This window comes from Oncorhynchus keta, chromosome 7 (assembly GCF_023373465.1).
Source record: "Oncorhynchus keta strain PuntledgeMale-10-30-2019 chromosome 7, Oket_V2, whole genome shotgun sequence".
NCBI classification, from domain to species: domain Eukaryota; kingdom Metazoa; phylum Chordata; class Actinopteri; order Salmoniformes; family Salmonidae; genus Oncorhynchus; species Oncorhynchus keta.
The window spans coordinates 24,916,290-24,969,624 of NC_068427.1; the positions used below are offsets into that span (position 1 = coordinate 24,916,290).

The 53,335-nt window shown below is 43.0% G+C and overlaps 3 protein-coding genes across 5 annotated transcripts; 1 reads left to right on the forward strand and 2 right to left on the reverse strand.

Moving 5' to 3' along the window:
* Window positions 1–5,533: 5,533 nt before the first annotated feature.
* LOC118386192 (B- and T-lymphocyte attenuator-like) lies at window positions 5,534–14,206 on the reverse strand. Of its 2 annotated transcripts, XM_035773714.2 has the most exons (6): window positions 12,024–14,203; window positions 8,048–8,374; window positions 7,904–7,945; window positions 7,664–7,795; window positions 7,280–7,317; window positions 5,534–7,121 (listed from the first exon to the last, which is right to left on the reverse strand). In XM_035773714.2, exons 1-6 carry the CDS (start codon window positions 12,100–12,102, stop codon window positions 6,804–6,806), a joined length of 936 nt encoding a protein of 311 aa, XP_035629607.2. In that variant the 5' UTR covers window positions 12,103–14,203; the 3' UTR covers window positions 5,534–6,803. The 2 variants fall into 2 exon arrangements, with proteins under 2 accessions (XP_035629607.2, XP_035629609.2); XM_035773716.2 differs by lacking the exon at window positions 7,904–7,945 and having other exon boundaries at window positions 12,024–14,206.
* Window positions 14,207–30,533: 16,327 nt separating this feature from the next.
* Window positions 30,534–32,543, forward strand: LOC118386193 (uncharacterized). The gene is made up of 4 exons (XM_052522348.1): window positions 30,534–30,738; window positions 31,221–31,240; window positions 31,347–31,390; window positions 32,081–32,543. The coding sequence occupies exons 1-4, from the start codon at window positions 30,710–30,712 to the stop codon at window positions 32,252–32,254; spliced, it is 267 nt and encodes an 88-aa protein (XP_052378308.1). The 5' UTR covers window positions 30,534–30,709; the 3' UTR covers window positions 32,255–32,543.
* A 1,317-nt stretch (window positions 32,544–33,860) lies between these two features.
* LOC118386194 (cell surface glycoprotein CD200 receptor 1-A-like) lies at window positions 33,861–52,662 on the reverse strand. 2 transcript variants are annotated; one of them, XM_035773718.2, is made up of 7 exons: window positions 52,198–52,662; window positions 50,019–50,105; window positions 49,295–49,600; window positions 48,909–49,163; window positions 36,515–36,623; window positions 36,395–36,410; window positions 33,861–36,281 (listed from the first exon to the last, which is right to left on the reverse strand). In XM_035773718.2, the coding sequence occupies exons 1-7, from the start codon at window positions 52,265–52,267 to the stop codon at window positions 36,189–36,191; spliced, it is 936 nt and encodes a 311-aa protein (XP_035629611.1). In that variant the 5' UTR covers window positions 52,268–52,662; the 3' UTR covers window positions 33,861–36,188. The 2 variants fall into 2 exon arrangements, with proteins under 2 accessions (XP_035629611.1, XP_035629612.1); XM_035773719.2 differs by lacking the exon at window positions 50,019–50,105 and having other exon boundaries at window positions 52,198–52,659.
* Between the last annotated feature and the right edge of the window lie 673 nt (window positions 52,663–53,335).

The following is a 53,335-nucleotide window of genomic DNA, read 5'->3' on the forward strand; positions in this document are numbered from 1 at the left end:
ATACAGTAAAACCACATGTGAGCAGGCAATGGCTTACAATAAAACCACATGGGTGCAGGCAATGGCTTACAGTAAAACCACATGGGTGCAGGCAATGGCATACAGTAAAACCACATGGGTGCAGGCAATGGCATACAATAAAACCACATGTGAGCAGGCAATGGCTTACAATAAAACCACATGGGTGCAGGCAATGGCTTACAGTAAAACCACATGGGTGCATGCAATGGCTTACAGTAAAACCACATGGGTGCAGGCAATGGCATACAGTAAAACCACATGTGAGCAGGCAATGGCTTACCATAAAACCACATGGGTGCAGGCAATGGCTTACAGTAAAACCACATGTGAGCAGGCAATGGCATACAGTAAAACCACATGTGAGCAGGCAATGGCATACAGTAAAACCACATGTGAGCAGGCAATGGCTTACAATAAAACCACATGGGTGCAGGCAATGGCTTACAGTAAAACCACATGGGTGCATGCAATGGCTTACAGTAAAACCACATGGGTGCAGGCCATGGCATACAGTAAAACCACATGGGTGCAGGCAATGGCATACAGTAAAACCACATGTGAGCAGGCAATGGCTTACAATAAAACCACATGGGCAGGCAATGGCAGGCAACCACATGGCTGCAGGCAATGGCTTACAGTAAATGGCTTACCAAAACACATGGGTGCATGCAATGGCTTACAGTAAAACCACATGGGTGCAGGCCATGGCATACAGTAAAACCACATGGGTGCAGGCAATGGCATACAGTAAAACCACATGTGAGCAGGCAATGGCTTACAATAAAACCACATGGGTGCAGGCAATGGCTTACAGTAAAACCACATGGGTGCAGGCAATGGCTTACAGTAAAACCACATGGGTGCAGGCAATGGCATACAGTAAAACCACATGTGCAGGCAGGCAAAAACCACATGTGAGCAGGCAATGGCTTACAATAAAACCACATGGGTGCAGGCAATGGCTTACAGTAAAACCACATGGGTGCATGCAATGGCTTACAGTAAAACCACATGGGTGCAGGCAATGGCATACAGTAAAACCACATGTGAGCAGGCAATGGCTTACCATAAAACCACATGGGTGCAGGCAATGGCTTACAGTAAAACCACATGTGAGCAGGCAATGGCATACAGTAAAACCACATGTGAGCAGGCAATGGCATACAGTAAAACCACATGTGAGCAGGCAATGGCTTACAGTAAAACCACATGGGTGCATGCAATGGCTTACAGTAAAACCACATGGGTGCATGCAATGGCTTACAGTAAAAACCACATGGGTGCAGGCAATGGCATACAGTAAAACCACATGGGTGCATGCAATGGCTTACAGTAAAATCACATGGGTGCATGCAATGGCTTACAGTACAACCACATGGGTGCAGGCAATGGCATACAGTAAAACCACATGGGTGCATGCAATGGCTTACCATAAAACCACATGGGTGCAGGCAATGGCTTACAGTAAAACCACATGGGTGCATGCAATGGCTTACAGTACAACCACATGGGTGCAGGCAATGGCATACAGTAAAACCACATGGGTGCATGCAATGGCTTACAGTAAAACCACATGGGTGCAGGCAATGGCATACAGTAAAACCACATGGGTGCAGGCAATGGCTTACAGTAAAACCACATGTGAGCAGGCAATGGCTTACAATATAACCACATGGGTGCAGGCAATGGCTTACAGTAAAACCACATGGGTGCATGCAATGGCTTACAGTAAAACCACATGGGTGCAGGCCATGGCATACAGTAAAACCACATGGGTGCAGGCAATGGCATACAATAAAACCACATGTGAGCAGGCAATGGCTTACAATAAAACCACATGGGTGCAGGCAATGGCTTACAGTAAAACCACATGGGTGCAGGCAATGGCATACAGTAAAACCACATGGGTGCAGGCAATGGCATACAGTAAAACCACATGTGAGCAGGCAATGGCTTACAATAAAACCACATGGGTGCAGGCAATGGCTTACAGTAAAACCACATGGGTGCATGCAATGGCTTACAGTAAAACCACATGGGTGCAGGCAATGGCATACAGTAAAACCACATGTGAGCAGGCAATGGCTTACCATAAAAACCACATGGGTGCAGGCAATGGCTTACAGTAAAACCACATGTGAGCAGGCAATGGCATACAGTAAAACCACATGTGAGCAGGCAATGGCATACAGTAAAACCACATGTGAGCAGGCAATGGCTTACAGTAAAACCACATGGGTGCATGCAATGGCTTACAGTAAAACCACATGGGTGCATGCAATGGCTTACAGTAAAACCACATGGGTGCAGGCAATGGCATACAGTAAAACCACATGGGTGCATGCAATGGCTTACAGTAAAATCACATGGGTGCATGCAATGGCTTACAGTACAACCACATGGGTGCAGGCAATGGCATACAGTAAAACCACATGGGTGCATGGAATGGCTTACAGTAAAACCACATGGGTGCAGGCAATGGCATACAGTAAAACCACATGGGTGCAGGCAATGGCTTACAGTAAAACCACATGTGAGCAGGCAATGGCTTACCATAAAACCACATGGGTGCAGGCAATGGCTTACAGTAAAACCACATGGGTGCAGGCAATGGCATACAGTAAAACCACATGTGAGCAGGCAATGGCATACAGTAAAACCACATGGGTGCAGGCAATGGCAGACAGTAAAACCACATGGGTGCAGGCAATGGCTTACAGTAAAACCACATGGGTGCAGGCAATGGCATACAGTAAAACCACATGGGTGCAGGCAATGGCTTACAGTACAACCACATGGGTGCAGGCAATGGCTTACAGTAAAACCACATGGGTGCAGGCAATGGCTTACAGTAAAACCACATGGGTGCAGGCAATGGCATACAGTAAAACCACATGGGTGCAGGCAATGGCATACAGTAAAACCACATGTGAGCAGGCAATGGCTTACAATAAAACCACATGGGTGCAGGCAATGGCTTACAGTAAAACCACATGGGTGCATGCAATGGCTTACAGTAAAACCACATGGGTGCAGGCAATGGCATACAGTAAAACCACATGTGAGCAGGCAATGGCTTACCATAAAACCACATGGGTGCAGGCAATGGCTTACAGTAAAACCACATGTGAGCAGGCAATGGCATACAGTAAAACCGCATGTGAGCAGGCAATGGCTTACAGTAAAACCACATGGGTGCATGCAATGGCTTACAGTAAAACCACATGGGTGCATGCAATGGCTTACAGTAAAACCACATGGGTGCAGGCAATGGCATACAGTAAAACCACATGGGTGCATGCAATGGCTTACAGTAAAACCACATGGGTGCAGGCAATGGCATACAGTAAAACCACATGGGTGCAGGCAATGGCATACAGTAAAACCACATGTGAGCAGGCAATGGCATACAGTAAAACCACATGGGTGCAGGCAATGGCAGACAGTAAAACCACATGGGTGCAGGCAATGGCTTACAGTAAAACCACATGGGTAAAACAGTAAACCACATGTGCAGGCAATGGCATACAGTAAAACCACATGGGTGCAGGCAATGGCTTACAGTACAACCACATGGGTGCAGGCAATGGCTTACAGTACAACCACATGGGTGCAGGCAATGGCTTACAGTAAAACCACATGGGTGCAGGCAATGGCATACAGTAAAACCACATGGGTGCAGGCAATGGCTTACAGTACAACCACATGGGTGCAGGCAATGGCTTACAGTAAAACCACATGGGTGCAGGCAATGGCTTACAGTAAAACCACATGGGTGCAGGCAATGGCATACAGTAAAACCACATGGGTGCAGGCAATGGCATACAGTAAAACCACATGTGAGCAGGCAATGGCTTACAATAAAACCACATGGGTGCAGGCAATGGCTTACAGTAAAACCACATGGGTGCATGCAATGGCTTACAGTAAAACCACATGGGTGCAGGCAATGGCATACAGTAAAACCACATGTGAGCAGGCAATGGCTTACCATAAAACCACATGGGTGCCACATGGGTGCAGGCAATGGCTTACAGTAAAACCACATGTGAGCAGGCAATGGCATACAGTAAAACCGCATGTGAGCAGGCAATGGCTTACAGTAAAACCACATGGGTGCATGCAATGGCTTACAGTAAAACCACATGGGTGCATGCAATGGCTTACAGTAAAACCACATGGGTGCAGGCAATGGCATACAGTAAAACCACATGGGTGCATGCAATGGCTTACAGTAAAGCCACATGGGTGCATGCAATGGCTTACAGTACAACCACATGGGTGCAGGCAATGGCATACAGTAAAACCACATGGGTGCATGCAATGGCTTACAGTAAAACCACATGGGTGCAGGCAATGGCATACAGTAAAACCACATGGGTGCAGGCAATGGCATACAGTAAAACCACATGTGAGCAGGCAATGGCATACAGTAAAACCACATGGGTGCAGGCAATGGCAGACAGTAAAACCACATGGGTGCAGGCAATGGCTTACAGTAAAACCACATGGGTGCAGGCAATGGCATACAGTAAAACCACATGGGTGCAGGCAATGGCTTACAGTACAACCACATGGGTGCAGGCAATGGCTTACAGTACAACCACATGGGTGCAGGCAATGGCTTACAGTAAAACCACATGGGTGCAGGCAATGGCTTACAGTAAAACCACATGGGTGCAGGCAATGGCTTACAGTAAAACCACATGGGTGCAGGCAATGGCTTACAGTAAAACCACATGGGTGCAGGCAATGGCTTACAGTAAAACCACATGGGTGCAGGCAATGGCTTACAGTGAAACCACATGGGTGCAGGCAATGGCTTACAGTACAACCACATGGGTGCAGGCAATGGCTTACAGTAAAAGCACATGTGAGCAGGCAATGGCTTACAGTAAAACCACATGGGTGCAGGCAATGGCTTACAGTAAAACCACATGGGTGCAGGCAATTGCTTACAGTAAAACCACATGGGTGCAGGCAATGGCTTACAGTAAAACCACATGGGTGCAGGCAATTGCTTACAGTAAAACCACATGGGTGCAGGCAATTGCTTACAGTAAAACCACATGGGTGCAGGCAATGGCTTACAGTAAAACCACATGGGTGCAGGCAATGGCATACAGTAAAACCACATGGGTGCAGGCAATGGCATACAGTAATACCAGTCAGTGCTCTACTCTCAAAAAATGATTACATTATGGATTAATAAACTGTTTCGCTGTTACACTGATCAGTATAGTATTGGACCTATTCTGAGATTAGGCTAATAGATGTGGCAGCTCCATGAAAGTAAGCTACACCCTTTCTCTGAGTAGTGAGTTACTTTGAGTACAAATTAACATCTTGGTGTGGTGGTGGTCTGTTCCCAGCACTTCCTGTGCGCTGTGTTTTTAAACTAGAAACAACCAGTCCTGTGCAGGTTAGGGTCTGTATCTGGGGCAGAAAAAACACCCCAGTACTTTACAGTAATCTCTCGCTCAGGGTTTTACAAGAACACAACAGGCAGAAGCAGTGTTGGACCAAAGACATTAGACCCAAGCTTTATTTTGTATTCTCAAAAACTGGCCACTCTTGCTTCAAGTGGTAACAATGGTCTTTGTCGCAATTTTTTTATAAAATGAGGGACATTTCTCTGGCACTATTCTCTGGTGAAGTATACTGTATTGTAATTGAGTAGTTGCATAGTAAACATGTAGCCTTCAAACGAACATGTTTCAAATTAATTGACAATAACTGAGATTGGAATTTGTTACTGTATGTGTCACTATTACAATCTTGCCACACCCACATCATTTTACAGTTATACAAACTATTACCTCTGTCTTCCTATGACCATAGAGAAAGTCATATGCACTTTCATATTACATTCATATTACATTTGAATGGAATTTCCATACTCTCTCAAGAGGGAGAACATCTATTTACAGCAACTCACTGTTTCGGCTATGTGGTGGGCTCAACATTTTACATAAACCATGGAAAGCCCCCAACCTGTAGCCAGCACATGCGTACAAACACGCGCATCTGTGCAAAAATATACACCAACACTAACTTGCTCGCTCACTCACTCAATCACTCACTCACTCACTCACTCACTCACTCACTCACTCACTCACTCACTCACTCACTCACTCACTCACTCACTCATACTGAGTGAGTCATATGCAGACATATAGACACAGGCACACACATTTAGTCACACACAGGGACATAAAATGTTCGGTATGAGTTATTTTTCCCTGTTATATCCCCAAATCATCACTAATAATCACCAAAGTGTCTCAGTGGTTTCTTCATTAAAATATATATTTTGATAGTCAATAACAAATGATGGTTTATCATCATTATGTGTGAGATAACCTTTGTGATACACACTACTAACGGGTGTTATTTTGCTCCTCTAACTCTGAGGTGTGACGTGACGGAGGGTTCACACTCAGAAGCACATATTCTCTAGCTCAAACCCTTGCCCACCTGTCTCACCCCGATCCCCCTACCCCCCATCTTTAAATCACATTTTATTCTCTGAAATACTGCTGCACTACGGTTAGCACACTGCTCAACATTTCCATGACACCAGGAAGAGTGTGTTTTAGTTTGATATATGTATAAAAAAAACATGAATCCCCCCAAGGAATGACATTTTCATCCACAAAATATGTTCAGCTTTCCTCTTTTTCAGTGAAAAGATCCAACAAAGAAGACGACTTAAACAGTAAAACAGTCAGCAGCAATGTGCCGTTATGGTCTGGATGAGGTCTCTTTCAGAGCCTGTGGGCTCAGTGGACTCGGATGGCTGCATACTCTGAGCATTCATCATGGGGGGTTGGAATATGGGGGGGTTTCGGGGACCCTCTAGGGGTCTGGTGGTTCAGGCTAGCGTACACAAGGTGGTTTGACCCTTGACCTCCAGCTGTGATGTCAGAGGAATGCAGAGTTCCGTTTGTCATCAGGAGGCTGTGTGCCGATGCCCTGTTGATGTGTTTGGCATAGGGACCATTGTTGTAGAGATTGTCAGAGTGGGCAGGGTTTGGTGTGAATGGTGATGATGCAAAGGTTCCCTTAGAGCAGGAGGAGAGGTCTGGACATGGTGCTGCCTGTGTGGACATTTCCATTAAACACAGAGAAAAACAATTAGACAAAGTCAGGACAGCAAGGCTTCCATTTTGTACAAATTTAGTATATTGAGGACCAGTTTTGTCATGATAGTAAATGACCCAGTGGTTAATAGTAAGATGCTATAAGATTTTCTTACCTGCTCCTTTATGCCGTTATTTGATGACCTTGTTGGTCCTGAATAATGTGTATATTTTAGAAAGTTAAAGTGACATGTTTGCTGTATTTCAACCTTGTACACAATAAAAGTCTGTATTAAATGGGTCTAATAGAAAACCTGAGCTGGCGCACACCAAGAGAATATGATTTAGTGTAGAGGTGCTGACTAACGGTGAATAAAGTTATAAAACAAAGAGAGTCACACACTCCACATGTATAACCTTCCAGTAATGTATTGGGTAAGAAAACACCAATGTTTCGCCATCACTGTGCCTTCTTCACCCTGATTACTGGGAGGTTATACATATGGAGTCTGCGGCTCTCTTTGTTTTTATAGTAATAAATGGGTAACAGCATTACTTACCTTTACATCCATAAAGATAGAGGAAGGAGATTGCTGTCATCACGACCACCAGCAGTACTATTCCCACACAGATGTAAGCATACGGCAGCCAGCTCAGATATTTCTCATCATGCTTTGCATTTGGTGAGTTGTCTGTTAGAGTAGAAACAGAGGTCTTAACACCAGACACAGTTGTCACATAGGCCTACTAGCTGATGTGATGTGATTGAATGTCTGTAATTTCATAAAACATTGTCCTACATGTGTTGTGGTCTGCTGTGCTAGTCATTTTCAGGTTGATATCTGTAGAAATAAGTGTATCAAACAACAAGGACTCAACTGAGTATGTATTTTATTCATTTTAAAACAATTGATTGAGGAAAAAACTAAGCTTTTGTTGGTTACCTGAGACAGAGACATTGATAGCATGGCTAACAATTGATGATTTATTCCCAGCCATTCCACATCTGTACGAACCATCGTCATTCATAGATATCTTCTTAAAATCCAAAAATGCAATACGATTTTCTGACCCGCTATCAAATGGTTTCCATCCAATTTTGACTTGCTCTGTCTCATTGATTTGTTTGCAGTTGGCGTCCTCAAATTTACACCAGGTGACACGTAAGGTTTCCCCACAATGTTTCACGGGGCAGTTGATTGTCAGCCGTTTCTGAGGGACAGCATTCCAAACAGTGTTTCTTTTGATTGGCACCTCAATTTCACATGGGCCTTGGTGTGAGAAAAGATGATGGAAACAATTGACATAATTACTACTGATAGGGATCATACTAGTCACTGGCAAAACACAAATGAACATGAAGACCTGTCATATTCAAATTGCAGTTGAGGAGTTACGCTTTGACAGTGTCCATCACCCATCTCTGACTGACTTTGGTTGATCAATAAGTACATTCAGAAAGTATTCAGACCCCTTTACTTTTTCCACATTCTGTTACGTTACAGCCTTATTCTAAAATGGATTAAATTGTTATTTTCCCTCAACAATCTACACACAATACCCCATAATTACAAATCAAAAAATGTTTTTTAGAAATGTTTGCAAATTTATCAAATATAAAAAACTGAAATATCACATTTTCATACGTTTTCAGACCCATTACTCAGTACTTTGTTGAATCACCTTTGGCAGCCTGAGTTCCTGAGTGCTTTGGAGCAGGTTTAAATCAAATATCTCTCTGTACTTTGCTACGTTCATCTTTCCCTCAATCCTGACTAGTCTCCCAGTCCCTGCCACTGAAAAACATTCCCACAGCATGATGCTGCCACCAAACTTAACCGTAGGGATGGTGCCAGGTTCCCCCAGATGTGACGCTTGGCATTAAGGTCAAAGAGTTCAATCTTGGTTTCATCAGACCAGAGAATCTTGTTTCTTATGGTCTGAGAGTCCTTTAGGTGCCTTTTGGCAAACCCATATTCGGGTTCTTGGTCACCTCCCTGACCATGGCCCTTTTCCCCCAATTGCTCAGTTTGGTTGGGCAGCCAGCTCTAGGAAGAGTCTTGTTCGTTCCAAACTTCTTCCATTTAAGAATGATGGAGCAGGGCTCCGGGCAGGGCTCCGGGCAGCCGAGCGGAAATGGAGGAAAACTCGCCTCCCTGCGGACCTGACATCCTTTCACTCCCTCCTCTCTACATTTTCCTCCTCTGTCTCTACTGCTAAAGCCACTTTCTACCACTCTAAATTCCAAGCATCTGCCTCTAACCCTAGGAAGCTCTTTGCCACCTTCTCCTCCCTCCTGAATCCTCCTCCCCCTCCCCCCCCTCCTCCCTCTCTGCAGATGACTTCGTCAACCATTTTGAAAAGAAGGTCGACGACATCCGATCCTCGTTTGCTAAGTCAAACGACACCGCTGGTTCTGCTCACACTGCCCTACCCTGTGCTCTGACCTCTTTCTCCCCTCTCTCTCCAGATGAAATCTTGCGTCTTGTGACGGCCGGCCGCACAAAAACCTGCCCGCTTGACCCTATCCCCTCCTCTCTTCTCCAGACCATTTCCGGAGACCTTCTCCCTTACCTCACCTCGCTCATCAACTCATCCCTGACCGCTGGCTACGTCCCTTCCGTCTTCAAGAGAGCGAGAGTTGCACCCCTTCTGAAATAACCTACACTCGATCCCTCCGATGTCAACAACTACAGACCAGTATCCCTTCTTTCTTTTCTCTCCAAAACTCTTGAACGTGCCGTCCTTGGCCAGCTCTCCCGCTATCTCTCTCAGAATGACCTTCTTGATCCAAATCAGTCAGGTTTCAAGACTAGTCATTCAACTGAGACTGCTCTTCTCTGTATCACGGAGGCGCTCCGCACTGCTAAAGCTAACTCTCTCTCCTCTGTTCTCATCCTTCTAGACCTATCGGCTGCCTTCGATACTGTGAACCATCAGATCCTCCTCTCCACCCTCTCCGAGTTGGGCATCTCCGGCGCGGCCCACGCTTGGATTGCGTCCTACCTGACAGGTCGCTCCTACCAGGTGGCGTGGCGAGAATCTGTCTCCTCACCACGCGCTCTCACCACTGGTGTCCCCCAGGGCTCTGTTCTAGGCCCTCTCCTATTCTCGCTATACACCAAGTCACTTGGCTCTGTCATAACCTCACATGGTCTCTCCTATCATTGCTATGCAGACGACACACAATTAATCTTCTCCTTTCCCCTTCTGATGACCAGGTGGCGAATCGCATCTCTGCATGTCTGGCAGACATATCAGTGTGGATGACGGATCACCACCTCAAGCTGAACCTCGGCAAGACGGAGCTGCTCTTCCTCCCGGGAAGGACTGCCCGTTCCATCATCTCGCCATCACGGTTGACAACTCCATTGTGTCCTCCTCCCAGAGCGCTAAGAACCTTGGCGTGATCCTGGACAACACCCTGTCGTTCTCAACTAACATCAAGGCGGTGGCCCGTTCCTGTAGGTTCATGCTCTACAACATCCGCAGAGTACGACCCTGCCTCACACAGGAAGCGGCGCAGGTCCTAATCCAGGCACTTGTCATCTCCCGTCTGGATTACTGCAACTCGCTGTTGGCTGGGCTCCCTGCCTGTGCCATTAAACCCCTACAACTCATCCAGAATGCCGCAGCCCGTCTGGTGTTCAACCTTCCCAAGTTCTCTCACGTCACCCCGCTCCACCGCTCTCTCCACTGGCTTCCAGTTGAAGCTCGCATCCGCTACAAGACCATGGTGCTTGCCTACGGAGCTGTGAGGGGAACGGCACCTCAGTACCTCCAGGCTCTGAGCAGGCCCTACACCCAAACAAGGGCACTGCGTTCATCCACCTCTGGCCTGCTCGCCTCCCTACCACTGAGGAAGTACAGTTCCCGCTCAGCCCAGTCAAAACTGTTCGCTGCTCTGGCCCCCAATGGCCCCCAAACTCCCTCACGACGCCAGGACAGCGGAGTCAATCACCACCTTCCGGAGACACCTGAAACCCCACCTCTTTAAGGAATACCTAGGATAGGATAAAGTAATCCTTCTCACCCCCCCTTAAAGGATTTAGATGCACTATTGTAAAGTGGCTGTTCCACTGGATGTCATAAGGTGAATGCACCAATTTGTAAGTCGCTCTGGATAAGAGCGTCTGCTAAATGACTTAAATGTAAATGTAAATGGAGGTGACTGTGTTCTTGGGGACCTTCATTGTTGCAGACATGTTTTGGTACCCTTCCCCAGATCTATGCCTCGACACAATCCTGTCTCGGACCTCTATGGACAATTCCTTCGACCTCCCTGCTTGGTTTTTGTTCTGACATGCACTGTCAACTGTGGGACTTTACATAGACAGGTGTGTGCCTTTCCAAATCATGTCCAATCAATTTAATGTACCACAGATGGACTTCAATCAAGTTGTAGAAATATCTCAAGGACGATCAATGGGATGTACCTGAGCTAAATTTTTGAGTCTGATAACAAAAGGTCTGAGTACTTATGTAAATAAGGTATTTCTGTTTAGTTTTTTTGACATTTGCAAACATTTCTAAAAACCTATTTTAGTTTTTTTATTATGGGGTATTGTGTGCAGATTGATGAGGAACATTTTTTATTCAATGTTGCAGACATGTTTTGGTACCCTTCCCCCAGATCTGTGCCTCTGTGCCTCGACACATTATTATGGAAATAAGGTATTTTTTGTATTTATTGTATGTTTTTGTGTGTAAATTGATGAGGAACATTTTTTTTAATCAATTTTATAATAATGCTGCAATGTAATATAATGTGGAAAAAGTCAAATGGGCTGAATACTTCTGAATGCACTGTACATAGCATACTGTTGAAGGAAATGTTAAGTAAATTGCCAAAATTAGCAAATCTCAATCCCTTTCAAATGTAACACAAAAACTAGAAGTGACAAGATGGAAACATCTTACCTTGAGCATTGCCATGGATGCAGACCAGGAAGAGGAGACAGAAGACCAGCAGGATGTGGTCAGACCACGGTGGGTCCATCAGGGCAAAGATGCAATGTCTTATGAGATCTCAAGACAGGTCATGCTTGTGTCACTCAGTTAGAGCAAACCCTCTGTGATTACAAACGTGAGTTGAGTGGAGACACTGACGATATGTTCTGAATATGTCTCTCTCTCTCTCTCTCTCTCTCTCTCTCTCTCTCTCTCTCTCTCTCTCTCTCTCTCTCTCTCTCTCTCTCTCTCCTCTGCATCTACAGGGTTTTTCCACTTCCTGTCCTCCTACATATGAGCCTACCTACCATAGCTCTCTTGTCTATTGCTTCTACTTTAGAGGTCTGTTTCCTCTCCCTCACACATCGTAGGCCAACACGTATATGTGTTTTTAGTATAGTATATTATTGTAGGTCATTTAATGGGCAATGATCTTTAAACTTATGCTCAGTTAAAAAATATAGCTTTTCACACTTTTAGTAGACACTCTTATCCCGTGCATATATTTTCAAACTTGTCTCCCCGTGGAAATTAGACCCACAACCCTGACGTTGCAAGCGACATGCTCTACCAACTGAGCTACACTTAACAATTGCATGGTAATCCACTCCTCTTTGGTTCTCTATTGCTCCTCTATTGTGCGTCAAGCAAGAGGGAACCTGACCATCAGAACAGCTCCTTGAATCCCTACTTCTTGAAGTTTGCAGATGTGTCTAAAAAACACTTATTTACCCTTTGGTGTGTGTACTTTACTATATTTATACTTGGAATGTTGCTTTTCAACAGCAAAAGATAAAAAATAAAAAAATTAAAATAAAAACTTTGTAGGATGTCTTTAAAAAAACTTAGTACAGCAAACTTGCTATAGCACCTACACCACCTGTGGTAAGAAATATTTACCTGATGACTAATGCTTTCCATTCAGTCACTATCAGAGTTCATTAACAGTTGCAACCTATGTCTTCAGCTACTTACAGAGCGTTACAGTATCGCCATCTTCTGGTGAATAAATTACTGAGGCAGTTCTCCATCCTTGACTGTATTTATTAACACAAGTAACCAAGTTGTATTCAACTGCTACAGTTGAAATGCATTTCACATTAAACTTTCTGCCTCAATAGATATTATTCAAGGGCAGACAAAGAGATGTTACACAGCTGATATGATTTTGTCAATTTGATCACATCATCAGGTCATAAAGTCACAAATACTGCTTTGTTGATCTACATCAGCTTCCTGTATTCTCAGCTCACTCAGTTCCACTTCTGTATCCTGGGATGTTTCTGCAAACAGAAGCAGTCATAAGTATAAACATCCTGCAGATGACACAACACATCACAGCCGTGGGAAGTAGGTGTGCGGAGGGTGTTGCAGCACCCCCTGAAAAATCATAATATCAAAAAATGATAAATAATAACACATTTTTATTTTGTATTTTTTGAAACAAAAGTAGTGCACTGGGCCTTTGCTAGTCCTTTATTAGCAGACCGATATACCCATCTGTAGAAGAAAACAAAAATGTCTGCGCTGGGCCTCTCGAGTGGTCCAGCAATCGCCCACAATTGGGTTAGTGGGGGATTGCCCTTGCCCAGCGGGTCTTCACTTGGCTCATTGCACTCTAGTGACTCCTTGTGGTGGGCTGGGCACCTACAGGCTGAATTCGGTCATCAGTTGGACAGTGTTTCCTCTGACACATTGTTGCAGCAGGCTTCCGGGTTAAGCGAGCGGTGTTCTCGGATCATGTTTCGGAGGACGCATGACTCGACCCTCGCCTCGCCTCTCCTGAGCCCATTGGGGAGTTGAGACAAGATCTTAATTGGACGTCACGAAATTCAGGAGAAAAAGGGGTAGAATTACAGTTATTATGATTGTTTATTAAACAAAGTGTGTGTGTGTGTGTGTGTGTGTGTGTGTGTGTGTGTGTGTGTGTGTGTGTGTGTGTGTGTGTGTGTGTGTGTGTGTGTGTGTGTGTGTGTGTGTGTGTGTGTGTGTGTGTGTGTGTGTGTGTGTGTGTGTGTGTGTGTGTGTGTGTGTGTGTGTGTGTGGGTGTGTGTGTGTGTGTGTGTGTGTGTGTGTGTGTGTGTGTGTGTGTGTGTGTGTGTGTGTGTGTGTGTGTGTGTGTGTGTGTGCTATTACTGTAACTCACCTTGTATTTGTATTTGTTAAGGATCGCCATTAGCTGCTACCTTTCTTCGTGGGGTCAATAAAAACACTTTTCACAACACATTAGGTGTGTGCCCTCAGGACACTACTCTACTACCATATCAACTATTCAAAATATATGTGTACGTGTGTGTAGAGTGCATGTGTATGTGTGTGTAGAGTGTATGTGTGTGTCTCTTTACAGTCCCAACTGTTCCATAAAGTTGATTTTTATCTGTTTCTTAATTCTGATTCTACTTGCTTGTATCAGTTACCTGATTGTGAATAGAGTTCCATGTAGCCATGACTCTATGTAGTGCTATGCACCTCCCATTGTCTGTTCTGGACTTGGGGATTGTGAAGAGACCTCTGGTGGCATGTCTTTGTGGGTATGCATGGCTGTCTGAGCTGTGTGCTAGTAGTTTAAACAGACAGCTCGGTGCATTCAGCATGTCAATACTTCTAACAAAAACCAGTAGTGATGAAGTCAACCTCCGCTATTTTGAGCCATGAGAGATTGACATGCATATTATTAATGTTAGCTCTCTGTGTACATTTAGGGACCAGCTGTGCTGACTGTTCTGAGCCAATTTAAATTTTCCTAAGTCCCTCTTTGTTGCACCTGACCACACAATTGGACTGTAGTCCAGGTGTGACAAAACTAGGGCCTCTAGGACCTGCTTTGTTGATAGTGTTGATAGCAGCACTTTATTATGGGCAGACTTCTTCCCATCTTAGTTACTGTTGCATTAACATGTTTTGACCATGACAGTATACCATCCAGGGTTACACCAAGCAGTTTAGTCATCTCAACATGCTCAATTTCTACATTATTCATCAATCAATCAATCAAATGTATTTATAAAGCCCTTCTTACATCAGCTGATGTCACAAAGAGCTGTACAGAAACCCAGCCTAAAACCCCAAACAGCAATGCAGGTGTAGAAGCATGGTTGCTAGGAAAAACTCCCTAGAAAGGCCAGACCTAGGAAGAAACCTAGAGAGGAACCAGGCTATGAGGGGTGGCCAGTCCTCTTCTGGCTGTGCCGGGTGGAGACCAAAGATGACTGACCTTATAGTAAGTACAGCATCATATGATACAAGGCATTTATGTATGTGTTATAAATGACCAAAGGGTTCTGACTTTAAATTAAGTACAGTGTCATGCGGTATAGGGTCTATGGATGTGTTATTAATGACCTAAGGTGTCTCACTTCAATTAAAGTATTACAGGACACTACATAATGTGTCAATAAATAGGTTATTAACGTCCTGCTTATTTATGACGGTTGTCTCATGATCCACAGGTTACTGTAGTGTGTGAGAGGTATTTAAATTGCTTGATGGACCTGCAAAGCTTGCATTAGTGTGTGTGTGTGTGTGTGTGTGTGTGTGTGTGTGTGTGTGTGTGTGTGTGTGTGTGTGTGTGTGTGTGTGTGTGTGTGTGTGTGTGTGTGTGTGTGTGTGTGTGTGTGTGTGTGTGTGTGTGTGTGTGTGTCAGAACCAAGATGATTTGGAGTAGTCTGTTCCCATGCTGGAGACCAGGGCTTAATTACCTGTTGCATTGGTGCATGTAACTTGATTCCAGAAGAAAGACACTTTTAATTTCTTTAGGCTCGGGGCTTTTAGCAAGGTAAGTGTTTCTTGGTGTAACATCGTCCCCAGGCAATTGCACTCATAGCACATATAAGCCTTGGATATCAATCATTCAAACTTGGCCTTAGTGGGAGTGACCGTAGAATTCTATAGGAGTGAACTTACTGAGTAAAGTATTTGTCATCTTCATTACTTAGCACAGTCAAAAAGTCATAATTATTGCTAACCCTGCCCATTTCCACAATGTATCTTGTTAAAATGTGATTTTAAACCTAAACCTAACTAATGAAGGCCAAGTGTTATGCGCATTTGGGCGGAACTGTCTGGGAACAAGATTATGTGTTATGTGACTAAGATGACATCAGCACGTCACCCTTTGTAGGTTGGAACAAGACGCATTTCGCTACACCCACAATAACATCTGCGAAACATTTGTTTGTGACAAATACAATTGGATTGTATTTGATTTATAAAGCACATGTCTATATCATATTCAGCATTGTGGGTTATGTCACTTCTGACATTGGTGATTATGTCACACAGTTATGGCACATTTATGATCCCTTTATAACATGTGATTATAAAGGGCTAAGTAACACATGCGTTGTAACACATTTCTGTAGTGCTTATGAAGGCATTATGAAGGCTTTTTTAGGCGTTTATAAGCTAAACGTAATATAAAGCAGGACCCAGAGGGTGATGGCTGTGATCGGAGAAAACTGAGGATGGATCAACAACATTGTAGTTACTCCACAATACTAACCTACATGACAGAGTGAAAAGAAGGGTACCTGTACATAAACATATTCCAAAAGATGCATCCTGTTTGTAATAATGCACTAATGTAAAACTGTGGCAAATACATGAACTTTGTAACCCACCGCCTTGATTCGGTCTTATGTTGTTTTTTTTAGATTGGATAAAAATAGAGACTCAGCAACAAAATGGTATATCATACACTGCAGTTGAGAAGCAATGGGAAAGTAATTCTGCTTGGAAAGTTGATAAATTGTAATCCCATTTTTTTTAGAAAATGGCCCTTGGATGTTTTGGTATTCATACTGGAGAGCTGTTTTTTGTCTACACCTACTCAGCGTCTTTCACCCCCTGTTAAGCCTTAGCCCCACACATCTCTTTAAAGACTCACATGTGAGGCCATGTGCTAAACAGAGTGAGCAAGGTAGTGTAGTAAATAACCAAAGATTTAAAGACTAAAAATAGTGAAAGTAGTAGCCTACATTAAGAAAAACTATAGGTAAAAATACACTTTATTTAGTCCTTGGCCTATGTCCTAATCTGACTTTGAAAGTTTCCAGATAAAAATGGTATTTAAATATATTCTAATGATGAGATTATGCTTACCCTTTCACATGAAGGGTCATGTGAAATAAAGGCTATAACCAGCCCCCAGCCACATCTATCTAAGTGAATGGATCACCATTGTGTAGATATGCACACATGGCCATGAAATACAATAGATAGCCGTAATCACCCCCAGACACACCTGGCTTAGTTGATGGGTCATGTAATCATTTTCTTGCGAAGTTGAGTCTTTTGTTTTAGGTATGTTGCTAGCTAGCTAACGTTAGTCTGTAACTAGCAATGCAAATGGCTTAAGATACTAATATTACTACACAGATCAAATATGTAACGTTAGCTAGAGAGCCAGCAAGCTACCGTTCGCTAGCTAGCTAACAGTATCATTTAACTTGAAAACGATTTGACCAAATTAGAAACATGTCATATTTCTCTTACCCGTATACATGGATGAACTCTTTGCAACAGTGTGTCTTTCTGTTTGTAGCTAGCTACTTCTTGTTTGTCCCTGTTGTAACTTTAATGGGTTACAGAGTTAATGATAACAGTTAATTCATTGAGATGTATCTAAAGATATTTTTTTACAGTCATTTACATATGTAAGAGTAATTGTGTTAGAATTCATGTGATGGAGATTGACAGAACTATGTACATATTTCTGTTGTATTGGACTACGCTATTATGATGTTTGAAGGTGTCACGTCTGCTCCTGCTCTTCCCTCCCCCTGGCGCTTGTGGGCGCCAGATTGCCTTGCATCACGCACTCCTGCCATCCATCATGCACACCTGCCTTCCCTCGTCATGCGCATCAGTGTTATTGGACTCACCTGGACTCACTTATCACCTGTTTATTTCCTCCCCTATATTTGTCAGTTCCCCCGCTCTGTTCCCTGCAGCTTCATTGATTGGTTTTTGTCGCTGTTTTCTGTCGCTGTTCCTGTCTCGTTCTATGTCTGTACTTATTAAATGTTACTCCCTGTACCTGATTCGGTTCTCCAGCGTCAACCCATGTGACAGAATGCAGCAGCCATCATACAAAGCATCGGGGATTACTGGTGTTCTGGTTGGTATGGTGGTAGCGGCTCTGGGTCGCCACCGATGGAACAGGGGGTGCCGAGCCAGCTCGTCAGGCTTCCATGCCCTAGCTGGCTCGAGAGGTTTCCTTGCCCCGGTTGGCTCGGATGCCCCTCATCCCTCGTCGGGCATCAGCCGGATTGTCAGTTCTTATTCACCCAGCCAATCCAATAGTTTTTTTTGTTTTGTTGGTGACGTTGGGGTGGATTCCACAACTGATGGAACCGGGGGTGCCTAAACAGCTCATCAGGCTTCCACGCCCTGGCTGGCTCGAGAGGTTTCCTTGCCTCGGTTGGCTCGGCGGCTTCCCATCCCACGTCACACTCCTTCCTCCCTATCATCGGGCTTCCTCAGCGGGATTGACAGGCATCTTGCCTCAGCCAGATCGTCAGGCTTCCATGCCCCAGCCAGCTCGCCAGGCTCTCATGCTCCTGCCGGTTGGTTGGGCTCACACGCACCAACCGGCTTGCCCAGAGCCCATGTCTCGGCCAGTTCCCCCAGGTGGGACGATGGGTGGCGCTCCTAGATGGGGTGGTACTGTCACGTCTGCTCCCACTCTTCCCTCCCCCTGACACTTGAGGGCGCCAGATTGCCTTGCATCACACACACCTGCCTTCCCTCGTCATGTGCAGCAGCATTATTGGACTCACCTGGACTCACTTAATAATGAGTTAATAATTGCCTGATTAATTTAATCAAGTAATTATAAACCGTTAATCATTCGACGAGCGGCAGTTGTCAGATTAACAACAATGTCATCTCAGATTTTCAAAATATGCTTTCGAACCATAGCTAAACAAGCATTTGTGTAAGAGTATTGATAGCCTAGCATAGCATTTAGCCTAGCATTCAGCATGCAACATTTCACAAAAACAAGAAAAGCATTCAAATAAAATAATTTACCTTTGAAGAACTTGAGATGTTTTCAATGAGGAGACTCTCAGTTAGATAGCAAATGTTCAGTTTTTACAAAAATATTATTTGTGTAGGACAAATCGCTCCGTTTTGTTTGGCTACGAAAAAAACCTGTATCCAGGAGTGTAATTCTCTCCGCAAGCTCATTAGCATAACGCAACGTTAACTATTCATGAAAATCGCAAACGAAATGAAATAAATATATTAGCTCTCAAGCTTAGCCTTTTGTTAACAACACTGTCATCTCAGATTTTCAAAATATGCTTTTGAACCATAGCTAAACAAGCATTTGTGTAACAGTATTGATAGCCTAGCATAGCATTAAGCCTGGCATTCAGCATGCAACATTTTCACAAAAACAAGAAAAGCATTCAAATAAAATAATTTACCTTTGAAGAACTTCAGATGTTTTCAATTAGGAGACTCTCAGTTAGATAGCAAATGTTCAGTTTTTACAAAAAGATTATTTGTGTAGATAAATCGCTCTGTTTTCTTCATCACGTTTGGGTAAGAAAAACACAGAAAATTAAGTCATTACAACGCAAACTTTTTTCCGAATTAACTCCATAATATCGACAGAAACATGGCAAATGTTGTTTAGAACCAGAGGGGAGTAGAAAAGTTTGTTTCCTACAGAAGGAGGTTCAGAACAGGGAGAAAGCACTACAAATGACAAGATCATGCAACCAACAGAAAGAGACCAAACCATAGAATAAGTCATGCTCCTCCAATGAAATTTAAACAAGAAGACCCAACGTGCCATCTGTTGCAGCCATGCACACTGTCAGCCAGAAGGAACATAACGGTCTATTCTGTGACAGTGCAGACCCCAAATCAGAAAACTGCCCTGACCACAATATTACTACAAGCAAAGACAAACAAAATAAAATGGGAAGATTCTTTGTATGTTTAGGACAGAAACACATAGCAAAATTCTGTAATGTCAAAGACGTGTCGTGCAGCATGTGTAAGCAGACGTCACATTGCTGTGTGTACCTGTAAGAGGAGTGAGGTGCAACCTCCTACTGTTTCTGCAGATGCTGTTGTTTCCTCAGTTATTCCCCATTCAGTGAATATGAAACCAGATGGACAGAACACTGTGTTGCTACAAACGGCAAAGGCATGGGTAGAAGGCCCATCGGGCAGGAAGATAGCTCGTTGCTTACTCGATGGATGTAGTCAGAGAAGCTTCATACATGAAGGGCCTGAAGCTACCAGTAATCAGACAAGAGGCACTCACTCTTCACACAATTCACTCCTCTGCAACATCCCAACCCAACACAATGAAAATCATCTTGGAGAATGTCTGGGACAAACAGCAGATTATTTAAATAGAGGCAATTGAAACCCCACAAGTGTGCACAGCTGTGATGATGGTTCCTAGTGAGCAGATTCAATAGAAAGGGACTGCAGCTTGCAGACATTCCAGGAGATCACAATTATCCTGAACTCTCTGTCCTGATAGGGGCAGATTAATACTGGCAGATGGTATCAGGCCGAGCGGAGCGACTGACAGAGACGTTGGTTGCTTTGGAGAGCAACTTTTGGATGGTCGGTGCAGGGACCAGTGTCCATGTCAAATGTCGCCGAGACAACATGCATGTTCATCCCACTTGAAAAAGACACACAAGTCTCCAAACAACTTTATGCATTCTGGGAGCTGGGTATCACAGGCCAGAAAGCACTGAACCCAGAAGAAAACGAGGCTCTACAGTGGTTCAAGAGAACAACCACCTTCAAAGATGGATTATACCACATGGAGTTGCAATGGAATCAAGAAATGCCAGAACTGCAAGACAACTATAGAAATGCCAAGAAACAGTTTGAAGGTCTGAAGAAAAGACCGAAGAAGGATGTGATCGTTGTACAGCAGATACAATGAAGTAGTAGATGACTACTTGCAACAGGATATGGCAGAGGACATGTCCAAGGATAATGCATCAAGCACAGACAACATGAAATACTCAGAGAGGACAAGATGACGACAAAACTGAGAGTGGTGTTTGATGCCTTGTCACATGAAGATGGCTGTCCATCCCTCAATGACTGTCTACTCACAGTAGACAGTCATTGAGGAAGTCTGCTCCCTGCTATCATCTTGGGCAGAGGGCATGGCTATCCATTCTGGATCTGCTCCTTCGGGTGAGTCCGGTAAACTTTCCCCCATTTTATCGGCCCTTCCCCATCTCTAAGATTCTCCCACTCTGTCTGCCGAATTCTTTCTCTTTGCTCTTGTTTTCCTTAATAGGATGTCGGTGGGCGGACCTGGGTGGGTCGTCAATGAAATGGGACACACCTGGGCTTGGCTGTGTCCCGGGGATAAATATACCTTTCCCCCATTCATTGTTTTGGGACCTCTCAACACCCCTCATTATCATTATTTACAGTCAGGACCATAAATATTTGGACATTGACCAAGTTATTATTATTATTTTAGCTGTCTACCACAGCATATTGGAGTAAAGCTTTAATTTGAGGGAATTTGCATCCAAATTTGTGTGAACAGGGTAGGAATGACAGCACTTTTTATATGTGGATCCCCCTTTTTAAGGGACCAAAAGTAATTGGACAATTGGCAGCTCAGCTGTTCCAGGTGTGTTTCCCTCATTTAGTTAATTTACAAGTAAGCAGATAAATGGTCTAGAGTTGATTTCAAGTGTGGCATTTGCATTTGGAATCTGTTGCTGTTAACCCTCAATATGAAGTCCAAAGACTTGTCACTGGCAGTGAAGTAAGCCATCACTAGGCTGAACAATCCAAACAAATCCATCAGAGAGATAGCAAAAACATTTGTGTTGGCCAAATCAACTATTTGGTACATTCTTAAAAAGAAAGAATGCACTTGTCATGTATTTTCATATTATGTCTTGTTCCTGTTCTTTCTCTTCACTCCGTCTCCCTCTGCTGGTCGTATTAGGTTACCTTCTCTTCCTCTCCTTCCCCCAGCTGTTCCTCATCTTCTCTAACTACCTCGTTCACCCTTTTCCCACCTGTTCCCTTTTTCCCTCTGATTAGGTCTCTATTTCTCTCTCTGTTCCTGCTTCTGTCTTTGTCAGATTCTCGTTTGAGTTTCTCATGCCAGAACCAAACTATCGTCTTGTTTGCTTCCCGTCCTGTCGGAATCTACCTGTTCATCTGATGCTACGTGTGATCAGGTACCTCTGTCCTCTACGACCCGCGCCTACCCAGAGAGACCAGCAGTCTGTCGCCGCTCACCCAGCTATTCTCCTCTGCTGCTAAGAAGGGGACTCTAACCCAGCTATTCTCCTCTGCTGCTAAGAAGGGGACTCTTCTGTAATTATCAGAAGGACTTTATGATTCTTTTGTCGCCCTCTCTGCGGGTTGTCTATTTTGCCATTATATACATCTGAAGAGGATCTATGTCTTCCCTGTGTTTTGACATTAAAGGACTCTGTATTTGTTAAACCGCTTTTGGGTCCTCACTCACGTGCATAACAGCACTGGTGAGCTCAGGAACACCAAAATGCCTGTAAGACCATGGAAAACAACTGTGGGTGATGACAGAATAATTATTTCCCTGGTGAACAGAAACCCTTCCACAACAATTCGCCAGATCAAGAACATCCTCGAGGGGGTAGAAGTATCTGTATCAAAGTCAACATTCAAGAGAAGACTTCACCAGAGTAAATACAGATGGTTTACCACAACATGTAATCCATTGGTAAGCCTCAAACAGGAAGACCAGATTAGAGTTTGCCAAACAACATCTAAAAAAGCCTGTACAGTTCTGGAACAACATCCTATGGACTGATGAGACAAAGACCAACTTGTACCAGAATGATGTATGGAGAAGGAAATAAACTGCTCATGATCCGAAGCATACCACCTCATCTGTGAAGCATGGTGGAGGTAGTGTTATGGCGTGGGCATGTAAGGCTGCCAATGGAACTGGTTGCCTTGTATTTATTGATGATGTGACTACAAGCAGCATCATGAATTCTGAAGTGTTTAGGACTATATTATCTGCTTAGAAGCAGCCAAATACTTAAAAACTCATTGGATGGTGCTTCACAGTGCAGATGGACAGTGACCCGAAGCATGTTGCGGAAGCAACCCAATACTTTTTTTAAGGCAAAGAAGTGGAATGTTCTGTAATGGCCAAGTCAATCGGCAGGGTTGCCTTGTGGTTAGAGCGTTGGACTAGTAACCGGAAGGTTGCAACTTCAAATCCCCGAGCTGACAAGGTCCAAATCTGTCATTCTGCCCCTGAACAGGCAGTTAACCCACTGTTCCTAGGCCGTCATTGAAAATAAGTATTTGTTCTTAACTGACTTGCCTAGTTAAATAAAGGTTAAAAAAAATATCACCTGACCTGAATCCAATTGAGCATGTAATTCACTTGCTGAAGGCAAAACGCCCCAATAACAAGCAGGAACTGAAGACAGCTGCAGTAAAGCCCTGTTATCACCAGGGAGGAAACCGAGCATCTGATGATGTCTTTGGGTTCCAGACTTCAAGCAGTCATTGACTGCAAAGGATTTTCAACTAAGTATTAAAACTCACAATTTAATTTAGGATTATGTTAGTTTGTCCAAATACTTTGGAGCCCCTAAAATTGGGGTGGCACATGTAAAAAAAAAGTCCTGTAATTCCTACACCGTTCAACTGATTTGGATGCAAATAACCTTAAATTAAAGCTGAAAGTCTGTTTCCTTTCAAATCCAATGTGGTGGCGTACAGAGCCAAAATGATAATACTTGGTCAATGTCCAAATATTTATGGACCTGACTGTATGCACGCAACCACTCACTTACACTACTGATTACACTAAACACACCATTGTTAATTGTATATAGTATACTTTAGTTAATAAATATATTTTTGTTATTCCTTGATCTCTGCATTGTCTCCCTTTTTGTTACGGGCTACGAGCCATTTCGTGACACTCATTCCACTTTTCATGTGTCTAGGATCAAACCTCTGTCTCACAGCCCTTAGTCTCCTTTTTCCAGGCCCACGCATCTTCCCCATCTCATCGACGGCAATCTGGCGTACACTGTGAGGTGCCTCCTGAGTGTTCAACCTCAGGAATTCCTGTACCTGGTTGACTGGTAAGGTTATGGCCCAGAGGAGAGGTGCTGGGTCCCCGCTAAGAACATCCTGGACCCAGCCCTCATCACTGAGTTCTGCTGCCGGCACCACGGTCAACTAGATATGTGCCCGGGTAGGACTCCAGGTGGCGCCCCTAGAGAGGGTAGGGGTACGGTCACTCCCTGATCTGTTTCACCTGTCTTGTGCTTGTCTCCACCCCATCTGACCATTCTGCCTGCCCTGACCCTGAGCCTGCCTGCCGTTCTGTCCCTGTTTGATGCTGTCTTGGATTACCAACCTCTGCCTGCCCTCGAGTCCATTCGCCAGGTCACTGTACTGCTTACAGCAAACAGCACAGACATCACTGAACCCATCTCTTAGAGTGATCGCCTGGATAAAGATATTCATAGCCAATGCTTGTACAAACATAAAGATGCGAGGTGAACTGACTGCTGATGAACTGTTGGAGGCAGAAAAATACTGATTCATGGTAACACAAGACAGAGTTTTAGTCAGGAAATCGAACTACTGAAGTCAGGAAAAAGCCTAAACAATGACTGTAAAATCGGAGAACTGAGACTGTTCCTAGATGAACACAAACTACTCCGTTTCGGAGGAAGACTGCAACAGTCCAACTTCACATTCAGAGAGCAGCACTCATAGATTCTGCACAACAAGCACAGATACTCAGAATCATGAAAAATGGGATGCCTTCTGGAGTAAGAGACACTCTAGTACAAATCAGAGAGCGATACTGGATCTTGCGTGGAAGGCAGCTAGTCAAGAGCACAGTGGCAAGATGTATAGTCTGCAAGAGATTCAAGGTAAGGGGCAGACAGCAGGTCAATGCGCCTTTACCAAAAGACAGAACTGAATCTCCACCATTTGATGTCACAGGTGTGGATTTTGCAGGACCACTCTACGTGAAAGAAAATGGTTCTGTGAAGAAGTCATACGTTGTGCTGTTCACTTGTGCTGTAACCAGAGCAGTGTAGTTGGAACTAGTCTCAGATCAGTTAACATAGATATTCCTGTTAGTTCTGAAAAGATTAATCTCAACGAGAGCATTATACAATGTAATCTATTCGGACAATGCAAAAACGTTCAAAAGAGCTGATCAGGACTTGAAAGAGCTGTGGAAAGCAATCAAAGAGCCCCAACTTGTGCCGTTCTTCTCAGAAAGGGGCATCACCTGGAGGTTCATTGCAGAGCGAGCAGCCTGGTGGGGCGGATTCTGGGAAAGACTCGTCAGGTCAGTGAAAACATGCCTGCGAAAGGTTCTCGGGAAAGCTTCGTTAAACTTTGAAGAGATGTGCACAGTCCTGACAGAGGGTGAAGCTATCCTAAATTCTAGGCCTCTGACCTTCGTTCACAATGAAGTGGATAAATGACAACCCCTGACACCAGCACGCTTCCTCGTGGGTAAAAGACTAACCTCTTTGCCCAAGCCATTTCCGGCTGACGCTCAGCACCCAACGCTCAACAACGAGGAAATGAAACGTATATAGAAGTATAGGCAGAGACTTGTGACCAGCTTCTGGAACAGCTGGCGAAGAGACTACTTGCTGGATCTAAAGTCAGCACACTGCTGTGACACACCACAGCCCACACCCAGACACACTTGGAAACTAGGAAGATTTAGGAACTGTTTCCAGGCCAAGGTGGCCTGATTAGGTAATGTTCAGTCCGTACTGCCTCAAGGACTTAGTTGAGAAGGCCTATTTAATTGATATACTCAGTAACCCATTGTTACGTTAATGATTAACAGAGTTAATGTTTACAGTTAAATAATTTGTATTAATGTGATGGAGATTGAGAGAACTATGTACATATTTCTGTTTATTTGGTTAGTATTGGATTAGGCTATTGATTGCAAGTACCAGAATGCCGTATGACAGGAGGTAAGAAAACGAGAACGCGGCAGTTACATACAATTGACAAATGATTATCCTGGCTTTCGCTCAACATTCTTTTATTGTTTTGTACAATCTAAAGTGGTGGCTGTAACATGTTATGGATATGCTTGTCATCAGAGAAGTTTTATTAGTATAAAAATAAATGGAATAGACCTAAGTGCAGGCAAGATCCACAGGAAAACCTGGTTCAGTCTGCTTTCCAACAGACACTGGGAGACAAATGTACTTATTAGCACGACAACAGCCGAAAACACAAGGCCAAATATACACTGGAGTTGCTTACCAAGACGACACTGAATGTTCCTGAGTGGCCTAGTTACAGTTTGGACTTAACCTCTTGCTCCTACCTGACACGCAGGCGTCCCATCTAGACATCTGGAAATGCAAATGCGCTACGCTAAATGCTAATAGTACTAGTTAAAACTCAAACGTTCATTAAAATACACATGCAGGGTATTGAATTAAAGCTACACTCGATGTGAATCCAGGTAACAAGTCAGATTTTTTAAATGCTTTTCGGCAAAAGCATGAGAAGCTATTATCTGATAGCATGTAACACCCCAAAAGACCCGCAGGGGACGTAAACAAAATAATTAGCATAGTCGGCGCTACACAAACCGCACAAATAAAATATAAAACATTCATTACCTTTGACCATCTTCTTTGTTGGCACTCCTAGATGTCCCATAATCACTATTGGGTCTTTTTTTCGATTAAATTGGTCCATATATAGCCTAGATATCGATCTATGAAGACTGTGTGATAAACAGAAAAAAATAGCGTCTTATAACGTAACGTCATTTTTTTAAATTAAAAAAGTTGACGATAAACTTTCACAAAACACTTCGAAATACTTTTGTAATGCAACTTTAGGTATTAGTAAACGTTAATAAGCGATCAAATTGATCACGAGGCGAAGTATATTCTATACGGGTACGTCTGGAAATAATGTCCGGGTAAATCTCAACCAAAATATCCGGTCCGAGACCGGAAGAAATGGGCTGTCTCTTCTTCGTTTGACCAAGAAACAAAGCCTAGGCAAATGACAAGACTGTTGACATCGTGTGGAAGCTGTAGGAATTGCAATCTTGGCTCCAGGTAATTTGCTTTCCCGTAGACAATACATGCAAGTGGCGCATTGATATATTTTCCAATTTTCAGTGATCAGATTTTCCTGCGCTTTTCGATGAAACGCACATTCTGTTATAGTCACAGCTGTGATTTAACCAGTTTTATAAACGTCTGAGTGTTTTCTATCCACACATACTAATCATATGCATATACTATATTCCTGGCATGAGCAGCAGGGCGCTGAAATGTTGCTCAATTTTTAACAGAATGTTCGAAAAAGTAGGGGGTAGGAGTAACAGGTTAAATTGGCTTGACAATCTATGGCAAGACTTGAAAATGGAGGTCTAGCCATGATCAACAACCACCTTGATAGCTCTTGAAGAATTTTTTTAAATAATCATGTGCAAATGCCAATCCAAATGACAATCCAGGTGTGCAAAGCTCATAGAGACTTACCCCAAAATGTCTCACAGCTGTAATTGCTTCCAAAGATTGTGAGAAAATGAATCTATTTAATTAATTTTGTATTCTGGCTGTAACACAACAAAATGTAGAATAAGGGGCGTGAATAATTTCTGAAGGCACTGTACATGTCTCCTTCTTTCATTTGAATGTCTTTCAGTCTCACACCTGAACAGGAATGTGTGGAATAATTACTGCAAACAAAGCTTTGATGTTCCTTGTCTGAGCTCTCTGATGTCCATTCACCTGAGACTGAACCAGATTGAGACAGAGAGAGAAAGGAAAGTTGTCCTTTTCCTTGGTTTCCTCTTTGAAATCATGCAATCCAGTGATATTTGACATAACTGTAACCCTTCCTATAAGACTGATAGCTACACACACACAAACACACACAAACACACACACACACACACACGCACACACATTTTGAGTGTGATAAGTATATCATTCCTTGATTAGCCAGGAGAGGCAATTCAATGATATATGAAATGATATACACTGCTGGAATGATATATATATATACACTGCTCAAAAAATAAAGGGAACATTAAAATAACACATCCTAGATCTGAATGAATGAAATATTCTTATTAAATATTTTTTCCTTACATAGTTGAATGTGCTGACAACAAAATCACACAAAAATTATCAATGGAAATCGAATTTATCAACCCATGGAGGTCTGGATTTGGAGTCACACTCAAAATTAAAGTGGAAAACCACACTACAGGCTGATCCAACTTTGATGTAATGTCCTTAAAACAAGTCCAAATGAGGCTCAGTAGTGTGTGTGGCCTCCACGTGCCTGTATGACCTCCCTACAACGCCTGGGCATGCTCCTGATGAGATGGCGGATGGTCTCCTGAGGGATCTCCTCCCAGACTTGGACAAAAGCATCCGCCAACTCCTGGACAGTCTGTGGTGCAATGTGGCGTTGGTGGATGGAGCGAGACATGATGTCCCAGATGTGCTCAATTGGATTCAGGTCTGGGGAACGGGCAGGCCAGTCCATAGCATCAATGCCTTGCTCTTGCAGAAACTGCTGACACACTCCAGCCACATGAGGTCTAGCATTGTCTTGCATTAGGAGGAACCCAGGGCCAACCGCACCAGCATATGGTCTCACAAAGGGTCTGAGGATCTCATCTCGGTACCTAATGGCAGTCAGGCTACCTCTGGCGAGCACATGGAGGGCTGTGCGGCCCCCCAAAGAAATGCCACCCCACACCATGACTGACCCACCGCCAAACCGGTCATGCTGGAGGATGTTGCAGGCAGCAGAACGTTCTCCACAGCGTCTCCAGACTGTCACGTCTGTCACATGTGCTCAGTGTGAACCTGCTTTCATCTGTGAAGAGCACAGGGCACCAGTGGTGAATTTGCCAATCTTGGTGTTCTCTGGCAAATGCCAAACGTCCTGCACGGTGTTGGGCTGTAAGCACAACCCCCACCTGTGGACGTTGGCCACTCATACCACCCTCATGGAGTCTGTTTCTGACCGTTTGAGCAGACACATGCACATTTGTGGCCTGCTGGAGGTCATTTTGCAGGGCTTTGACAGTGCTCCTCCTGCTCCCCATTGCACAAAGGTGGAGGTAGCGGTCCTGCTGCTGGGTTGTTGCCCTCCTACGGCCTCCTCCACGTCTCCTGATGTACTGGCCGGTCTCCTGGTAGCGCCTCCATGCTCTGGACACTACGCTGACAGACACAGCAAACCTTCTTGCCAAAGCTCGCATTGATGTGCCATCCTGGATGAGCTGCACTACCTGAGCCACTTGTGTGGGTTGTAGACTCCGTCTCATGCTACCACTAGAGTGAAAGCACCGCCAGCATTCAAAAGTGACCAAAACATCGGCCAGGAAGCATAGGAACTAAGAAGTGGTCTGTGGTTATCACCTGCAGAACCACTCCTTTATTGGGGGTGTCTTGCTAATTGCCTATAATTTCCACCTGTTGTCTATTCCATTTGCACAACAGCATGTGAAATTTATTGTCAATCAGTGTTGCTTCCTAAGTGGACAGTTTGATTTCACAGAAGTGTGATTGACTTTGAGTTACATTGTGTTGTTTAAGTGTTCCCTTTATTTTTTTGAGCAGTGTATATTAATTGTGACATTCATGATTTCTTGTTTCTAGTTTTTGATTGTGTACTTGTTTATCATTTTTACTGCACTGTTAGGAGCAAGTACAAGCATTTCGCTGCACACCCGCTATAACATCTGCTAAACTGTTTACATGACCAATCCATTTTGATTTATGACTGTGACAGTTACGGTTTGCAGTTTGCATGGTGTACACACCCAGTTGCAAAGAACTGAGACTTTTTGGAACATGGATGATAACACCATCTCAAACTACAACATTGTTGGTTCAGTTAAAGTTTGCACGTGAGTATTGTACTGGCAACTGTTTTGCCTTAGTCAGAAGTGGTTAGGTGTGTGTGTGTGTGTGTGTGTGTGTGTGTGTGTGTGTGTGTGTGTGTGTGTGTGTGTGTGTGTGTGTGTGTGTGTGTGTGTGTGTGTGTGTGTGTGTGTGTGTGTGTGTGTGTGTGTGTGTGAACATGATGACACCATCACAAACTACGACAACATTGTTGGTTCAGTTGAAGTTTGCATGTGAGTATTGAACATACGCCCACAGAACTGTTGATAACTTTGTTAACTTTTCTTCTTAACTGCATTGTTGGTTAAGGTCTTGTAAGTAAGCATTTCACTGTAAGGTTTACACCTGTTGTATTCGACACGTGATAAATACAATTTTATTTTATTTTATTTTAACAGGCAGTTAAAACTCCTGTTCCTAGGCCGTCATTGTAAATAAGACTTTTTTCTTAACTGACTTGCCTAGTTAAATAAAAAACATGCTATCTTACCGTGCGTGTGTGTGTGTGGAGTGCTGCTGTAAACCACAGAGCACAGGAAATCAGTATATCAAACATACCGTTGTCGCTCTCCTTCTCTCTCTCTGACTGATGTGTGTTCTTCCACACTCTATCTTGTGTCAGTTAATAGTTAACGGCGACAGAGCAGAGTTGTCGTGGCACCACGACCCCGACACCTGGCACGTTCTGAGCGCCATCCAACCCGGGCACCCCGGATCAGCTGACTTACCATGGGAAACTATATATGTGGTACACTGAGGTGAGCACTCCCTGAGGAACATGCACTCACACACCAAACACGCACACATTTGGTTTGTTCTTGTTAGTGTGTTCTGCTTCTTTCAAAACTGTCTTGCTGTAGTTGATCTATTTTGAAAAAGTGGCTGTAAGTGTACATGACTTTCTTGTTGGTCTCAGAGAGGTGATGGCCTGTAGCTGACAGGGCATATGGCCTGCCTGAGTACGTATACAAGCATTTGTACAGAGCTTCCTGTTGCAGCAATAGTGTTGAGTAGGGCCTGTCTAGCAGCATCTTCCAGGAAGTTATTTTTAACAATAACTTTGCAGTGAATACTCATTAAAACTCTTTAATAGTAATATGTTTTCATTTGAAGTGCACACATTGTGACAGCTCTCTCTCCCATTTCTGTTGGGTGACCAATTCAATTTACACTCTTCTCTGTTGTTAGAGTGAGTAGTGAATGACATGTATAAACTTTGTCCTCTGTTTCCTTTTTTCAGGAAGAAGAAAAATAAAGATGGTAATACTTCTACTTCTTTTATAAAAGTATGTACATTTTCTTGTTATGCTTTAAAGTATTTGTTAAAATGAAATAAAAACATGGCTACGTGTATGATTCTCTTCAGGAGATGACAGTGATGATCATAGCAGCCCAGACACAGAAAAGAAGGTATGAAGTACAAACAATATTTGGCATGTCCAAACACATGGATGATATAACACTGAGTTGTATTGGGTTAGGGCCAATTTCATTTAAATTCAAGAAGTACACTGAAATTCCAATTATTTTCAATGCTTTTCAATAATACATGCATGTTTGCGTGTGTGTATAATTCTGTCTCTCGCTGGATCACAGTTAGAAAATGACTTTTTTGGGCTCTTCAAACAAGTAGCGACAGTTGTAAAAGATATGGATGATGTATAATAAGTATGTTAGATAAAGTTCACAGCATGTTTGTTTTGCTTGTCAGGTGAGAGGTGGATTCTGTAGTATAAAAGGCTGTATTCATGGTTCAAAAAGTGTGCAAAGAAGTAGATCATAGTCAAAACCGCTGTCTGATATACACAGATAATGTGTGTCTGTGTGCTACATATTCAACAAGTACAGAAGCTTCCTTATCAGTCTAAAATTATCCAATTCACCTGTGATACATTCTCACTAGATCAGTGGTCATGGGGGAGAGGAGTTATTTTAAAAATGTATATTCTATTTTAGCCAACAAGTTTTCCTGATCAGGTCACGTGGTCAGGGATAATTCCTGGCCCTCATCATAAAGGAAAAGATACAAGGAAAGGAAGCTTATTTAAGACAATTACAACATAACTTTTGTTTCACCTCATTGTTTCCATTTTGTGACAGGAAGAGGATGTGACATACGCCACCATTGACCATAGCAACACCAAGACAACAGGTGTCATAATAGATTCTCACCCTAACGACTGTGACTACGCCATTGTTAAACCTCCAACTTGCCTCGCCCACCAGTCGTTAATTAAAGAAGACTGTGCAGATGACTATGTCTTCATGGGCTGACCTCATGTACAATGTGTGTGTGTGTGTGTGGGGGGGGGGACATTTTGAAGGGGGACAATGGAGATGCAAGGTGGACATAGGCCTGGGGCAAGCTGGACAGCACCCTCCTGGACCAAAAGACCCTAGATGTGACTATGATAGCGCCCACAAATGGAACTTTTGATGCAGTGTGGTTGCAGGAATGGTGTGCTTTTATAGTTGTGTTTAATTATGTTTTACAGTCACATTATGCTTATGTTAATGTTTACATTTTTTTCCCTAAGAGAAACGGATGCTTTAGTTCAAACTTTCAATGTGGTTTATTTGGCCTCTTGACAGAGGGAACATACAGGCCAGAGATTCAAAGGCTATAGCTATCATACTGACCCCTGAGATACAACTACCAACCACACCACACACACACCCTGGGAGAGATGAGATGTTTGTGGTTTGCGTGGTTGGTTTGAATGGTTTGAATTACGTGTTTATGCAAAATATTTTCTTTGCACAAATCTATTTGAATGAGATACAGTAAGGTGAGAGCGGGATTGGAGATACTTTCGTTTTGTGAACCGGTCTTAGCTGTTTCTCAAAATCACCAGGAACTGTCGTATCCTATCAATGATGGATGCAAAGATGGATTAAATCAACATCGTTAGAACTTTTGTATCCTTACGTTTATAACATCAATGGCAACAATCAACGGCAGACAATTTTCTGCAACTTCAAGATTGAATCAATTCATATTTTGGAGCTTCTTTAATACTAAAGAGCGGAAGACAAAGAGTAACTGTCAAAGATGTAAATAGCCAATAATGTGGATCCTTAGCAGGTAAAAAATAGAACCTCTGTCAAAATAGATAAATTTAGCTCCCTCTTTAGTCAGCATTAATCACAAATCACATAATAGCCTACAGCTTAAGTATGTTAACCAAAACATGCTTCAATTCAAGGTCCATGCTCATCAAAATGGATCATATGGACTGATATTCAGCAGGTGATTGTTTCAAATCCTAGGTGAGCCACGCTATAGATTCAACCTATATGTTGCTTTGATTAATGCACTCTGTATCACTAAGCCTACTTATACTGGACTTCCTTTACTAGTCTCCTACACTACTCCCTTGATCTGTCATAACTGGGTTTCTAACATCACAACATTTGTGAAAGCAAGATGGAGGAAAGTCCACCATGAGTTTTCACATTATTGTATTCCCCTGTCCTTCTTCTTTGATATTTGTGGTTAGGAAAGAGGTGAACTCATAGAAAACGTCTTTGTGGAAAGGAAAACAGAGCTGCAGTCCAAGCACGTAATTTTTAACCCCTCAGCCCTTGCGCTAGATGCTTTGGGGAATCTGGATGCAGTTTGATTGCCATCTTAAGTGGAGGTCCAATTCACTAACGTTGCCCCCTCGAATCCTCGATTTAGCCTGAGGTAGCGAGTGAAGAACTTTGATTGCTTGTGGGGTTGCCATGACCTACATTTTAATGATAACTGTAGTCACATGTTGTTATGTTGTGTTGATACCATGCTGTGTTGTCATGTGTTGCTGCCTTGCTATGTTGTCGTCTTAGGTCTCTCTTTATGTAGTGTTGTGTTGTCTCTCTTGTTGTGATGTGTGTTTTTTCCTATATTTAAATTGTATTTATTTTTTATTTTTTATCCCTGGCCCCCGTCCCCGCAGGAGGTAGGCCGTCATTGTAAATAATAATTTGTTCTTAACTGACTTGCCTAGTTAAATAAAGGTTAAATAAATAATATAATAAAATAAATGAAATAACATTTATAAAATGTATAAAAACGTGTCATACTGCGAAGTGTCAAATTTAGATAGCTTGCAAAAGAAATGTATAGATTACATTGATTTTTGTGTTCACAAATTGGCTTTGTCTCCTAGTGAGGACCCTGTAAAACGTAGCTACCTTCATAAATGGATTTTGGGGAATTCTGAAAACTATTAGAATAAATCACTGTAAAACTAGCTAGCCAACTAGCTGACAGGAGTGCTAGCTAGCTACGTTAGCTTGCTAGGTACATTAATAGCTTTAGGTTGGTTGTTTTTATGCTCAATTTCAAGATTTCCACCATGGACGTTGTTTCTCTGATCATCACTCGTCGTCACTTGGGCAAGGGACATTTAAGGTACACTCGGATGTGAAGATGTAAAACTTAATTCAAGGGCTGAGGGCTGTCTACTTTGAATTTGGAATGCAGCCCTTAACATACCCTCTTTCTCATAAAATTAGTTCACCTATATTCTCCAGCAGAGGGTGCACATCCCCTGCTTTATGGAAAGCACTCAACAGTATGCCAACGATATTGATAACTAACCCAAGATAGTTAATCTGTGTTGTTTACAGTGGGAGCAAATGATACATAGTGGGCAGAACAAGCAATGAGGTGGACAAAGTCATGCACGAGCTAGCGAGATCCTACTGGTGCATTGTAGCATGTATTTGCATATTTCCATTAGGGAATGCCTCCATTGTGAAGTGTGCGTGGGTGCAAACCCAATTCGACCCAGCACTCCTTTAAAACAACGCAATTTTAAAATAACTTTGACAAAACGTCAAGTCTATTAAACTTAGTGCACTGTGTTCTTAACATATTCTAGTTTTAGGAACAGAAAGATGTTTCATCAATGAGAACATTTGCAGAATGTCGGCCCAGTTTCAGTTAGTTCCAACCTCCCTCACAATCCGTGACTGGACTTCCTCTCACTCACATATTTGGTGATGAGAAAACTTTCTAGACAGATGTTTCAGATTTATAGACCCTATGTTGTGTCTGGGGTACCCCATTCTGTCTGTGAGTATACTGTATCATGTAACATCCTATGAAATTGACCGATACAAACAAACAAACATACAGTAGTGTAAAGTACTTAAGTAAAACTACTTTAAAGTACTGCTTAAGTAGTTTTGGGGGGTATCTGTACTTTACTTTACTATTTATATTTTTGACAACCTTTACTTCACTACATCCCTAAAGAAAATGATGCACTTTTTACTCCGTACATTTTCCCTGACACCCTACTGCCTCTGATCTAGCGGACTCGCTAAACAAAAATGTTTTGTTTGTAAATGAATGTCTGATTGTTGGCGTGTGTCTCTGGTTTGCATAATATAAGCAATTTGAAATTATTAATACTTTTACTTCTATTTTTGATACTTAAGTCTATTTAAAACCAAATTCTTTTAGACTTTTACTCAAGTGGTATTTTACTGGGTGGCTTTCACTTTTACTTGAGTCGTTTTCTATTTAAGGTTTCTTTAGTTTTACTATTTAGTTTTAATACATTTGAGTACTTCCACCACTGCAAACACACGTTTTCCGACTCAAAAGCAATTGATTAAATTCAAAAGTTTAGTTGTTATCTTAGTTCTCAGAGTCAAACTCTTGTCTCATGAATGTAACCACAGAGAATGTTGTGTGTGCTTCAAATCCTTTCCCCATTAACTCTGGATGTAGGTTTCAAATGTAACGAATCTGTTTTTATTATATAACAAACTTGATATTTAAATTCAATCATAAATATAAACTCAACAAAAACACTGTAATTACACATCAGTATTATATAAATTGAGATTTTGATTAAAATCAAAATTGCACTCTTCCCCATGATTTGCAGATGGCAGGAGTGTGGGAACAGTCAAACGTGTGTTATGAGAGCAGTGGTATACAGTTGTGCTGACTACACAGCAAGTCATAGTTCTCATTGTGCAAATTGTGAAAATGCTAAACTGGAAAGATCATCCCTCATCTGCCCACATCTCTTCGGTTGTAGAAATGTATGTTTTTTGCCATTTTCTCACGTCAGTCAGGAGTGATCAGATCTGTGAGGTTTTCCTTTTGTAACAGAAGCCCTGTGTCATGTCCTCCATCATTCCCCTGTTTACTGGATCATTTTCTTCAACCTCAAAGTTCGCAGCGTGGCGTGCAGAGGTGTGTGTGTTATGTGAACAGTTCTGCAGAGGAGTTGTAGATTAAATTGGCACTTTGTATATAGCTGGCGTAGGGTTCTACTTCCTCCACATAGTCCTGTGACTGGGAGAGAAACAGAGACTCATCACTATTTACAGTAAACTGCTATCTACGCAAAACATACAGGTATTAAGGTAATGTAACGTAACACAACGTAGGATATAGCTCATACATACCTGAGGAGCCTTGGGGCTGTGAATACACAGATAAAGCTCTTTATTATACAAGCAATAACATTGAACCAAATCATTTTTATCATAAAAGATCAAAATCATTAGAATAATGAATATTCATACCTAATTCTGCAGGGGTGTTTTCGTGTGAAGTATAAACACCCCAGAATAGCCATGATGAAGCTTATAGTTCCCACGGAGATTATGACTAATCTCCAGGGTATGACGATTCCTGACAGGGAGAGAAAATTATAAATAATCAGAATCAGAATACATTTCCCACTGGGCACACCACGTAATTTCAACATGGACATTTGGGTAATATTTGGTTGAGATGTTGATCAATGAGATTTCAAAGATGTATTCACCCACTCAAAAAGACAGCCATAAATTTGATGAATACCCAATGTGTTATCACTATGCTTTTAACCATCTAAAAGCACAACTAAATTCCAATGGAAAAACAATGGCTAATTTTTGGTTTAGTTGTCATCTAAATGTGTTATCACTTTCAACCATTTAAATGGGAATACAATGTCAGATATTTTGTATTTATACAAAAGTACACAGTGCAAATGATTATTGCTGTTTGAGATACTGCCCAGATTATTATAGCAATTGGGAAGATCTCCACAGACCTGTAATCTTTGCATGCTATCTCGATCATGCATGAGTTCTATGATTACGTAAGAATATATTTATAGTTAGGCTACAGTAGGCAATGGATGTACTACTCATTTTATGGTTGAATAAATACTGTTAGAACTACATTAGTTTGTAAGACAGCCTTAACTGTATGCTATGTATTTACTGTATAGTTATATTGAATAGTGTTTGATTGACAATGCAACCACGCTAGCGTCCCACCTGGCCAACATCCGGTGAAATTGAAGAGTGCCAAATTCAAAGTACAGAAATAATCATAATAAACATTCATAAAATATACAAGTGCTATACATCGGCTTAAAGATTAACTTCTTGTTAATCCAGCCGCTGTGTCAGATTTCAAAAAGGCTTTACGGCGAAAGCATGCCATGCAATTATCTGAGGACAGCGCCCTGCTTACAAAAGCATACAAACATTTTCCAGCCAAGTAGATTAGTCACAAAAGTTTGAAATATCAATCAAATGAATCACTTACCTTTGATGAACTTCTTATGGTTGCACTCACAAGACTCCATGTTACACAATAAATGTTTGTTTTGTTCGGTAAAGTCCCTCTTTATATACACAAAACTCTGTTTTGTTGGTGCGTTTTGTTCAGTAATCCACTGGCTCAATGGCGGTCACAACAGGCAGACGAATAGATCCAAATAGTACCGGTAAAGTTTGTCGAAACATGTCAAACTATTCATCCTCAGGGTATCTATTGTCTTTATAATCAATAATATTTCAACCGGACAATAGCGTATTCAATACAAAGGAAAAAGAATGGGGGGCGCACTCCCGGTCGCACGCGCAAAAAGCTCTTGTTCATTCGAGCGACCACTCAGAAAATGGTCTCATTCTTACTCATTTTTCAGAAAAAAATCCTGAAACAATGTCTAAAGACTGTTGACATCTAGTGGAAGCCATAGGAACTGCAATCTAGGTCCCATCCATTTATATGGTGGATAGGCTTTCAATGGAAAAACACTCAATTCAAAAGAATGCCACTTCCTGGATGAATTTTCCTCAGGTTTTCGCTTGCCATATCGGTTCTGTTATACTCACAAACATTATTTTAAAAGTTTTGGAAACATTAGAGCTAGCCAACGTCTACTGAATCGAATTCAACAACCCGGTCGCAGTCACAGGTAGTATCACATTTTCATTTCATTTCATTACAGTACAACGGTTTGATTTGTTTGATCGTAGCTAGCTACATAGCTAGCTACATAGCCGTCTTTGTTTCAAAGATAATTGTGTAGTCTAGAGCGATTTTCTAGGTTAGCTAGCCAGCTATTGTCGTTCTTTTAACGCAACGTAACGTAAACAACACTGCTAGCTAGCCAGCTAGCCCCCGAATAGTAGCACTGTAGAAACTATTACACTCAACGGAACGACTTGATTAGTGTAGTGTCAACAACGCAGCTACTGCCAGCTAGCCTACTTCAGCAGTACTGTATCATTTTTAATCATTTTAGTCAATAAGATTCTTGCTACGTAAGCTTAACTTTCTGAACATTCGAGACGTGTAGTCCACTTGTCATTCAATCTCCTTGCATTAGCGTAGCCTCTTCTGTAGCCTGTCAACTATGTGTCTGTCTATCCCTGTTCTCTCCTCTCTGTGGCCGCGGCCACCCTAATCTGGTGGTCCCAGCGCGTACGACCCACGTGGAGTTCCAGGTCTCCGGTAGCCTCTGGAACTGCCGATCTGCGGCCAACAAGGCAGAGTTCATCTCAGCCTATGCCTCCCTCCAGTCCCTCGACTTCTTGGCACTGACGGAAACATGGATCACCACAGATAACACTGCTACTCCTACTGCTCTCTCCTCGTCCGCCCACGTGTTCTCGCACACCCCGAGAGCTTCTGGTCAGCGGGGTGGTGGCACCGGGATCCTCATCTCTCCCAAGTGGTCTTTCTCTCTTTCTCCCCTTACCCATCTGTCTATCGCCTCCTTTGAATTCCATGCTGTCACAGTTACCAGCCCTTTCAAGCTTAACATCCTTATCATTTATCGCCCTCCAGGTTCCCTTGGAGAGTTCATCAATGAGCTTGATGCCTTGATAAGCTCCTTTCCTGAGGACGGCTCACCTCTCACAGTTCTGGGCGACTTTAACCTCCCCACGTCTACCTTTGACTCATTCCTCTCTGCCTCCTTCTTTCCACTCCTCTCCTCTTTTGACCTCACCCTCTCACCTTCCCCCCTACTCACAAGGCAGGCAATACGCTTGACCTCATCTTTACTAGATGCTGTTCTTCCACTAACCTCATTGCAACTCCCCTCCAAGTCTCCGACCACTACCTTGTATCCTTTTCCCTCTCGCTCTCATCCAACACTTCCCACACTGCCCCTACTCGGATGGTTTCGCGCCGTCCCAACCTTCGCTCTCTCTCCCCCCGCTACTCTCTCCTCTTCCATCCTATCATCTCTTCCCTCTGCTCAAACCTTCTCCGACCTATCTCCTGATCCTGCCTCCTCAACCCTCCTCTCCTCCCTTTCTGCATCCTTTGACTCTCTATGTCCCCTATCCTCCAGGCCGGCTCGGTCCTCCCCTCCCGCTCCGTGGCTCGACGACTCATTGCGAGCTCACAGAACAGGGCTCCGGGCAGCCGAGCGGAAATGGAGGAAAACTCGCCTCCCTGCGGACCTGGCATCCTTTCACTCCCTCCTCTCTACATTTTCCTCCTCTGTCTCTGCTGCTAAAGCCACTTTCTACCATTCTAAATTCCAAGCATCTGCCTCTAACCCTAGGAAGCTCTTTGCCACCTTCTCCTCCCTCCTGAATCCCCCCCTCCTCCCTCTCTGCAGATGACTTCGTCAACCATTTTGAAAAGAAGGTCGACGACATCCAATCCTCGTTTGCTAAGTCAAACGACACCGCTGGTTCTGCTCACACTGCCCTACCCTATGCTCTGACCTCTTTCTCCCTCTCTCTCCAGATGAAATCTCGCGTCTTGTGATGGCCGGCCGCCCAACAACCTGCCCGCTTGACCCTATCCCCTCCTCTCTTCTCCAGACCATTTCCGGAGACCTTCTCCCTTACCTCACCTCGCTCATCAACTCATCCCTGACCGCTGGCTACGTCCCTTCCGTCTTCAAGAGAGCGAGAGTTGCACCCCTTCTGAAAAAACCTACACTCGATCCCTCCGATGTCAACAACTACAGACCAGTATCCCTTCTCTCTTTTCTCTCCAAAACTCTTGAGCGTGCCGTCCTTGGCCAGCTCTACTGCTATCTCTCTCAGAATGACCTTCTTGATCCAAATCAGTCAGGTTTCAAGACTAGTCATTCAACTGAGACTGCTCTTCTCTGTATCACGGAGGCGCTCCGCACTGCTAAAGCTAACTCTCTCTCCTCTGCTCTCATCCTTCTAGACCTATCGGCTGCCTTCGATACTGTGAACCATCAGATCCTCCTCTCCACCCTCTCCGAGTTGGGCATCTCCGGCGCGGCCCACGCTTGGATTGCGTCCTACCTGACAGGTCGCTCCTACCAGGTGGCGTGGCGAGAATCTGTCTCCTCACCACGCGCTCTCACCACTGGTGTCCCCCAGGGCTCTGTTCTAGGCCCTCTCTTATTCTCGCTATACACCAAGTCACTTGGCTCTGTCATAACCTCACATGGTCTCTCCTATCATTGCTATGCAGACGACACACAATTAATCTTCTCCTTTCCCCCTTCTGATGACCAGGTGGCGAATCGCATCTCTCCATGTCTGGCAGACATATCAGTGTGGATGACGGATCACCACCTCAAGCTGAACCTCAGCAAGACGGAGCTCCTCTTCCGCCCGGGGAAGGACTGCCCGTTCCATGATCTCGCCATCACGGTTGACAACTCCATTGTGTCCTCCTCCCAGAGCGCTAAGAACCTTGGCGTGATCCTGGACAACACCCTGTCGTTCTTAACTAACATCAAGGCGGTGTCCCGTTCCTGTAGGTTCATGCTCTACAACATCCGCAGAGTACGACCCTGCCTCACACAGGAAGCGGCGCAGGTCCTAATCCAGGCACTTGTCATCTCCCGTCTTGATTACTGCAACTCGCTGTTGGCTGGGCTCCCTGCCTGTGCCATTAAACCCCTACAACTCATCCAGAACGCCGCAGCCCGTCTGGTGTTCAACCTTCCCAAGTTCTCTCACGTCACCCCGCTCCTCCGCTCTCTCCACTGGCTTCCAGTTGAAGCTCGCATCCGCTACAAGACCATGGTGCTTGCCTACGGAGCTGTGAGGGGAACGGCACCTCAGTACCTCCAGGCTCTGATCAGGCCCTACACCCAAACAAGGGCACTGCGTTCATCCACCTCTGGCCTGCTCGCCTCCCTACCACTGAGGAAGTACAGTTCCCGCTCAGCCCAGTCAAAACTGTTCGCTGCTCTGGCCCCCCAATGGTGGAACAAACTCCCTCACGACGCCAGGACAGCGGAGTCAATCACCACCTTCCGGAGACACCTGAAACCCCACCTCTTCAAGGAATACCTAGGATAGGGTAAGTAATCCTTCTCACCCCCCCCCCCCTAAAAAGATTTAGATGCACTATTGTAAAATGGCTGTTCCACTGGATGTCATAAGGTGTATGCACCAATTTGTAAGTCGCTCTGGATAAGAGCGTCTGCTAAATGACTTAAATGTAAATGTAGAGCGTTTTCTATCCAATACTACAATGCATATGCATATCCTAGCTTCTGGGCCTGAGTAACTGGCAGTTTACTTTGGGTACGCTTTTCCTCCAGACGTCAAAATACTGCCCCCTAACCTAGACAGGTTAATGAGGCGGACGGGAGGGATTTACTCCAGACACCCGAACAGGCCCTCATCCCCGTCATTCTCAGGAGAAAGAGACTGAGGTTTCGCGGAAAGAGATCGGGGTGCCTTGTGAGGATCCGGCGACAAGTTGCTAATCTGCCTTTGCCATCGGTACAATTATCCAACGTACAATCGCTCGATAATAAAGTGGAGGAACTACAAGCATGTGTATCTTACCAACGGGACATTAAAAAACGTAATATCTTGTGTTTCACCGAGTCGTGTCTGAACGACAACATAAATAAAATACAGCTGGCGGGTTATACACTGTATCGGCAGGATAGAACAGCAGCCTCTGGTAAGACAAGGGGTGGCGGTCTATGTATATTTGTAAACAACAGCTGGTGTACGATATCTAAAGAAGTAGAGGTTTTGCTCGCCTGAGGTAGAGTATCCCATGATAAGCTGTAGACAACAATATCTACCTGGAGAGTTTTCATCTATATTTTTCATAGCTGTCTATTTACCACCAAAAACGATGCTGGCACTAAGACCGCACTCAAGGAGCTGTGTACGGCCATAAGCAAACAGGAAATCTCTCATCCAGAGGTGGCGCTCCTAGTGGCAGGGGACTTTAACGCAGCGAAACATAAATCAGCATGTTAAATGTGCAACTAGAGGGAAAACAACTCTAGACCACTTTTACTCCACACACAGAGACACTTACAAAGCTCTCCCTCGACCTCCATTTGGCAAATCTGACCATAATACTATCCTCCTGATTCCTGCTAACAAGAAAAAATTAAAGCAGGAAGCATCATTGACTTGGTCAATGAAAAGTGATTAGATGAAGCAGATGCTAAGCTACAGGACTATTTTGCAAGCACAGACTGGAATATGTTCCAGGACTCTTCAGATGGCATTGAGGAATACATCACATCAGTCACTGGCTTTGTCAATAAGTGCATTGATGACGTCATCCCTGCAGCGACTGTATGTACATACCCCAGCCAGAAGCCATGGACTATAGGCAACATCTGCACTGAGCTAAAGGGTAGAGCTGCCGCTTTCAAGGAGCGGGACTCTAACCCGGAAGCTTATAAGAAATCCTCCTATGCCCTCCAACGAACCATCAAACAGGCAAAGCCACAATACAGGACTAAGATCGAGTCATACTACACCTGGCAGGGCTTGCAAACTATTACAGACTACAAAGGGAAGCACAGCCAAGAGCTGCCCAGTGCCACAAGCCTACCAGACAATCTTTGCTCGCTTCTAGGCAAGTAACACTAAAGCACGCATGAGAGCATCAGCTGTTCCGGACGACTATGTCATCACGTTCTCTGAAGCTGATGTGAGTAAGACCCTTGAACAGGACAACATTCACAAGGCCACAGGGCCTGGTGGATTACCAGGACGTATACTCCAAGTATGCGCTGACCAACTGGCAAGTGTCTTCACTGACATTTTCAACCTCTCCCTATCTGAGTCTGTAATACCAACATGTTTCAAGCAGACCACCATAGTACCTGTGCCCAAGAACACAAAAGTAACCTGCCTAAATGACTACCGCCCTGTAGCACTCACGTCTGTAGCCCTTGAATTGCTTTGAAAGGCTGGTCATGGCTCACATCAACATCATTATCCCAGAAACCCTAGACTCACTCCAATTTGCATACCACCCCATCAGATACACAGATGATGCAATCGCTATTGCACTCTGCACTGCCCGTTCCCACCTGGACAAAAGGAAAACCTATGTGAGAATGCTATTCATGGACTACAGCTCAGCGTTAAACACCATAGTGCACTCAAAGCTCATCACTAAGCTTAGGACCCTGGGGCTAAACACCTCCCTCTGCAACTGGATCCTGGACTTCCTGATGGGTCAGGTGGTAAGGGTAGGTAACAACAAATCCGCGCCACGCTGATCCTCAACACGGGGGCCCCTCAGGGGTGTATTCTCAGTCCCCTCCTGTATTCCCTGTTCACTTATGACTGTACGGCCAGGCACGCCTCCAACACTATCATTCAGTTTGCCGATGACACAACAGTGGTAGGCATGATCACCGGCAACGACGAGACAGCATATAGGGAGGAGGTCAGAGACCTGACCATGTGGTACAAGGACAACAACCTCTCCCTCAACATGATCAAGACAAGGGAGATGATTGTGGACTACAGGAAAAGGAGGACCGAGCACGCCCCAATTCTCATCCACGGGGCTGTAGTGGAGCAGGTTGAAAGCTTCAAGTTCCTTGGCGTCCACATCACCAACAAACAAACATGGTCCAAGCACACCAAGACAGTTGTGAAGAGGGCATGACAAAACACATTTCCCCTCAGGAGACTGAAGAGTTTTGGCATGGGTCCTCAGATCCTCAAAATGTTCTACAGCTGCACCATCAAGAGCATCCTGACTGGTTTCATCACTGCCTGGCATGGCACCTGCTCAGCCTCTGAACGCAAGGCACTACAGAGGGTAGTGAGTATGGCCCAGTACATAGTCATTTCGCTCAGTTACCTTCGCTTTCTTGGGAACAGGAACAATGGTGGCCCTCTTGATTACCAACAACGATGAGACGGCCTACAGGGAGGAGGTGAGGGCCCTCGGAGTCTGGTGTCAGGAAAATAAACTCACACTCAATGTCAACAAAACAAAGGAGATGATCGTGGACTTCAGGAAACAGCAGAGGGAGCAGCCACCTATATTCATTGACAGGACAGTAGTGGAGAGGGTGGAGAGTTTTAATTCCTGGACAAATTGAAATGGTCCACCCACACAGACAGCGTGATGAAGAAGGCTCAGCAGCGCCTCTTCAACCTCAGGAAGCTGAAGAAATTAGGCTTGTCACCAAAAACACTCACAAACTTCAGGAAACAGCAGAGGGATCACCCCCCTATCCACATCGATGGGACAGTAGTGGAGAGGGTAGTAAGTTTTAAGTTCCTCGGCGTACACAACACAGACAAACTGAATTGGTCCACCCACACAGACAGCATCGCGAAGAAGGCTTGTCACTAAAAGCACTCACAAACTTCTACAGATGCACAATTGAGAGCATCCTGTCAGCTGTATCATCGCCTGGTACGGTAACTGCACCGCCCACAACCGTAAGGTTCTCCAGAGGGTAGTGAGGTCTGCACAACGCATCACCGGGGACAAACTACCGGCCCTTCAGGACATCTACATCATCCGATGTCACAGGAAGGCCAAAAAGATCATCAAGGACAACAACCCCCCGAGCCACTGCCTATTCACCCCGCTATCATCCAGAAGGCGAGGTCAATACAGGTGCATCAAAGCGGGGACCGAGAGACTGAAAAACAGCTTCTATTTCAAGGCCTTCAGACTGTTAAACAGCCATCACTAACATTGAGTGGCTGCTGCCAACAGACTGACTCATCTCTAGCCACTTTAATAATGAAAAAATGTATGTAATAAATGTATCACTAGCCACTTTAAACAATGCCACTTTATATAATGTTTACATACCCTACATTACTCATCTCATATGTATCTACTGTACTCTATACCATCTACTGCATCTTGCCTATGCCGTTCAGCCATTGCTCATTCATATATTTTAATGTACATATTCTTATTCAGTCCTTTACACTTGTGTGTATAAGGTAGTTGTGTATAAGGTAGTTGCTAGTCTGCTAACCATGTGTATGTGACAAATAACATTTGGTTTGATTTGATTTGGGACCAAGCTTCCTGCCATCCAAGACCTCTATACCAGGCGGTGTCAGAGGAAGACTCCAGCCACCGTAGTCATAGACTGTTCTCTCCGCTATTTGCATTGCCCCCCCCTCTTTTACAATGCAAATCTCTGGTATTATCTATGCATAGTCATTTTAATAACTCCACCTACATGTACATACTACCTCAATTACCTCGAATTACCTCGACTTACCGGTGCCCCCCCGACTCTGTACCGGTACGCCCTATACAGTATATAGCCTCGCAATTGTTATTTTACTGCTCTTTAATTATTTGTAACTTTTTATTGTTTATTTTTTGTGTGGGTGGGTGGGTGGGGGGATTTTTCTTAAAACTGCATTGTTGGTTAAGGGCTTGTAAATAAGCATTTCACTATAACGTCTACCTGTTGTATTCGGCGCATGTAACAAATAACATTTGATTTGATTTAAAGAAAATCTCAAGAATAAATAGTTTCATCTGAGCAACTGGCTTAATCCTATTCTTTAACTATTATTTTTGATTTAGTTGGGGACGTAAATCCAACATATAATTTGTTAACTTGTCAACAATTTAATAGGCTATTTACTGTATCGCAAAAGTGAATTGTGTTTGGTTGTCAACGCATCATTTGAGGGGTATTCAGACCCCTTGACTTTTTTACACATTTTGCTAGGTTACAGCCTTATTCTACAATTGATTAAATCGTTTTTTTCCCTCTCATAAATCTACTGTACACCCAATACACCATAAAGACAAAGCAAAAATGTCATTTTTTAAAATTAAATATTTAGTACTTTGTTGAAGCTCCTTTGGCAGCAATTACAGCCCTCAATTCTTCTTGGGTATGACGCTACAAAATTGGCACACCTGTATTTGGGGAGTTTTTCCCATTCTTCTCTGCAGATTCTCTCAAGCTCTGTCAAGTTGGATGGGAAGTGTTGCTGCACAGCTATTTTCAGATCTTTCCATAGATATTTGATCGGGTTCAAGTCCGGGCTCTGGCTGGGCCACTCAAGGACATTCAGAGACTTGTCCCATAGCCACTCCTGCTTTTTCTTGGCTGTGTGCTTAGGGTCGTTGTCCTGTTGGAAGGTGAAACTTCGCCCCAGTCTGAGGTCCTGAGCGCTCTGGAGCAGATTTTCATTAAGGATCTCTCTGTACTTTACTCCGTTCATCTTTGCCTCGATCTTGACGAGTCTCCCAGTCTCTGCCACTGACAAACATCCCCACAGCATGATGCTGCCACCACCATGCTTCACAGTAGGGATGGTGCCAGGGTTCCTCCAGATGTGATGCTTGGCATTCAGGCCAAAGAGTTCAATCTTGCTTTCATCAGACCAGATAATCTTGTTTCTCATGGTCTGAGAGTCCTTAGGTGCCTTTTGGCAAACTCCAAGTGGGCTGTCATATGCCTTTTACTGAGAAGTGGCTTCTGTCTGGCCACTCTACCATAAAGGCCTGATTGGTTGAGTGCTGCAGAGATGGTTGTCCTTCTGGAAAGTTCTCTCATCTCCACAAAGGAACTCTAGAGCTCTGTCAGAGTGACCATTGGGATCTTGGTCCCCTCTCCTCCCTGACCAAGGCCCTCCCTCCCCCGATTGCTCAGTTTGGCCTGGCGGCCAGCTCTAGGAAGTCTTAGTGGTTCCAAACTTCTTCCATTTAAGAATGATGGAGGCCACTGTCTTCTTGGGGACTTTCAATGCTTTAGAAATGTTTTGGTACCCTTCCCCAGATCTGTGTCTCAACACAATTCTTTCTTTGAGCTCTACGGGCAATTCATTTGACCTCATGGCTTGGTTTCTGTCTGACATTCACTGTCAACTGTGGGACCTCATATAGACATGTATGTGCCTTTCCAAATTATGTACGAACAATTGCATTTACCACAGGTGGACTCCAATCAAGTTGTAGAAACATTTCAAGGATGATCAATGGACACAGGAATCGCCAATTTTGAGTCTCGTAGAAAAAGGTCTGAATACTTTTTATTTTAATACATTTCTGTTTTAGCTACATCATTATGGGGTATTGCAGAGGATTTTATTTTATTTAATCTATTTTAGAAAAAGGCTATAACGTAACAAAATGTGGAAAAAGTCAAGTGGTCAGAATATTTACCAAAGGCAGTCTATATTTTGTGCCACTGACTTAGGACTCTATTCAATCCGCATTGTGGAAGTTCAGCTTTACAGCGCGATTGAAATTTAGAGGCAATGTTCCCACTTTAGCTGAGATTGCACTCACAGTAAACACTGCATATGTTGGCTTAATCGGGAAATTACATTTAAACAATCTAGCGCAGAGTGGATAACGCTTCAGCTTTACAAATTGAATAGTGCCCTTAGTCTGGCTTTAATTCCAGTAGGTCTACAAATGTATAATTGATATGTTGGGTTCATGTCTCCATCTCAACTCAAACAGGAATCGAAGTTAAAGAATAGGACTAAATCTAATCAAACTTTATTGAAAGTGCACTTAAAGTTTAATTTGATATAGTCATATTCTTTAACTTTGATTTTTGGTTGAGATGGAGATGTGAATCCAACACATTAATGATTCAACTTGAAGTCAAACCAAGATTGAAACCCTAGTCCTATTTGTATTGTCTCTTTTTCGTTGAACGCTGGGTTGCATTGAAACAATAGCTGTTGATGACTTTGCAAATGCTATACAATATATATAAGGCCTAAATGTAATTTTTTATGATACAGTGTATGACTTATAAAGTATGGTTACATTTAATTTGCTTTGTCACACCTGTCCTTTGGAATGACTGATATCAACAATGAAAATATTTTGTTATTAAGAGAGATCTCCTTATAATCATTCTCACAGAAGCACATTGGTAGTAGTCAATGGCAAATATCAAAGCTTAAGCAGGCCTGGGTTTGGTTAAAACCCTGGATGGGAGACAAAATGAATAGATGTTAGATAGATCAACTCTGCACTAGGTGCTGCCCAGCCTTTAGTTTTTTTTCTGATAGTGGACATAACATTGAAGATCTGACATTGTTTCAAAGGTACATATTCAACATATTTTATACAATGTTTGTTTATGTTGAAAATTGGTTACAATGATGACGAGAGCCCTTGGGGATTCTTTAGTTGAAATTTCACCCTCAAAACAAGTTGATTACTTTTTTCAAATCCAATGTATTTTCCATGTAGATTCCACGTCACAATACGTTGACAAATTACTCTGAAACAACGTTGATTCAACCAGCTTGTGCCCAGTGTGTTACCATCATCCCATCCTATTTTATTTACATTCAATCTAGTAAACTTTGTCAATAGACCCTGAAGGATTTTATTCACTAAAAAAGCTGATGTTCACTCCTATTCTAAAAGAGTGATATATTAGTCAGAGTGTCCTTCTAAATACAGTGTCCTTCTAAATTCTGAATAGTCATTCTGTACCTGGTGTCACCATATGCACCTCTTCCCAGGAGGGATGTATGACAGCACAAGTCAGGTTGCCCGTAGCGATCCCCTCAGGCAGGACCAATCGACTCTCTACTTTGTTGAAGCCATCTAGGTTCAATGTGGTGGTTGAAGTAGAGTTCCAGTTTTCACTCCAGGAGATGGAGGCAGCTGGTTTCCCCCCTTCAGCCAAACACACAGCCACCTGCCTACTGCCCTCCCACTCTAGCCAGGCAAACACATTGGGAGGGGCTGCATACAGGGGGAAGAGGGGGGAAATAGGCAAATTGAGAACAACGCATGTATTTTGTATTTGGCAATATAGAGAAATGAAAGCACACAGAAGTCATGCTAAACTGTACAGATCTATGAAGGTTTCTTACCTATTAGTGATACATCAATGTTTGAGGCGTAGCTTCCTGCTTTGTACACCGACTCACAGTGGTAGATTCCTTCATCTCTCTTTGAGAACCCTGGAATCTGCAGGAAGGATTCACCCCTGGATGTGTTGAGCATTGCTTTTCCATCATTGCATGTGTTCAGATTTTGGTTATCATTACTAGATGATATTTGACACTTTATTCCACCCAGTTGTATTTTCCAGATGGTGTAGATCATCTCACTCCAAGTCTTATTGCTGCACTTTAAGATGGCATTATTCCCCAGGTGGAAATGTTCACTCCTGGCAGCTAAAGAAATAGTATTAAAATAACTACTTCAAAGAATTGTACTTATTTAAATAAAAATGACTTTTGGATAAATGGACGGTAAATGAATAAATGGTTTCATATCAAATGCATGTGTGATACAGTTGTATGAGTATTATTATAGGCCTACGTGTATGTATCATTATCTTTTTACAACACATACAATATCTAGAAGAGCTTGATGTGGCTATGTCGGATATTCAGACCTATCTCTCATAGTCACGCAGACTATCAGGCCTCATTCCAAGGAACAGGAAACTTTTATGACTCATTTCCTCTTTCTCCTCTCCTAAAACATAAAGCCCTATCTCTCTCTCTGACCAAAAATGTGGCAACATGCTAATGCAGGCTCATAGTGGCGATTAAACAGGTTTGGTTTTAAAAAATATATATGTTTTACCAATGACTCCGTGTTGTAGGCCCAGAGGCACAGTGGAGGTGAGGAAAGGGGAAGTGTGAGAGATCACAGAAATGTTGTGGTTATATCCTGAGAGAATGATCAAAGTGCATGTTAGTGGCAGATCATGTTAGCAAAATGTTAAGCATTCAAACATCATCAGTTAAACAGGATTTCATCAAGTGTAAGTTCAATCAATAGAAAAGCACGTCTTAGTTGATCAGCAAAACAGTCTTGAGGAAGAAAAGTGGGTTGTCAGTAACATGAAAGCAGATGTCTTATAAAATGTGTCTGTCTTACAAACGAGTGATAGTTGAAAAATTGGAGGTGTATAGTCATTATTATAAAGTTCAGTTTGTTAGTTAAGTCTTTTACTTTAAAAACAATTGCAGCACATAAAGCGTTCCGCTCTTAAAACAGCTCCCAATGTTATACATAAGATGTGATATCATGGGAGGATGACTGCTGGGTTAATGAAGTTTCTGAAGTGGGATATTTTCTGGGTCCCACACTGCTCTTTCATGCTTGTTGATGTTTACTTTAGACAAGTATGTAACTTCTGTGGTGGTTCCAGAAGCCCTGATTAGTAATGTCACTTACCCCCTAATGTGCCTCAAATCAATTTCCTCTCAAATACAGGGGAAAATATGTTAGTTAATCAGTAAACCATGCCACACCAACACACACTAGTCTCTAGCGTGTGATACGCCGCATGTTCCTTCCCGTGGTAGAAAACAATGGAACCTTTTGTTTAAAACATCTTTATATAATCACCCAAATCTGTTCCACTGACTTTGTCTTCAGTTTGACCACAACAGAGTAGTCAGAACAGAACTCTCAATACACATGTCATAGAAATCTAGAGCCCTTGGGGATTCTACCAGCAGCCAACAGAGTATACAATTTAGAACGGGGGACTCCTTAGTCAGAGCAGTAGGAAAATATAAAACATCTATTTTTGATCCGTATTCTTTGGTCATAAAATAAACATTTTGACTGTATGATATAAACATATCTATTTAGGGTATCTATAGATAAATGCTTTGAATGTTTTATGAATAATATAACCCTTTACCACAGTGGTCACTAACTGATCTCCAAAGCATTCCTAGTCGATCACCAAACATTTTTGTAAAAGACCCAGAACAAATAATTGACTACCGATTTAAAAAAGGAATAAAAAATTGCACTGTTGGCGGTAGGTGGAGAGTATATTAAGTGCACCTACAGGCCTACCACTGGCCAATTAGATAGCTCAGATCACTGTGTCTGCACAGTTTCCTTGAGCCATAGACTGTAAAAAGAAGCATTGGATGCACAGCAAAGTTGATACTGTGAGATTTAAAAAAAAAATACTAAAACCATGACTAGAGAGAGACTGCTGGTTTTATGAGTAAGTTCATGTTTAAGTTGTTATTCAGCATTGTCAACAATTTAAGCCATAACATGCATGTTCTCCCTATTTCCACTCACGCTACAACCACCACTGCAGCTACAATGAAGGAGTATAAAAAAGTGTTCTAATAAGCTTGCATTGTTATTATTAGCAGCTTGTGTCTGTTTAATATCGAGGAATATTTCACTTTCTCTGGTCATAGGAGTAACAACATGAATTGGTGCGTGATGCAGACATAATGCAGTGTGACTTCAGTTTTGCCATCAGTTTGAAGACTGTGTCCCTTTTTCTCAGCGGAGGTAGATCAGAGGGACGATGGGTCAGGTGACAGGCAGCCACACTGCTGCTCCCTCCCCTCAGACTGACCATTAGAGCAAGGCCATTAGTTCAGTAAAAAAAACTATATATATATATAATTATAATAATACAACAAATTATATATTACCAGAATGATCATATGCCTTACATTTTTTTATATAATTTCAAAACAGTCTGAGAAGAATAACATTGGCAGGGCAATTCAAGCATAGCCAATATGCAGTGGTAATATATTGGGCCTATAGCCTACTGCACAAACCTTGTTGCTACAGAACTGTATTTATTCGGTTAATGTTGAATAGGCTTACGTTTATTAAGTCGTAATTTTTTTTTAAACAGAGCGGTTTGCATTTTGATTCAGAAAAGTGATCTTGACTCAGAAAAGGTTGGTGACCACTGCTTTACACGGTACTCAAAATTAACCAAAACCAGCCGGATAAACAAAATGAAGTGATGAGATTCTCAAACCTGTTTCTAAGCTCCAGGTTGCAGAAACAGCCAGGAGAGAGATGACTCCTATAATCCATGTCTTCCCCATCTCTCTGGTTGTTCTATATGGCTCCTGACAATACTCATGTACTCCTCAAGACACTGCTGCTCGTTCCACCTGTCCCCCCCCCAAAAAAACAAAATCCTAAACTCCCCCTTGGACACGATACCGTTATCCCTGAACCCTAAAACTGGCTGTATTATTGTTCCATTCTGTCTCTTCTTGTCTCAATGTGTTATAACTGTACTGTTTAAACTGTCTCAATGCTCTCTTCTCTTTCCTACAATCTCTAAATCTGAGTTGATATCTGCTCTCTGTCTCCGTCCTGATCTACACATTTGACTGCTGATGTTACTGTAACAAGCCCCGAAATAAACTAAATAATCCCTACCTCTCTCTTCCCCTACTTCCTCTGTACATCTCTCGCTCTCATTCTCCCACACACGGTGACGGTTGTTGACTCAGACGCCTGTTTCCTCTCCCGCCTGTCACATGACCACAGAGTTCCACACAGCCTTTAAAGTCTCTGAAACAGCAATAACTGCAGGTGCCCTGCCAAAACTCTAAAAAACACTGGTTATCATACTTCTTACTGTCATTCTGTTCCAAGTCACTGATTTTAATTTGTCCAATGGACCCTAACAGGTAGCTCTTCTTTCTTTTAAGTTTTTTTTTTAAAGTGCTATCACCCACAAATAATTATATTTGTAATTAAATATTAATATTATGTAATAGAAAATATCAGATTGTAAACTCAAAAAACACATACAGCAAATTGTCTAGGGTTACCTATTGTTGATTTTTCAGTGTAACATTCATGTGTTAAATGAACACTCATTGATTTAAAAGAACCCCAGTGCTTGCATTAAAAACCAGTGTTAAACCAAAACCATGACCATCATCATTTTCCCAGTACACTCTATTACAGGTTGATTTGTGTTTGTTTCAACATCTATGTTTTTGCATGTACAGTATATTCATTGACTAATTAATCTTATGCTACTCAAATATAAATAACATAGATTTTTCTAAACTAATCCAATATGTTACTTGGACTTATTGCACCAATTACTAAAATGGTTGTTCCAGTTTAGTCTCATTTCTTATTCTTCCAAA

Bases quoted from the DNA above. Each gene is read 5' to 3' on its own strand.
- LOC118386192 (XM_035773714.2), bottom strand. From the start codon at position 12,102: ATGGACCCACCGTGGTCTGACCACATCCTGCTGGTCTTCTGTCTCCTC. The intron at 8,375-12,023 runs GTAAGATGTTTC...TCTCACACCAAG, and splicing joins CATCCATGGCAATGCTCAAG to GCCCATGTGAAATTGAGGTG. The intron at 7,318-7,663 runs GTAAGTAATGCT...CACATTATTCAG, and splicing joins CTATCTTTATGGATGTAAAG to GACCAACAAGGTCATCAAAT.
- LOC118386193 (XM_052522348.1), top strand. From the start codon at position 30,710: ATGGGAAACTATATATGTGGTACACTGAG. The intron at 30,739-31,220 runs GTGAGCACTCCC...TCCTTTTTTCAG, and splicing joins TATATATGTGGTACACTGAG to GAAGAAGAAAAATAAAGATG. The intron at 31,241-31,346 runs GTAATACTTCTA...GATTCTCTTCAG, and splicing joins GAAGAAGAAAAATAAAGATG to GAGATGACAGTGATGATCAT.
- LOC118386194 (XM_035773718.2), bottom strand. From the start codon at position 52,267: ATGGGGAAGACATGGATTATAGGAGTCATCTCTCTCCTGGCTGTTTCT. The intron at 50,106-52,197 runs GTTTGAGAATCT...TCATTCTCTCAG, and splicing joins AACCTGGAGCTTAGAAACAG to GATATAACCACAACATTTCT. The intron at 49,601-50,018 runs GTAAAACATATA...CTATTTCTTTAG, and splicing joins CCTACAACACGGAGTCATTG to CTGCCAGGAGTGAACATTTC.